This window comes from Uloborus diversus, chromosome 8 (assembly GCF_026930045.1).
Source record: "Uloborus diversus isolate 005 chromosome 8, Udiv.v.3.1, whole genome shotgun sequence".
Classification (NCBI taxonomy): Eukaryota; Metazoa; Arthropoda; class Arachnida; order Araneae; family Uloboridae; genus Uloborus; species Uloborus diversus.
This window is the reverse complement of record NC_072738.1, coordinates 102,939,616-103,000,563: the sequence shown is the minus strand read 5'-3', so window position 1 is coordinate 103,000,563 and position 60,948 is coordinate 102,939,616. Positions and strand designations below refer to the sequence as shown.

Sequence of the window (60,948 nt, the reverse complement as noted above, 5' to 3'; positions counted from 1 at the left end):
ATAGAAAATTGTTTATAGAATGCGGAAATATTTATTTTTTAAGTGTACGTTTATAACTTATGGAGTTATTGAGTCACAAACTGGTAGCAATGGACTCAGAAAATTTAGGCTTGAAGTAAGCATCAACTTCTAATTTCAATAACAAAGCAACAAACCGTTTTTAAACTTCCATACTTTGCATTCCCTCATAGATATGTATGGTTTACCTAAATAAAAATTTTCATTGAAATCTGTGACATGTCAGCCACAGCTGATTTGCTCATTTCGCATGGAATGACCCATATGCAATAATAATATAAATTCTGCAATAAATTCTGCAATAACTTTCAAGGATGATTTAAGTTAGGAGAGTCAAAATAGAATAGACTAGCTTTTCTCCGCATCACATGGCCGGACTAGCCAGCGGGCCGATGTGCCCTTGCGCCCTCAGGTCTGAACACTTTTTTTATTTAGAAAAAAAAATTTTTTTTTTCGAATTTATTTATTTTGAAAATATTTTGGTGCAATTCCCCCCCCCCACCCCTTTTTGCGCTAACAAACCTGTGCAACTTCCTTTCGCTTTTGTTTTCTTTTCTTTGAACTCGTAAACCTGTGTATCATCGTTTTTTTCCCCTCTTTTCTTTTTATTTCTTTCTTCTTCTTCTTTTTTTTTTTGTCTTTTTGCCCTTTTTTCGCAATATTATTATTATTATTATTTTTCGCCCTATGGAGGACAAGGTTGACGCCCTCTTGCGGGAGCCATCAGTCCGCCCCTGTCCACCACTTAGGTTTAGATTTAGGTTTAGAATAGACTAGCTGTGTCGCTCGGCGACGCATGGTCTAGCTAACACATGTTCTACAATCAAGCTTAAATAAAATTTAAAAAAGTGAAATCTCCCGTTAATGTGTAAAAAAGAATGATTTCATGAGTCAAAATTTTAATTTAAACCTTATCGTTTTTTTTTAAATACTCTAAAAATTCAGTTGCTGTTATAAAAGCCGTAAACATTTCGTTTCATGGATTTTCTGTTGAAAACCCTCTAAGTGAATTCCTAAGTATCAAAGGACCTGTGTTTAAAATTTGGCAAAGATTCGACGCAAACTAAGGATTTGTATAAGGAACATATAGATGCGGCAAAATAAAACGAAAACCCGTGAAAAAGGCATGGTCCATTTCAGTAAAGCTCTAGATTAGCGGTCGCCAGTCGCCAACCATTTCATTGAAAATGGCTACCAAAAAATCAAGTCTTAGTCACCAAAAGTGGAGAACTTGTCTTTTTTTATTTGTTAAAATTCATATCGTATATCGTGCTACGACAACGTGCTTCTTATACCGAGAAGTTCAACTCATAGACGTCTCTACCTTGCCAACGTAATTCGGAGCAAACTCCCTTTGGGGTATTTATTTTTTGCGCTAAATATGTATTTTTTTAAATGGCCACTAAAAGTCAAAAGTGGCTACTATTTTTTGAGACTCTGGTAGCTAGTGACTATTATTCAGAATTCCTAATCCAGAGCTTTACATTTCAGAGTAACAGAACGTGCATGTCACTTTGCATTCACGTCTGAAACCAGGTGGTTAGGAAAGGTAAGATATTCAGTCGCTCAACATCAGCCGTATGTGTTCTTACTATACGTTCTAAAAAAAAAGTCAATAGTGTCCAACCTGTCAGAGTTCGAAAAAGACATGATTGTTGGAATGTGGTGCATTTGCTCCTCGGTGACGGAAACAGCCAATTATTTCAGGCAACATACCAGTTGACGCAGTACACGAAATACAGTAACGTGTCATCTGCAAAGTAGATGGAAAAGAAAAATTTCTGAGATAAAAGAGAGGTGATCCGCATTGTGTTCCAATGCACAAGCAATCTTTATTTCAGATAACGTTAGAGGTAAACTGCCATTTCCAAAAAACTATTTCAGCAAGAACTAACTAAACAGAGGGAGCTTCATGCTTCAACCATTTATCGAAGAGTTGCAATTCGTAAACCATTGGTGATTTCATATCATGTTTCCCAGCCACGCCAATGGTATAAAAAACACAAAAACTTCTCAGTAATGGCCAACAATCCACTTGGTCTAGTGAATCAATCTCCACCTTATTTCAGACAATTAGAGAAGCGTTGATGTGTGAAGAAATCTCACAAAAGCATTTTCTCCTGACTTCCTCTTACAGACCGTGAAGAATGGAAATGGTTTCCTCATGGTGTGGGGTGCATAGGCGCCCATATAGGGGGCAAGTGGGGACTGAAGTCCCCCCCCCCTTAGAAATTAGAACTTTCTTGCTTTTAGTACTTTTTTCTTTGCAAAAATGTAAAAAACATATTTACTACAGATATTAATGAATAAGTTAGTAAAAATGTCCAATTTTAATAACTCCAATCTGTACTGAAATCGGTTTCCATGGGGAAAATATCTGAGCCACCCGTTAAAATTTTGGCCCATGGTGGGGTGAGATATTTTGGCAGTATCTTGGGGCATTTGTTACTCTCTATAAGAAAGTTACAGCTATTAGTTATGACGGTACTCTAGAAGATTCTTTTGTCCAGACTTTATTTTCAGCAGAATACTTACTTTATCAAGTATCCACTCTGCTGAAATTGTACAAAAATAATTTTAAGAGCATGAGGAGGTAGTAGGACTTTTTTTTTTTTTTTTGGCCCCCCTCAGTCTTCTGACGTGGACACTATTAAACAGTTGTGGGGTCATTTGAAGTCAAAAACCAGGGCTCGATTTCCTCTATCCTCTTGGTTTCTTGAATGGGTCTTTTTTTAAAAAGTGCAACTTTTCTGTCACATGCCTTTTACAGTAAAACCTTTCAGGAACAATTCATTTAACAATGATTTTTGATTTCATCAAAAATATATCTATTTAAACCTACCAAAAATTTTTCATATTAATTTTTATTTTAGTATATTTTTGGTTCACAACATGTGAATTCTCGCCTCCGTGGAATGTCACACACCTTGGGTGACTGTTTATTTTGCTTAATAACTTGTTTAATTAAAAGTACATATACTTATTTATTGATTATTCTTTTCACAAGTGTCTCAAATACTAGTTGTTTACGTATATTAAATTTCTTAATATATATTGTGTTTTAGTTCATTTTAGTAGGATAAGGAGCCATGTCACACAATCAATTCTCACCTCCGTTACCTTAACACAAAATGCCATTCCTCATTAACATGTGGCAGTAATGACATCAAATTCTGTTTTCCATGATACAAGGGAGTCCCCTAGTTTATTTTCAGCCATGAAGAAGTTGTGAGATTTTTTGTCGAAAAACGAAAAGATAGATTTCGCTTTAAAGACTTAGTATGGCTATTCTGATCCCTCACCTCCGTGTACTTGAATTTCAGGGATATAAATTTAAAAAAAAAAGAAAAAGAAGTGAACATGTTTTCATATGCTTAACATCTGCAGATTGTAGCAACGAAGAAAAAAACAAATTCCATGAAAAATGTATCTATTAGGCCTACATTAATAGAAAATTTCTCACCTCCATGAATCTCATCTCCGTAACAGACCTTATTAATGTTATTACTTCTGAGGTGAAAATAGATGATGGAGGAGAAATACATCAATAATAGGCATTCTACCAAAGTTATAACTTGCCAGTATATCCTCAAATTTACTAATACTATTTTTTAACATACATTTGAAACTACTAATTGAGTAGTACTTTAATTAAATGAACTTAATATTATATTCCCACTAATCATTAAAATAGCTGATTGTTTGCACAATGAACAAAATTACTACTTGATATTAAATTGGCCTCAATTTTTAAATATTAAAAGTTTTCTTCTTTTTTTTATTTCCGTGAACACAGCATTTTTTTTTTAAAATTTATGAGTAAAATAATGGGAACTTAGCTGGGCCATTGTTTATGGTTACTTCTAGTCAGTAGCAGATTTTAGGGGGAGGGGGGGCGAGGGTGCCGGCCCGTGCCCCTCCAAAAGGATTAATTAATTTCCCTATTTTATTTATTACGTTTTAATTGAACTTTCTTTGCATTTTTTTACGTAATTAATTAAAAAGAACACAAAACACACCCAGCATATTTTGAGTGAAAGCATTTTTGTTTCCTAAAGAAGTATTACTGGAGTCAGAGGCCCAGAGTTGCAGAATACATTTAGCTCACTGGTTTCGAATTCAAGGGACCGTATTATTGCAATTCGTCAACTAATTTTTTGATGGAATCAATAGTTAACCTTTTTTTTAAGGTGTAGGTGCACCTAAAAGAGTCATTTTGATCCAGGAACCTATTTGCAAAATAATAGATTTCTTTTTCAGCTTATAAAAAATGCAAGATGAAAAAAATCATACGGTAGTTTCTTGGAAAAACCATGATTTTTAATGAAAACGGCATGTAGTATCCATATTTTATCTCAACTGTATCATGGCTTTAAAAACAAATCAGCAACTGTTTTGAAATTCACACAGAAATAGTTTCTGAATTCTGCAGTAAAAACTTTTATGTTATAAAGTTATGATTTTCTTTATAAATTAATTAAACTCAAGTGAGGTATGGGTTTATTTAATAACCTTTCCCTCGTCTTATAATCCACGAGGGAAAGGTTGTTAAATAAACCCATACCTCACTTGAGTTTTTTACTTGACAATGTTCCTAAGTAAAGTCGCTCATTGTCTAGCATCTCGGCGACATAATATTGGGTTTAGCATTTAAATGTCTTGAAACATTAAAGATGTTAAATAAAAGAAAAATAAAAAAACATGCACATTTAAAAATAGTCATTAAAACTTTGTTATGAAACATTGAAGGGGGGGGGGCTATTTAATTGCCCGTGCACCCTCCAAAAGATTTTTCTGCATCCGCCCCTGCTTCTAGAAGGTAACACTTTCATGTAAGAATTAAAAAAAAAAAAGTTTCAAAATTGAAAAATATTTGCGTTCAAAAGTTATGTTTTCTAGAGAATGACCCGAATAAGAGACTGCTCTGCAGGAAAAATGGCTTCATATTACATTAAATGTTCTTCGTGATCTCTATGAATTCATTCCAAGTTGATTACAATCTGTAAGTAATTAAGTCGGAAGTTGATCCGATTCCCTTCAAATGAAGCTTTTATCTTTAATTTTAGGCCTCCTGCTGGACACTAAAATACTTTTTAATTTGGACAAATATTTTTGTGGTACATAAGGGACTATAGGGGCAACGTTTTTTCAACATGAAATTTCAAACTTCTAAAAAAAAAATTTCGACCTAGCACGCAGAGCTGGTTTACACTTTCAGGTTCAAATCAGTACGGTTTCCGTTGTTCAAATTATATGAAACTTAATTTACAATTATTCTGATCTAAAAGGAAAAATATAAGAGTTGTGTGCGACTTGAAACCGACTTTCATTTTCTTTGAGACACTCTAATATATACAGATAGATATAGACCAGATAGATAAATGAAAAATGCCTTTTTCAAAATTAATTCTACATGTAAAAAAAGAACACATTTTGTAGTAATTTACAATCGCTGTTAGAAACAAAGTCTCAAAATAATTGCTAACTGAAAAAAATACATTTTACAAATAGATAATAAATTTTATTAGTTTAAAATGAATATCACATATACAGCTTTATAAGCTCATCGCTAACAGCTGAAGGTGTCAGTATTCCCAAATCGGAAAAGAGTAATGTGATATAAGATGGAGGCGTATAATCTATCAATGGATGCTCCTTAGAGTTTACTTTGGAAGAGAGGTGCTGAAAATAAAGAGAAAAAAAATAAAACATTTTTTAATGACAAAATGTAATTAAATCTCTACATAGTATAAAATGAAATCTCCAAAAAGCGTCTGTGTGTTTAAACTAGCAAAACTCGAGAACTACCCGGCCGATTTCGCAAAAATTTTCAATTTGTTCCTTCAAGTCCTGAAAAGGTTTGCAGACCCGTTTGAAAAAAATCCGATGAATAGTTCTTTCTTTATTCCAATTTAGGCCCAATTTTCACATAAACTCCTGAATATGGGGGTCAAAAATGACTTGCACATATTAATATTATATATCGTTGGAACGAGTAGAATTTTCCATGTTCTACGCAATTTGTTTCAATGCTCTAACTTAATTACGACTGGAGTTATTTGCATTTTTAACTAGAATCTTTTTAGTCTTCTTAGCTGAAATTCAGGCATTACTTTCTTCATTACATCTATCAGTAAAAAGTGTAGGAATTGTCCCACAGGTTTTTTTTTTTTTTTTTTTGACTCCACTGGAAAAAGCAACATTTTTTACTCCAGATCTAACTCGACCCATGATTGAAAAACTAAGCTTCTATCTCCAAAGGAAAAAAAGTTACAAGCAGGTTTAAATCAAGTTCAATAAATCTCATCTCCATTCAAGTTGTCAACCATTTTATTTTTGTGTTTCCACGGTTACGCTTTTTGAATCCATGGTTTCTTTCCTTCTGAATTTAAATTTCTTGAACTCATTTTATTTTGTATTTCCATGGTTATGCTTTTTAAATCCATCTTTTTCATTTTGAATTCTTAAAAGTATTTCAATATCTGTCGGCATTGTTTGGAAGGGAAATTTTGCACGATGTTTTTTTCTTTTATTGATTGCCTGCCTGATTGTTGAACATAGTCACTTGACACAATTTTTATTTTCAAGGTAGACCGGGCAAAACAGCTAGTGCTTTATAAATGATGAAAAAAATGAGACGAAATTGAATTGAAATATTCTTACTTTTAGTTCATTTGGAAGATCTCGCTGATTCAATGGAAACAGACGCGAAAATTTAAAGCTCTCTGCCAACACATAAACAGGTTTATGCATTTCTTTTGCACATATTGCAATCCCATAAGTGCCAATCTATGACAGAAAACATAAAAAATAGAGCAGAGACAGGTGGTATAGGTTAGAACAATAACCACCCATAGATTCAAAACATTATCAAGTAGCATTAAAAATAATAAAGTAGACTCTCTCCATTCTGAACACTCATGGGACCAAACAAAATTCTTCCGATTATGGGGGTGTTCATTACAGAGGGAGACGGCATTAATGCATATGTGCTCCCTGGGACTATCAAAATGTGTTTAGAATATCAGGTGTTCACATTAGGGAGTGTTCAGATAGAAAGAGTCCACTGTAATAACCAAAGGACTAAAAATTAAATTCTTAGAACAGGAACTACTTCCTCCTCTACAGAGGTAGGAGTTACTTTCATCCATGACCTTCTCTTAAAAAATTGTCTTGAAATAACTCCCTCTCTCTCTGGTTGAAATAGGAAATTTTAATTTCTGCTGAGGATGCGGATGCAAAGATAGTGGTTGCATGTTTTACATGTTAACTGCTGTAAGTGAAATAGGAAAAGTAGAATTGGAAAAATCATTTCTTACAAAAATAGGTTTTTCTATTGTAGAGGTACATATAATTAATCATTGATAATAATACCTATATGCATTTTAAAACTGAAAAATGTATAATATCGGTAGCTTTAGAATTATGTCCAAAAAAAAAAGAAAAAAAGCAAATTTTTGCATTTTTCTGAAAATGTTAGGAATCTTCATTGGGCGGGAGTTATGCCCACACTATTTTTAAGGAGAGGCAGTCATCTGAGAAAACCAGAAAATTACCAGAATTCTCATTACCAGTCTACAATGTGCTGAGTATTGCATACTCTAGACAGCTATTTTAGTAGCAATCTATAATTCAGACAAAGCAGGATACAACTCCTAATGAATAAGGATTTTTTAAAAAAAACTTTTTAAATGGTTACATTATTTTATTTACTATATGCAGTTGCTTTGGAAGAGAAACTTTGTATGATAAATATACCATTATAAATATTTAAAAGCACAAGTTTTAATCCAAGCCGAGGAAAAAAAACTTGTTTTCCCATGAGTTATGCAATGATGAAAAATAATTAAATAAGCGGAATTTGAAAGAGCAAAATGGAACACATTTATCCATGTATAAATCATGCCCTCATCTCCCCGTTATCGAAATATAAGGTCTTGAATTCAGCCAACATTTTTGGAAAAGTCGCCAAAGTTAGCAAAAAATAGAACTCTCTGGAAACAATGATCAGATTACTAATATCTTTGGCAGCTAAGAAGCGACAGCAACTGTGTAAGTGTCCATTTCCAGCTAAATTTCGATTTTTTAAAAACATTCTCAGAATTTAAGAGCTTATATCTCGATGACTGGGAGACAAGGGCAAATAATTTATGCGTCAAGAAACATGTTTCATTTCACTCTTTTGATTGCTAAATGAAAAAAAAAAATGTTTATTATTGCATCAATGTATGGTTTCATAGTTAGGATCAAGATTTCGTCGCCTCAGAGCAACAATAAGATATCTAATACCAGAAATAACACTAAGATATCTTACTGTTGCTCTGAGGCGACGATATACAAAACTTAGTTACAAGACATAAAAAATAGTTACTTTGCAACCTAACTACTTACTTTATTTATTATTCCCCCACTTTCAACAACTCCTTCAGCTCCAAGGAAGACTAAATCAACTTTTTCCAAAACATACCTATTAAAAGAAAAAAAACTGAAATTTTTAGAATCCTTTTAAAAAAACACAAAAGGGGGGGGGGGCGACTGAGGCACAGCTTTTCAACTAAGTTTTTAACAGAAGCATAATTACAGTCAACTCTCAATAACTCAAAGTCTCAAGGGACCGGCCAAAACGTTCGAGTTACTCGTAGTTTGAGTTATAGGAAGTTTTCACAACAGTCTCAAGAGTTTGGGACCCGATGAAAGCTTTGACATAAAGGACTATTCCAGTTATAAACTTTGAGTTATCAAGATTTGACTGTATATTGGTTTTGATGAAAATTAAATATTTGTTATCAGATGAATCTGGCTCAGGTATATATACAGCAAAACCCCTCTTAGTGGACACCCCTCAAATGCAGACAATTTTTAATTCCTTGATTCCAAGGCAAATAACATTATTAAACCCTTATCCTGCGACCCCCTCTATTGCAGACAAAAAAAATTTTCCCGTTAGTGTCCGCATGAGACGGAGTTTTACTGTATATAATTTATCACAGTGGTGCTCAACCAAACGCCCATGGGTCATATGTGACTCGCAAAGCTGATCAATGTGGCCCATTGTTATATTCAATATTATAAAACGAAAAATATATTTTGGAGCCTTCCAAAACAACTGATCATCTTCAGTCAATATTAAGAACAATTATTGCAAATGTAGAGCCAAATAGTCAGAAAGTGGTTTCTTAAAAATGAGAGGAAACTTTCTTTTTAACAAAATAATGATGCAGTAATGATAATAATAACTCTTAAGTCTGTAAATTTATTTCCTTTTCCCTGATTTTGTACGTTATTAAAATACTAGAAAATCGTCCGTCAAGGTATGACAGGTGAAAATTGTTTCCACATTTGAACCAAGCAATTTTGAAAGTTGACATTTTAACCCTAACTCCAATGGATTAACCCTAAACTTCAGCAGATAGCGTTCATTGTTAACCACTTTTTAGTTTCTTCATTCTCCTAAAATGGAAATCTTACCAGTAAAACAGTTAAGTTACCGGATCCAGTTCAGCCTTGTCAAAATAAAGCATTTTCCTGCATGTCAAACATTACCAAAAATATTATCTAATTATGCTATGGCACGAGTTTCATTGTTGGTGATGTCAGGAGCGTTAATTGATCAGTGAATTTGCTATTATATGTATGAGGAGTATCCAACAATGCTATTTAAAAATACATAAATAGCATTTCAAGTTTATGTGTTCCTGCCCGCAAGATTCATCTTAAGGGGAGGGGGGCAGGCAGTTTAAACGGGTCAAAAAATTCATTTTTTTTTTAATGTCATAAAATGTTAGTAGAACTATTCAAGAAAATGTTGCCAAAATTTCAATTCAAAATTTTGTTTAGTTCCACTGCTATGAGCACTTAAAAAACTGAAGATTCGAAAATGTTCACAGCAGTTTTTTTTCAATTGCATTTTTCTCAAAACAACTTTTTTTCAACTGATGTGCATTCTAGCACAAGACGTTATAGGCCACTCGTTCTGAAATTTTGTGACAAACTTCTTTATTCAATTACACTCTGCATGAACCTGATTCTGGGATGATATTATTATTAAAAATATTTTTCAATGCTAAAAAGGTGAACAAAAATGGTAGAAAAACGTGAATTTTGTGATCAAAACCTCAAAAGCATTAAATGTTTTTTTTTTTTTTTGTAACCAGAATCAAGTTCATATTTTAAGAAAATATGTTGTTAGCAATAAAAAAAAAAAAAAAAAAACTGTAATGATTGCAGATAAACATCGTGACTTCAGGAATGCACACCAGCAACAAGCACTGATAGCGACCATTCAAGGATATCAGCTTCTACTCTTCTTTTTCTGGCAGAAATGACTTGAAAAAATTGCAAAGTGTACTTCAAAATATGAATAAAATATCTTTCAAGTTTGAATATGTTCTGATCATTCCTTCCCTGTTGAAAAAATTCATGAAAAACACTAAAATGTGGGCCCCCAATACTGGTTTACCCCCTTAATATGAGGTGCAGCCTGTGGGGGAAAAAAAGATGTGCACCACTGATTTTTCACATTTATCCCTAACTGCGAAATATCTTGCACTCTATATGTATACTCCTAATTATAGAAAATTAAATAAGACATAAAACTCCACCTGGAGAAATATTCCGTGTAGTTACATGAAACTTATTCTTTGTGCAGACATAAGAGCATGCTTATAACCTAGTAACAGCTGCTAGCTTTTTAACTAAATTTATTTCCATAAATAAAATTTTCTATCTTAAATACATGTTGATATCAAAAATAAAAATCCTATGAGTGAAAGCAGATAAATATTAGTGTACAAAAAAAAGAAAAGAAAAAGAACAAATCATACCCAACAGCAGCATCTATAATTAAAGTGCAGGAAATTCCAGCTTTATCCAGTTTTTCGAGCATTGATTTGCTATAAAAACAAAGAGAAGTTTCTTTTACAACTATTAAGCACTCAGTTTTGCCAGCAAATAAATATATGTGAACAAAAACGAGCTGATGTGTATATCATATGACTTCCTTTTACACCAATTTAATGTTATTTCCCCAATTATTGGCCATTTTAATGGGATTCAATTGTTAATTTTCTAAATATCACCAACAATGGCCAAATTAAAACCAGATTTAGAAAAAAAAAATCGCCAAATTTTTCGCCAAGGCGACAAAACTTGGCAACCAAAAGACTGATGATATATCACCAAGTGTCTGCCAAATTATAACACCACTTGAGTTTGCTTCGAAATTAACAAAGATTTCCCCCCAAAAAGTGCAAAAGATCCCTTTAGAAACACCTGAATGCAACCAAAAGAGAATGTGCACAACTAGACCCCACTAGGAGTCTAGGCACCAAATTTCAACTTTCTAGAACATACCGTTCTTGAGTTATGTGACATTCATATGCACATACGTACATACGCACATACGCACATATGTACCTTTGCACATACGTACATACGCACATATGTACCTTCGCACATACATACGTACATACAGACATCACGGGAAAACTCATTTTAATTAACGCGGGAATCATCAAAATGGATATTTCGAGCGGCTATATGTTCTTAGGTATGTGTGCACGTGTGGTCGGGTCGAAAAAAAAAATCAACATTCATTTGGGGTGAGCAAAATGGAAATTAAGGTTGATTTTTGAGTGAAAATTCTTTCGCAAATACAATACTTCCTTTTTTGTAAAAGGAAGTAAAAAAAGGCAAGAAATTGTAATAATATTAAAACAAAACATTTCTCTCGTTAAGCTTTGGTAATGAACTTAAAAACGAGAAGAATATAAGTGAGAGAGAGAGAAAGATAAGAAATCAAGAGGCACCCTGAACTTAACCTATTCCATGATCAGCCCGAAACCCCTTAACGCGCATGCCGCAGATAATGAACGGAGTTGCTTTTTGCTACGTTGTAATAGCGCTTTTCTCCCCATTTTGCTCTCGGGATTTTAATGTTGTTTTTGCTGTTCAGCTTGCATTCGAAAATCGCTTCGCTTTATTAGTTTTTTGGCACTGAATTAAACAGCGCAATAAAATACAAGGTTGCTAATATGTGCTGAAATATTTATTAAATTTACACAGTACATAACGGGAAAATAATAAACAATAGAGGATAGGATGAAAAGCAATTATTTTTATATCACTAATTATTTTATTGATTTATTTTTCTTTTTGCTTTTATCTCAGTATATCATTTTTTTTCTTTTTATACACTTAAGAAATCAAAACTGTTAAATGTAAGATGATCTACCTTTCAAAAGGGCTCAACAAAACATTCTTCAAACAATTGAATGATCGATCCAACCTGTGATTTGAATGGACAAAAACGCTTTAACTGTGGGAATGATTTTCTAAGCGGATAAAAAGTATTCTTCGGTACCTTTTGATACATTGTGACCCTTTAAAACGACCAATAAACACAGAGACATCTCTTTGCTTTTCGGTTCTTTTATCATAATTGCGATGACTTTTAAATCCCTTCTGAGTGTCCAGATATCAGTTGCTCAAGCATGGGAAGTATTTTAAAGATAAATGATCACAAAAGATCAAAACTTGCGGCTAATCCCCTATTTCCCTAAAGGATACTTTTGTGCATGCTACTATAAGCCCCCAGCTGAGAGAGGAATAACAGAGCAGTCCTGGGAGCATTGTGAGAGAGGTCGATTCCCTAAGGAAGTGTCCCCCTTGGTGTCTTGTGGTCAACCCTTCCACATTATTTTCTTACAACAAAACAGTTTGACTCAGAAAGGAATTTCAAAGCAAGCTTTACTGCTTGTATTTGAGAACATGTCTTCAGAAGAAAAAAAAAGAAAATCTTGCTTGAAATCGAGTCGGATTGTTTTTCTTATTTTAAAACATATTTGGATAAATTTTAGTTTCATAGGATTATTTACTAATTAAGGCAACTTGATTATTGAAAAGGAACCAAATATTTTATTTCTATTTTTAAAATCTCATAAAAGAAGGTGCAATTGGAGCTATTTTAAAACAATAAATAAAATCTGAAAAAGAAAGGGAGAAAAGGAATGTTTCGTTTCGTATGAGTAAAGCGAAAAGAACTCAAGATATTATCATTTCATTTGTACTGTAGTATATATTTTATGTTTTGCATGGTCAACTATTATGTATAATCAATGCGGTCGTCATAATTTTTGTTTGTGAAATTAAAAATATTCAAAACTGTATCACTAAAAATCCATCAAAGAATGCCGCAAATATAAAAAGTTAAAATTTAAGTTTGAAAATATCACGATTTAAAAATAAATAAATAATAAAAAATGATAATAGTATACAAATAAATAAAAAGCATAGTAAAACACATTATAATTAAAAAAAAATACTCGTACAAAATTAAGATGTGTAAGATAATTTTAAAAATATGTTATGTAAAATAAATTATAAAATTTGAGGATTATAAACAATTTAGTGAAGGTTGCTTGTGTAAGAAGGTGGATTTTTGATCACAAGAAAAAAAAATCTCTTTATTTGCTTCATTCAGGCATAGAAATATTGTTAAATGTGTAAGGAAATATTTTCAACACTTGTTCATCAGGAGTTCAAATGCCAGAATGCTAAGAAACAAATTTTCCACGAAAAGATAAAAATATAATGCATGATTATTTGAAGCATTATACGTGTCCCATCCAGGAGTACCTGAAAGGTTAATATCTTTGTAAAATAAAATAAATTACAACAAAGTTCGTGAAATACTATAAGTTACATCCCTTTTGTCTAAGGAAAAGTGCTTGATTACCGCTCCCCTAAAAGCACCAAACCCCAACAGAGAAGCGCAATAACAGGGTTCTGCCTATGGAAGGATCGCCGACACATATTCGGGCGAGGCAAAAAATGCTAGAAACGCCGTGACGACACAGGTTTGTCGAAGGCAGTTAGGAACCATTTTCTTGCGACGAGCCTGAATCGGCCGGGGCAGTATTAACACAAACTGCGCGGCCGATCCTGTATCGGCTGGGGCAAAGAATGGGTTAAATTTTTGGGAGGGATAAAAATTCTCAATTTACTGAATACCCCAAAGCAGAGTATTTGACAATGTTCAGCAACGTAAAATCATTTGACCAAAATTGTTCTGCAAGTACTTCAAGCATTGTATACACAAGCAGCCAAAGTGACCCTTTCCACAAATCGGGAGCCCTAAATCAAAATCGTTTCATACAGGAAGCTTTTTTTTTTCAGTTTTTAAAATTTCATTGCTTTCTAAAATGCATAGGAAAAGCAAAGATACAAAATTTTATAAAAATCCGAACTAGGTGCCAAACCACGTTTTTTTTTCGGTTAATTTTACGTGGTATGAAGGAGCAATTGAAATAATGTTAATAAATAAATAAATTAGGAAAAAATAATAAATAAAATGAGTCGAGTTAGGGTAGCATGTAATAAAGCAGTTCAAAATTTTCAAAATAGTTAAAATTATTTTCAGGATGCAAAAGGATTGAAATCTCAAACAAGACAATCAATTTTCGGCGATGGACGTGTTTCAATGTTGGCATGCTTTCAAAACATACGTTTGTGGAGGAAGTTGCAGTGGATGAAGATCGATTGGGAAAAATTCGGAAAAGAGAACCAAAAGTGCTAGAAAATTCAGAATCTTTTCAGATTTAAAATACAAAATTTCTGCAGAAACTGCCCATTTTCAACAAATATCTTTCAACTCAAGAAAAAATTTGAACAAATTCTGCAGATTTCTTTAAGTTCAAAGTAAATCTAAAGTTCCTGCAGATGACTTATCGCATTTAACGTTTCTCGCAAGCTTTCCACCGAAATATCGTAATTTCCAAAAATTTTAGATTTTCTTCTAATTTAAAGAAATTTACAGAATTCATGCAAAATTCTATCTTGGAATGGACGATATTTGCAGAAAATCTGCAGTTTCTGCAGAAATCTGTAAAATTTCAGCAGAAAATTTGTCTGAGTTTTCCTCTCACATTTGAACAGAATTGTTCTGCAGCTCAGGCATCTGTTCTGCAACATAGGTCGCAAATTTAGAAGTATTCTGCTTTAGGGACTGAATGTAACTCCAAATTTTTTTCAAACGATAAAATACGGACATGCACACATACGTACAATTGCAATATTTCAATTATGTCTCCAAATTTGCCAAATCAACAGACAAAATTTGCTGTGAATAAGAAAATTACAGAGACCACCCATCATGCAGTATGAAATAAATAAATAACTCTGCTGAAAAATAAATGTAAAAGCAACCTTATAAATGCAAAAATTTTCAAAAAACTACCGACACAAGTTTTGAGGTCACAAAACACCATTTTTTTAAATATAAAAAGATGTGAGCTTATTTGGATGTAAAAATACCGGACACAAGTTTGATTTTTTTTTCCTTCATATTTGTGTACAAAAGTAAGTGTTATTCGTAGTATGAAAACAGCTAGAAAACACACCCAAAATTGTTTTTATTTGAATCTTCAATCAAATAGTCCAATATATTTCTGGTGTTTATACTTAATTTTCAGAAACAAAATAAAGAGGCCTTTTTAAGCACTTTTCCAAAAAATAAATAAATAAAATACCCAATAAGCATCCTACAAATTTAATGTTGGTAGTATAAATTTTGTATTTTTGTTAGGAGTTTGTAATATGAGAAAAAAAATCATTAAAGCAACGCATTAACGCAAAAACAAATAAGTCACAATCAAAATAAAAAGTGAATATGGAAAGATAAATGAGAGACTATTTTAGCACTCAAAGTCTTCAAAAGTATTAATATCAGGTTTTACTGACAATAAAATATGCAGCTTAGTTAAGCTACATTTTGTTTATTTCATACATTTTCATAGGATTCAATCAAATTTGCCCTTATGGCAATTTTAAAGCGTCGAGGGAAAAAATATTCATGCAAAAATTATTATCATTAAATGTTATAACTGTAATATTTTTAACATGATTAAAAAAAGTGCACAGAACTAGTTCCTTTCATGTTGAAGTATGTTGAGCATGTTGAAGTAAACATTTTTTACAGAGAGGCATGAAACAGCAAAACTCTCAAACATTTGGAATGAGCATGATAAAAAACATGACTGCAAATATTTTAACTGAGCATTTAACAGATGAAACAAATTGATACAACAGAATTTTCACTGCTTATTAAACCAGTATTGAATGCTATTATGTAGAATCTACATTTGAAGCAGTGAGAAGCAAAGGGATATAAGTGCCAAAATTAAAAATTTAGAGATAACCAGTACAAATAATAGGAGAACCTCTTCTCTGTCTTGGGGCAAAAGATAGTACTAGTAGTTCTGGTAGGTGCTGTTATACAGCATGATTTAGAAAAAAAAAAATCAATGAAAGCCTACTTAGGACTTCATCTTTAAACGTGTTTTACTCAAAACTTTAAAACGTCCACTTACATCCCTTTACTTCTTACTGCCTCATTTATTATTATAATTCAGATTTCAAGGGAAATATTTAAATACCTTAATTAAAGGTAATAGAAAAAAAATAACTATAAACTAAATTTACCCTGAAAAATCTGGAGCAGATTCTGTGACATAAACATGAAATCTCTTTTTTGCATTATAAGCTTCAATTAGTGTTTGATATACAACTCTGGAATGAGAGTGAACCAAGATGTTCTGAAATGAGACAGAATAAAAATAATTATTGGCTTTTATTCAAGTCAGCATTAAAAATTCTTCAAATATTACTCAAAAGAAAACCTTCAGTAATTAAAAGAAAAGGTCAGATGTTTAAAAACAGAAAATTGGGCTAGTGTGAGTGTTTGAAAACATTTTATTTATGTAAAAGTTTTCACAGTATTGCTTCAGTTTTTTTTTTAATTATTATTTTTATTATTACCAGCACAGGATTTGAAATTGGTAAGGTCGGAACAAAGATTCTTTTGTTAGAGATTTAAGTCCCGAAAATTACAAAACAATGAAGTAAAAGGGGTAGAAGTTGAGTAAAAAGGGGGGGACAGATATATTGGCTCTTTTTTGCCCCTCCCCCAGCTATGCCTGTCTAATAATGAAACCTCTGCTTTTTAATACACAAGAAGATAAGAAATGATAGTTTAGATCAAAACTTGAAGTACATTTTAAACACTCCCAAAATCCTAGAAATTACCAAAATGCTTCATTTAAGTAATTAAGCAAAGCAAATGGGAAGTAAGGAGGATAAAGTAAGGAGTCTGTAGAAAAAGACTGTGCTTTATCCATTCTGTGTTAGTGTTATCAGTCCCAAATTTTCCTTTCTTTTTTCACAAAGCATTCACTATAAATTAAATGATAAAAGATGGCAAGTACGAGATGAAACATTTAGGAATTATTAAAAAATAATAACAAAGACAACAAAGGAACTAAAGTGCCTAAAAAAGAATAAACTCATTTTAAAAAACCCTGCTATATAGCTTTACTTCATACTACTGTTTAGATTTTTTTCTTCAATAATTATTTAATTTTTAGTGATGATGTGGTACATCCTTATCATTGAGCCTATGCAGCATTAAGAGATGCTTCTAACAAACAATAACAAATCATTGTATATTTTAGCCTTAAAATAGAACAATCAGTACCATGAGATGGAGCATCTATGTAGGTTACTGGTAATGCAAAGTACAATAGCTTTTATGAGGAAAAGATTTTATACTTAAAAAATTTAACATCTGTTTTGAGAGAATATTTATGTTCTGCCCAATAAAGAGACAAAAGGTAGTACAGTACAATAGGGTGGTTCAACAAGGACGTAGCCAAGGGGTGGATCCATGGGGTCCGGACGCCCCCCTCCCCCTTCCCGAAAGACCCCTCTCCTTTTTTCTCAGTTGTTGCATCTCGCATCAACAAAATTTTTCCGAAAGATAATGATTTTATAAAACGCAGCATTCTCTCCCCTTAAATATTCCCAGTAATCGGCAATTTTCTCAGCACTTGAGTCAATTCAGAACACGAGAACCTCGTGCAACAACTGCAGGTTCCCAATTTTCGTCTGCTTTTTGCTGTGTCACCTACTGCGTCCGAAACAGGGAAATGTCCCTTTCGACTTTCAAACCAGCTGGGTCCTGTGACCTTGAAATTCAACCCCTCTCCTTGGTCCATCAAATTGCCATTGGCAAAGTAAAAACAAGCATTTATTGCTACTTCCGCAATATCCCACAGTCTCATTGGCGTGGTTTTCTTTATTTTTTTCTCTTTTCTTTTTGGATTTTCGTGGATTTCGTTGACGCATGTTGTACGAAAGACAGCCTGAGTGAGGTGCGTTCCTGGTGAATCAGTAATTGAATTCCGATTCTTTTCTGTTTTAACGCGCAGTTTTAATCTACGTTATACTTATAGGAAACATATCTTGAACAAAATTGTATGCAAAAGAAAATTAAGTTTACCCAAACTAGGTAAGTCGCAGTGCTCCCTTTTAAAGTTTTCTTGATAATACGAGCAATTTTATGTGTTAATGTGTTTTTCATTTAAAAACTAATTTTAGATTCTAAGCCAGCAGCGAAAAAAGAAATTCTACACATTACGTGTGTTTGAGGATGAAAAAAATATTTATTGATTTTTTTTTTGCATTTTAGCTCTATATTTTTGGCATGGTTCATTTCAGATTCATTTTATATTTTGATAAAAATTTTATTTGAACTTTTAGATTACTTTTAACATCTCTCTCCTTTCTGAGTAACAAATTACGTAGATTTTTTACTGATGTTTTCCTCCCAATATTTAAGCATGATCATGGAACATATTAAAAGGCCAAAAAAAATTCGTGTTTGAAGGTAAAATAAATAAAATAAATGAATATATAAAACTTGAAGTTGATGTAACAAACTTTTTACGGTATCAAAATTTTATAGAAAAATTAAATTGAAAATTACTTGAATATTTTACTGTGATCAGTTTATGAAAATACAAGTTCGGCCATATTAACGCATGTAATAAGTAATTTATTAGAAATTATTACTTTTAAATCTTACTGAATTGTGATTCTATGATCCCAAAAGAAAAACAGTTAGTTTTTAATTGACAAAAAAAATCTTATTCGATGTTGTTCCATAAAACATATTTGTATTTGCATCATTGGAATACATTTTCTGATTGTTATTCACTGGCTTTGTACTAAGGAGTTATTTAAGTAGCATTTATGCATCCATTTTTAGTAAATTGTGAAGGTAGCATTAAATTAACAAAAAACAGGCATGTGCATTTAACTATAAATTACTAGGTGAAAATTACCGCTATTTACTGCGTTACAAGCAAAGAAACAAAAAAGGTGAATACGAGGTAAATGTTTTTGAGCTTTTCTTTTATATATTGCCTTTTTTTTAAACACTTATTTTCTTCAAGCTAAAGATATTTACTATTTCTTGTAATAGAGTGTTTTGCTAACATCGTATTGAAGAAAAAAAATCATTACCTGCGTCGTAAAATATGATATGTATTGTTGTTAAAATTAACAACATGTTGTTGAAATAAAATTACACAGATGCTTAATTTAATTCATTAGGTATACATTCCATTAATCGGCATGTAAAAGATCCCTTAGGTTGTTTGACTGTGAATACTCTTGACAAAATTAAATTCTTTTTGCAGTTTCGCATTGGAGAGAGTTCAGGTGTCTCCATCTGGTGGAAACTGGGCATTAAATTTTCCTGTGACATTCACATCCGTGCCTTAATGGTGGCATATGAATGACTGGATGCCATATAGTTGGTTCGCACTTGTTCTGCAAAAGGCTAAAGCCTCTAACACAGCCCGTTAGAAAGAAAAAAAATAATGATAAAAAACGGCAATACGCCTTTTCCGATATTTAAAATTTTTTTGAACAGCTTTCACCCTTTGAGGAATAGCGACTTCACTTGAGAACACCATTTATTTCTTGCTTCTCTTTTTTTTTCAGCTAACTGAAATCACTGTGTCAGTTGGCTGAAGAAAGAAAAAATATATGTATAAAAAATGGTTGCAACAAAGGAAGCCTCCGTCTCCCAAAGAGTTAATAGTTTGTTCAAGCTTTTAATTGATGATTAGGAATGATAATTAGAGAACGGATAAGATTGGAAATATCATTCTATTTCGTGGTATCAAAAGAATATTATAAATGTAAATAAATAAAAACTAATTCAAGCTTTTTAAATGAAACCTTGTTAATATTTTCGTTGAGGGAGTTGTGGGATTTTGCCTGAAATGTTGTTCAAATCGGACAGGGCTACGTTATGTAACATTCATATAGTTATACATTCGACTCCATAGATATAGATTTATTTATCCTCATATAAATAATGCCGATGATCGAGTAACCCGCGTGTTTCAACAATGAATTCGCACCACGGCATGATATGTAATTCGATAATATGTTTTGGTAATGTTTAACATGCAAGGAAAGGCTTTATTGTGACAAGGCTGAACTCGATCCGGTAACTTGAACAGTTTTACTGGTAAGACTGAGTCATATCAGAGGAATGAAGAAACGAAAACAATGAACGCTATCTACTGGAGTTTAGGGTTAATGCACTGGTGTTAGAGTTAAAATTTCAACTATCAAAATATCACCAAACAGGCAATTGCTTCGTTCAAATGAAGAAGAGTTGAAGCAATTTTCACCCGTCATGCCTTGACAGGTGACTTTCTAATTTTCAAATAAAATGGCATAAGTACATATGTACATATTTTGTTGAAATATATTACAAAGCTTTAATATTCTATCAAATTATCGAATGCATTTTCCAAGTAATTTCTAGAACAGTTTTCGTTTTCCGTTTTTCTTTTCTTGTGCCCTTTTTATTAATAGAAAATATATCACTTATTTTCAGGAGGACAGAGGTTCACCCATATTTGGAAACTTTGTATGTGATTACCACTTAACATAAACTTTTTGTTAACTAATTTTAACTAATGACTCTATTAATTTCAATTATTTAATTAATTTTAGTTAATTATCATATTTTAATGATCAGTTTTAATTGGATTTATCTTAGTCTTGCGTAATTATCAGCTACTAATTCTGCTTTAGCATGCCTCCTCTTTTGAAGTTCGTGCAACCTTGGACCCCCCCTTAACGAAGTTCTAGCTACTTGCCTGGGTTCAAAAAAACTTTTTTTCAGCTAGAGTCCAGGACACCCCCTATTTTTTTCAGACTTACTAATAGTATTATGCTGTAAAAGGTTTAGCTTCTTACTCAAATTTTAAGAGGGTGCTCAATAACCCCTTAATTTAACACTAGCAGTAGCATAGAAAATGTCACAAATTTAGAAACATTTAATTCCCCCAGCTGTTTTTTTTTTTTTTTGTAAATAATTATTTTATTGCAATGTGTATATGCATATTACTCATTTATATTATAATATGTAGCACTGTCTTTTCAGTTCAATGTATTTTTACCCCATCCCTCCGTATACTTATGAAGTTCGGGTGAGGGGGTTGAGACCCTTTTTCAGTTGAAACAGGAAGCTAAAATTCTTCCAGTATATTACTATCTACAAGTATAAAAATATTGAGGGGTGTCCTGTTATCTAGGAGAAACTTTTTTTTTTACATGAATTTTCAAACCACCCTACAGTACAACCTCATTCATCCAAACTAACTGGGAACAGAAGTAATACAGATAAAGGAAACTTTGGATAATCCCTGTAATATGGGTAAGAGGCAAACTAAATTCTTAAATAAGCAAATTTACCTTTTATTACAGCAAAGCACAATGCCTTGCAGCAAAATTACATAGGATTGTTTCATCCATTGCAAACACTTTATCATTTACAGCTCAGTTGCAGAGGCGTTGAACAAACCCTTCAAGTACTCCAAAACGTCTGCTAAATTATTATTATTGCATGATCTGGGGCAGTTGCTGTATTTTTTGTTGCTAAAAAAATGAATGGGCGTGTCTCACTTTTAAGCATTTTGCAGAAAACCAATTTAAAGATCTGTGGTGGTCTTTTTTTTTTTCTTTGAGATATGCCCATTTGTCTTTTTAGCGACAATTTAATCAGAACAAAAGTGGAGGTTAGGCTTACTTATAATTAAGCTATAATAATTTAAATTTATTATTATGTGAATATGAAACTTTTTTTTAATTCTAGAAATTTGATCTAGGTTAACCGAAGGTCAGGATAAACGGGGGGCTAAATAAACGAGGCTCCACTGCAATTACATCAGAAGAAAAAAAAGACATTTAATAATTATAATATGTTCTTTGAAATTTACCAACACTGATAATGGATTTGTTAAAAAAAGTCACACCATAGTCACAAATCTTATCCCAAATTACCAAGAAATACTTCAGATTAAAAATAAATTCATTGAATTTTGTGAAACTCACCATTCCATCAACAATAAATGTTTGACCCAATTTGGAAATTTTTAATCTTGCAGCAGATACTCTTTCAAGGAACACTGTGCCTCTTTGAGACAGAACTTGTTTGCATTCTTTAAAGTCCTAAACAATATGCAACAAAGAAAAATTTAAAAATTAACAAAATATTCATGAAACAAAGTCAAATGGTGCAATAGAAAAACAAACCTATAAATAAGTTGAAGAGTTAACAAACTAGTATGTTGTGGTCATCACGAAACTTTCTTCTATATTTTCCTTTTTTTTTCTGATCCCTCTCTATGCTTGACGGGGAAGCAATATTCCCAACAAAAACAAAATTACACATGCAAAAACTTGACGACCATCCCAATGTCTGAATTATTGCAAAAGCAAAGCAAAGAGCGAAAATTGAAAGTTATTTTAAAAGTCTTGCTTGAATTAATTACAAATATTTTATTTGTGAACAATATAAGATGGCAACAGTTTAAAATTTTAAATCATTGAGATAATATTTCCGATCATTTCCATACAATTAAAATCATGAAAAATACGCAGATGACAATCTATTACGATTTATCTTTCTTATTGTTGCATTAATAAAGCTATTTTTATTCACACACAAAAAAAAAAAAAAACACCTTGGAGCGATTGGTGTCAAAATTGAACCAAAGCCTGTTTACATATGGATTCACATGTATTCCAAATTTCAACCAGAACGTAGCATTACTTCTTGAGATAGGGCACTCACAGTGGAAAAAAAGAACGGGCGATTGCACTACCCTCTTTTTAGCTGTTGACACCAAAATAAAATCAGCTTTTATACCCACCAAGGGCTACTTGCCGATAAATTTTTCTTTCATTCCGTTCATTATTTCTTGAGATACAGCAGTCACAATTGAAGACAAAAAACGTTCTATAGCTCAACCCCCATTTGAGTTATTGACACCAAAATTGAATCAGCACCTGTTCCTGTTACTGGCAACATATGGACCAAATTTTGTTTGAATCCGCCAGTCACTTCCTGAGGAATAGCAATCACGCGTAACTCAAAAAACGTCCCATTGCTCCACCCCCCTTGGAGGAATTCGCGCCAAAAACCAATGGGCACAAGTTCACATAGGGGCACATATGTGTACCAAATTTCGTTCAATTTCATGCGGTAGTTTTTGCTGTAGAGTGGCCACAAAAAACTGGTCACACAAAGACATACACACACAGAGACAGACATTTTCAAAAAATAGTTGAAATGGACTCAGCACACCTTAAAACGTTCGAATCCATCAAAATTCGAAATTCGAAAATTTGCACGAATCCAATACTTTTTTCTATATATTAGATTTAGAAGAAAGTAAAAAGGAACCAATAATGAAACTTTCAGTATTGGTTCCCCATTGGTTCAAACTACAAAACTATAAGAAATATATGAGGACTATGAGCCCTGTAAAAGACATTAGAAATCCTTTACTGTTAATGATCAGCAAAAAAACAGAAAAGCAAATAAAGTGGCATTTGTTGCAGTACGATGATATTCTGATTTTCCAATTTAGTTTTCAAAAATAACAAATCCTCTTACAGCAATAACTACATCTTGCACAGTTTATGGCTACTTTATGGATTCCTAAAAGACTTCACACAAAATTAAGAGAATGGCATAAAAACAGAACAGTAAATTTACTTAATTGCCTAAAATTTATTTCTGTGCATTCTTTCATGCATTTACTTTCATACAATGCTCATGCTTCTGATTTTATATTCATTCCCTGACAATATAGACTTGTTGGCTTAACATTTCTGAACACATTTTTGGGTAAATTATTGTAATTAAATTTAGGTGTAAGTCCTACCTTTCCAAATTGATTTGACCTTTCCAGAACAGACAAATAAATAAGACAAAAATTATTAATAAATAAAAATAAAAATAAATAAATAAATAATAATAAAAAATAAAATAAAACATTTCCTAATTTAAAATAAATCAGGGAGTTTTAATCTGGGGTGTGTGTCCCTTGGAAGGCATGGATAAATATCAAGGGAGATGTGAACATAGAAATTTGTTCATATATTTATTTCTGCAAATTTGAATTTTTTGCATCCATACATAAAACCAAACTATCCAGAAAAGCACAAAACTGAACGGGACCTAAGGTGTGCTTTTTCAATTACAAATGCTACAAACTAACAATCAAAAATCTATTAAGAACAAACAGCCCTGCCATTGATGCTATGAAAGTGACTAGCAATACAAGCCAACCTCACCTTGAATCTAGGTTACCTCAAATTAGTTTGGTTTCAATTCTTTGATTCTACAGGTGTGCTCACCTAGGGTGGCAGAGACTGTGCCATTGAAATTATTAGGGGTATTTTTATCCTTTTTTGGTGGGGCTCCTGATTTGGGGATGGCCTTAGTCACATTTGAGGGAGCAGTGGTTTCTTGTTCTTGGGGGGAGGGGCACTCCTGGATTCTATAATATCATATGTTCCAAATAAAGCTACATATAATGATGTTAAATTTTGGGCCCGTAATTACTTAATTTACATTTATAACCAGCCTTACTATATTAACCAACTTTTTCAACTTACAATGTTGGTTGCTTGCATTGATAATATGTGGTGGTGGCAAAGGGGAAGAACGTGACTTCACATCAATATTCAAAAAGGCGAGCAAAGACTGAAAGGTCTGGAAGTCCTGATTTAAATGATGATGTTCATACACACAAACAGGTACAACTCGCATTCTCTTATTTTGCAATTAATTTGAAAGCTACCTATTTCAAACTAAAGTAAATTCTTATTCACACTTATTTCTTAACTTTAGTTATTTCTTAACTAAACACTTTTTATTCAAATGATAATTGCAAAATATGAATTACCAGTCATTTTAGCAATAATGCATGGGAAAAGAATTTAATGAAAAAGTATACAATGCTATAGCAGGCGAGTTATAAATAGTAGAAGCAAGTAAAAGTTAAAGAAAATTAGGTAAATACTTACACTATGATCTAATGAAGCCAGAGTAATAAATCGCATAAAAAGTTCACAAGCGGATTTTACTGATGTCACAGAACAATCAACACCATTTAATGCTTCAACAACAGCTTTTATATTGCTATCCAAGCCTTGAATAGTTTCAGCTGTAAACATTAAAATGTATATACATATATTTCACATTTCTAAGAACAATTTTTTTTATTTTTTTTTTTTATGAATTTATAGTTAGTTAGTGATCTATATACTCGTATATGATATGAGGCAGAGAAGCAAAGGAATGTAAGTGAACTTTTTAAAGTTTAGAGTAAAATGCTTTCAAAGTTCAAATCCTGTGTAGGCATTCATTAAACATTTTTTCTAATCCATGCAGTATAGCTGCGCCTATCAAGGCTACTAGTATCACCTCTTGCAGAGGTTTTCCAAAACAGGCCAGTTGGAAAAAACTGCTCCGGTTTTTCAAGTGGGCCCACTTGGAAAAACCAACTATCCTAGTAAAACGGGTTTTTCCAGAATTCACAGCATATTGAAAACATTTGCTTCAGAATCAAACTAAATATTATAACTATATTGGTCAATATTAAATTCAGAAATTGCAAGATTCCTTTCTGCAAGCTTTCCTTAATTTATTAGGAATTAGAAATTAAAACTGCATGTGGGTTTTATAATTTTTTTAAAAATACTTAGGAGACCAAAATATGCAGTAATTATTTCAATCAGTTTTTAAGATTTTTTTAAAAAAACATTGTTGGGAAAAACACTTTGATAAACTGTAACAGGGAATCTCTTTTTTTGAGCAATCACGATTGCTTATTGTTCTCATTTGACTCTTTTGATGTCCTATCTTTTTATTTTCCCAACGCCACCCTCCGCACCCTGTCACCGTCGACCGGCTCCTCACGATGCTGCTCCTATAGCGAAACCCGTCTCCAGGTTGCATCCATGTCCTACACACACGTGCATACATACGCAGCTACACACACACACATACACGCACATACACACAACTACCCACACATTCATGCCAGCAAACTGACACAAACACATATGTCTACACACATACACATACCCCCCCCCCACACACACATACACACATTCATATACACAACTACCCACACACTTATGCCAGCACACAGACAAACACACATGCCTAAACACACATGCACAAACCCCTACACACAAACACACATTCATCCCCACACACAAACACACACACCTACATACACACACTTGTGATTGCGAAAAACATAATTTGAATTCAAGATGTCAAAATTCAAATTATTTTTTTTTTTTTTTTTTGACAGCAGGGTCATTCCATGTCAAGTGATCCAAAGTTTTTTCCCTCACCTTTTTGTATTTCTTTGAAATTTGGCTCATCAATTGTACCCTTTGAGGTAATCAAAAGTCCAAATCTTTAGATTTTTATCTGTATTATTTTTTTATTTATGACACTTTGATTTTTCGAAAAACCCTCTTTTTTTCATGGATGTTTGAACATAAAATGGACGATAACTCAGCACCAAATATAGATAGAAAGATTTGGTAAAAAGCATTTTAAAGTACATTAGTTGCTGTTTAATTGGATATGCAACATGACTAATTTCAGAAAATTTTTAAAAAATGATATTTAAATTTTAAATTTAAATTTCTTAGAAAAGGTATAATGAATTTGTTTTTAAATATCCTCAAAAATTTGTGTGTATTTTATCTTCATTTGTGCAAAGTTTCAAGTTGGGATCTCAATGAGATCATATTTTTATGAATTTTTAAATAAAATTTGACTCATGAAATAATGACATTTTTCAGATTCTAACTAGTTAAATATAGGGTTCTCTTACTAAGGATGGTCTAGTAAGTAGTAATTGATCATGACTATGCTTGAAATGAGCTGACATTAATTTGTAGATTGGTACCCCCCCCCCCCCTGCCACACAACCACTTTTTATCCTTTTTTTTTTTTCAAAACTGTATTAAAAAAAAAAAAAAGCTGGCATGTAAGAGTTATAATCATAATAAACTGGGATGCACGCTGCTAAACATCAGCAGTGACTAAGGCTTATAAATGGGGGGGGGGGGGTGTCATAAAAACTAAAAGTCAGAAAAACTTTAACAGACAAATAGAACCACTCATTTGCAGCTTTTTTTTTTCTTTCGAAAAGTGGGATGATAGGGGGAGGGGGAAGAGCAATCTGGAATGAAGCTTAACAACATGGAAGGTTATGCTCAAACTAGCAAAATTTGTTTGATCTATAACTGCTTTTAATATATGCATAAATAGATCTCGCTGCATTGCTCTCCTTTACAACTGAAACTAAAAAAAAAACTAGCATTAAAGAAAAGAAGACCGCCGCACTCCAAATGTTGTAGAAAGACAGTTTTATGCGGAGATACATATGATCTGATACTTAGATTGATTTTTAGTTTAGTGTGAAAAGAATGAAACAAAATGGGGGGAAACACTCATATTTTGCTATGATCTTGGGGCAAACCATTTCTTTTCTCCCTCCAAAATTGAAAGTTGGCGCAGGGGTAGGGGATAAAATGAATCATAACTTTCCTTATCAGATAGTGAATTAATCAAGTAAATTTTGTGAAGTTCAGATTGAAAAAGAAACACTTGGTCCGAAAAAAAAAGCGTCAGGTGAGGCGTGATACTATTATAGTGTTAATCGTATGTGTGGGTGGGGGGGGGGGGAATGTACTTCGTCTTGCTTTAAAGAAGAACATTTACCAGCTTTTTATATGCTTTCTGTTCATTTTGTTCTATTTTATTAATTTATTTATTTTTTGTGTTTTGAAAATAGTTTTGAAAAAAAAAAAATAAAAGTGGTGGTGCTGGGGAGGGGGGGCTTTTTCTTGCTTTAAAGAAGAATATTTACCAACTTTTAATAAGTTTACTATTTATTTTGTTTTACTTATTTATTTATTTAATTTTAATTTTCGAAATGTTTTGAAAAAAAAAAATTAAAAGTGGTGGTGGGGGGGGGGGGGGGGGGCTTACCAATCTACAAATTCATGTCAGCTCATTTCAAGCATAATCATGATCAATTACTACTTATTAGACCATCCATAGTAAGAAAACCCCATATTTAACTAGTTAGAATCTGAAAAAGTCATTATTTCATAAGTCAAATTTTATTTAAAAATTCATAAAAATATGATCCCATTGAGATCCCAACTTGAAACCTTGCCCAAATAAAGATAAAATACACACAAATTTTTGAGAATTTAAAAAAAAAATCATTATACCTTTTTTGAGAAATTTCAATTTAAAATTTAAATTTCATTTTTTAAAAATTAAAAATTTTCTGAAATTAGTCATGTTGCATATCCAATCAAACAGCAACTAATATACTTTAAAATGCTTTTTACCAAATCTTTCTATCTATATTTGGTGCTGAGTTATTGTCCATTTTATGTTCAAACATCCATGAAAAAAAGAGGGTTTTTCGAAAAATCAAAGTGTTATAAATAAAAAAATAATAGAGATAAAAATCTAAAAATTTGGACTTTTGATTACCTCGAAGGGTACAATCGATGAGCCAAATTTCAAAGAAATACAAAAGGGTGAGGGGAAAAATTTCCCTAATTTTGGATCACTTGACATGGAATGACCCAGCAGCTTTATGCAAGGTGAGACTGCAATAATTAAACAAAATCAATACCTTTGTGATTATCACCTGGGGTGCCCCCTTCCAAATCAAGGGCGCAATCCCCCTCCCTAAAAATTGCAAAGCCCCCCTAAAGCAAGAATCCCGCCTTAAAATGAAAAAAAAACCCCCTCAAAACAACCCCCATTAAAAATTTCAATGGCGCAGCCTGCGCTATGACCCCCCCCCCCCCATATGTGGGAACCCCTGTGGATATACTCATATTCCTTAAACTGTAAACATTACTACATATTTCTAACATATTTACTTCTATATTATTATATGCCAAATTTATTATGCCACTTAATAATTACATTTTTAATACTGTTTAAATCTTTACTTCTAACTTATTGAGTCAGTGCATTTTAAAATATTTTTCTTATTCATGTTTACGGCTTATGTTGCTTTATCTCAAAACATAGGTTGCGAGAAGAAACTGCAAAAATATACTACTACATGATACATTTTGGGATTACAAGCAGCATTTTTTTCCAAACCTTACTCACAAAATTTGTCTCTGAATAGAGATAAATGTTTTCTTTTTAAATGGTTATGTTTTAGAAATAAAAATTCTGAGGTACAGATGTGATATACCCCCCCCCCCCTTGGCGAGGATAGAATTTTTAGCTCATTTCGAAAATCGCCAACGTTGGCGATAAAACTTTTTCCGGTAGCCCTAGTAACCCTGCAGAATATACCTGGGAAGTACAGATGTGAACTAATTCTTTTCGCACGTGTGTCCGTGGAGGTAGGTGCACATATGTTCCGCTCTTAGGGGGATTTTACGACGTGGTGTTGTTTCGTGCAATATACCTTACAGGAATGCTTATTTTGTGTTAGTTTAAATTCAGTAGTTGTGTTTTGAAGTAAAAACATTAGAAAATGCCAGTTTCTTCAAACTTGAAGGTTAATTAAAAGTTAACTCCAACGTGGTGTGTATCTGTAACGTGCCATTGTCATATGATGTATTGTTTTAGACTGAGTGTGAATATTTATACCATATAAAAAGGTAAGTTCTTTATTTTAGAATTCAAAAAAAACCTCTCACTTCCAAAATCCTTTGTTTTTACAAATCCTTGAGGGGTTCTTGTAGTATACATAACTGTGACCATACTCCGACTGTAATGTATATTAACAGTCGGAGGGATAACGGACCGAGCAGAGCGAGGTCTTGGCGAGCCAGAGGTCTCATATCCCGGAGAAATGATGAAAAAAAAATTAATGGATTAATTTCGACTTGTAATTAATACAATAATTTATTTCATTGTATTTTAATATGTTTACAAAAAACCCCGGCCCTGTACATTTTTGAAGCATATATTCGTGATGTTTTTTGTTGTGCTTTTATGTTGTTTTTATATATATTGTGTTCTGAAGTGCTTTGATCATGTTTTTTTATCTGATTTTTTCCTGTTGGCGCTAAAAAAGCATCGCTAAGAACGATGTATGACATATGTCGTCATACATCGTTTTCTTGGCGACGCTTTCTTGGCGCCAACAGGAAAAAGTCGCCAAAGGTGGGGTATATCACATCAGTTCCAATTCTGATATTATTTCATATAAGTATTATACTGTTTCCAAATTCATATATTTTTCTCTTTAATTTTGACATTTTTCATATCAAATTTGAGTAAAAATAGATGCATGATTTGAAATTATACAAAGCTCTATGAAACTTAAGAGTAGCAAAGCAGCAGTTTTGTGCAATATTTAAATAGAGTTTAAAATTTGAATTATTCTTGAAAAATCTGAAAAAGCCCAGGCGTTTCATCAAAAATCTGAAAAAACACAAGTTTTTTTTTAATCAAAAACCCATTGTGGGCTAAGCTTTTTGAAAACTCCCTGCGTTTTTTCAAACCCTGATCTCTTGACATAAAACAGACGATGGTTTTTTCTACCGTTTGTACAAGGAAATTCACGTTTGTAATAGTTTATCTAAGTTTGTACAAAATTTTTAATTTTGGTTCTTACACCCATTTGCATTAATTTACTTCACGTGTGAACTATTGTCAACAAAAACATTTTAACTCTCTGCCCCTCTCTCTCTCTTTATGAATTTGCATAAAAAGTCACTCAGAAAAGTACAAAAGGGTATAATTTCAAACATTCTTATAAATATTATATAACAACAGTTCAACTTTAATTTAAAAAAAAAAAGATTCACAAAAACAATATGCAACACACACACACACATTGTATGGCACTGATAACAAGAGTTTATCTTGGTAGAGTTCATTTATGTTTGATTTAAAAAAAAGAGAAACTCTTATATTGGCATTGCACTAAAAACCATTGTTAGCAGAGTAAACCGGTTCCCCTGATCTCTGTTTATCATATGGAATCGGTCAGTGGCGCAGAGCAGGGGGGGGGGGGGGGTGAAAACACCTCCCCCCCCAGAGCCTTTATTTTAAACATAAAAGCAAATTTTAATACAGTAGTTTATGTATATGAAAGGGCTGCTTTGATCAAAAAATCCCTTGAAAAGATATTTTTGATTTAAAAAAAAAAATCTCCAGAAGCTATTTTTCATCAAAAAAAAACCTCTAGAAGGTTTTTCTGGCTGCGCTAGTGGAATCGGTTAATCTACTGCATATCAAGAATCATCTTATCACAGCCAGGCTGGAAATATATTTATATACCCGTGGTGTAGTCAAGGGGAGATGAAGGGTGTGCATCCCCTACTTTGCTTTAATATTGGCGTCCTCCACTGCTTGAAAGTTTAACACAAGCACTCCCTCACTTTTGATATAACATGCTTGTTAATATTCCTCCAGCTCCCCCCCCCCCCATTGTTTAAAGATTACTTTTTGTATTGTTTAAAATTAAATTTGCAATTTGAAATAATTACATGTATCTTTGCTCATGAAATCCAACAGTACAGTAAGTGCTGCAATGGCTGGTGAAACTTCAGGTTGATCATTCAGAATATTTTTGAATGATGCTACTGCACCTAAAAGAAATTGAAAGACATATAAAGATATTTGTCTGCAGAGGTAGAAAGCATTGGTCTGCACCAGGCCATAGTACTGAAGAAGAAACAATGATAGAGCCATAAGAAATTTGAAAAATTAAATATGCAGAACGTTAAACTTGCCCCACATAAATATTTGCTTTGAGATGTGAACTTCATGTTACAAAAAAGTAAGTCCCAGTATGATTTAAACATAAAATTCAATTAACATGTAATAATCAGTGTTCGACAAAGCCCGGACGAGTAAAAAATTATCTAGATTACTAGTTTTTTTCACAACAAGAATCTTTCAGATGCCAAGTTGCACTAAATTTCCCTGTGAACTCCGGGAAATAACTTGACTGCATCTAAAATGTTTTCCAGGCTACTAAGAATTTACAGTTTTTGTTAAACTTTGGTAATAATCATTAAATGATAAATGCATATTAGATGGAATGATTTCCCATATCTCAATTCATCTGCATGATGAAGTTGATTCAGTATTAATATGTGCAAGCAAATTCAGTGGTGCCGACTCCATGAGGCCTGAGCCCCCCACCAATAATTTAAGAAAATTATTAGCTATTTAATGCTTTCTAAACTCAAATTTGTCTTAGTATTTTTTATTTTCCTTGTTTGAAGATAGTTACCTTGTGAAATACATTCCGTAATGAGTTAAAACAATTATTACAGTAAAAAGCAGGTTAACTGAAAAGCAGAAGCGATTGAACAACTTGGCTGTTCTTCATAACCACAGAGATATTTTGGATAAATTGAATATTTGTTAAGTCGTCAACGACTTCAAATTCAGTAATCTAGTCAGGCGGTCGACATTTGCACCTTTCTAAAGACAGCTCTAATATTGGTGTTTAGAGCAATTTTAAAAATCTCTATAAAATAGAGAATTAACTACATACACAATGTTAGATTAAAATTCTGAAATATTAGTACTATTATTTTATTACGTATTACTATAGTACTGCATTAGTTTTTTTTCAAATCCTTAAATATTTTTAGGGTATAAGACCCTATAAAAACCGGCTATTTACATACTATATTAACTTTATTAACTAATATTAAACAAATTAACTTTGGGATATTATTTTTATTTAATGAACTCTGAGTCTTATTCAAAGCAAGTTTAAATTAGCTATTTCACTTAGAATCAAAGTGCGACAGGAATATTTTATGATTTTTTTTAATGATAGTTTAAGATTTATTTAAATATAATTTCAATCCTTTTATAGATATATATTCACTGTTCTGTTATAGTCTGAAAACAAAATTATTATACTATAAATTAAATTAACTTTTAACGAAAATACCATACAAGTATTTTTTTTTTTTTTTTTTTCGTTTTTCAAAGCCAAAACTTGTGTTGAGTTAGCGAGAGTAAAGTTTTCGGGATTCTAAAGTTGATAATATATTGCTCTAAAATGCTTAAAAAACTGTAAAACTTTCTTTTTTCATCTCCAATTAAGAAAATTTCCTGGGGTTAGACCCGCGGTATGCCCCCCACCCTACCAATTTTTTGTGGGTAGGTGCCACTGGTAGTGCCCTTCCGTGCAAGTCAAGTGCCCTACTTTATATCAATGCCTAGCCACGGCACTGCACGACGACTTCCCCCAAAATAGAACTGTAAAAATGTCCCTCACTGAAAACAAGTGACATGATCTAATTGAACCAGAAAATTTACGTACCAATTCTTAGAATAACTTTGAAAACGCTATGCCACATATTTTTTGTTTGTATAAATCATAAAATATGTAAATTGGCATTTTCAAAATTCAAAAACCTGAACTTTTACTTATTTTTTTTTGGAAAAGGGTGGGGGAAGGGACGGGGGATTGATTACATACCCCCGGATCACAGGTGACGTTTAGCCCCCCCCCCCCAATAATTTTTGAAAGTCGGCGCCCCTGAACAAATTATGTGACTGATTTCACTTCAATAAAAAATTCTCATCTTTTCTCTTTTTTTTTTAGATAAACAGTTGAGCTTCTTGATCAATATATTTGAACATGAATTGATATTCATCTAAAATAATTTAGTAAATAAAAACGCTGTTCCCGTAAAATTATTTATTATAAAAAATTGAGGGTGGCATTATTTAGCAATTTATAAATGGAAAAGACATAGTTTACCTAATCAAATTTTATAAATAATGCAAAAATACCTACTTTCGTTATCCATCTCGTTCAAAATAAATTTTCAGAATGGGTCAATTTATACTAGAAAAGAAAAATTAATTATTATCTTAACAATACAATAATACAAAAAATAAAGAATTTTGACATTCTAATCCTTTCTTGTAACAATATTTTGAATGCACTGCAATATTCAAGTGTTAAAATCTTTTCTACAAGTTAATACAATAAACGTGTAAGCTAAGCATTTACGAATTTTTTAGCTAAAATATCTACATGTTTCTAAAATATGACAAATAGAAAATAATGACTGAAGACAAACAAATAACGTGAATAATATTGGGTAAGTATGTCTAATAAACTATAAAGTTGTTATGAAAACCAATATTTTGCTGAATTTACAGACATTGTTCGTGTGGGATCCAGCTTCAAAAATTTCCTAAGTATACCGCTGATGTAAACATTAGTACATTATCATTAGTGGCATTGCGGTAATAGAATAAGAGATATATTTGATTGGCTTCTCCTCTTCCATACGCATGAGGAAAACCAAATATTGGTTGCGTTCGAAAACGGTGCCCGGTTATCTAATCTTGTTGGATGTTGATCATGACGTCTGTGAGGGGCCTAAGCCCCCCCCCCCCTGCTCAAATGTGGCCCCAATTCTAGTGGGCCATCCAGGCAGGGACTGTACCCGAATATCCTACTCCATCCAGTACCACCGAAGATGGCTTGAAATTGCATTTTGTCCTCAATATTGAGTAATTTCTCGGGAGACCCACGGAACCCACTCCCAACTTACCTCTACTTAGGGCTTATACAGACTTGTGACTGCATGAAAAATGCCGAGAAAAGAGAAAAGTAAAACGAGAATTCGAGTTTTCACCATGTTTCTGATGAGGAACCAAAGAGGCTTAAACCCATGAAAATACAATAGTAAAGAGAGTATTTCGTATTAAATGAATCGTTCATCATTCTTTTACAACGTTTCTTAGTAAAAAACTTACAAAACCTCTCATTTTTAAATATAAAGAAGAGTTTATAAGCCGTATAAATACAAGTGTTAATATACGCTGTAGTACCGGATTTTCGTCTGCTACAGTTCCCACAATGCACTGCAGTGAGGGTTTTTACCCGCAGTGACGTCAGGTAAATACTGTTCATTGACTTAAATTTTGAAAAAAATTTAGAAGAGCACTTTAAGCACTCATTCTTATACCATTACAAAGCACTGCCTAAAATTATGATTTTTTGCTCTTCTTTCTTTACTGTTCAGCACAAAGGTATTTATTTATCTTACTAGTGATACTCGCACGGCTTTGCCCGTAATAGAAAAATCAAAAGGTCTTTTGGTTCGCCTGTATATTTACAAATAATGTATGGTGAATTTTCTCGCCAGTTGGCTTGTACCCACCTTACGGTTCCACATTATGATAATTTCGTATCTCGCCAATTGGCTTGTGCCCATGTTACGGTTCCACGTTATGATAATTTCGTAATTTACTCGTCCATCTTATGATATTTTTTTTCTTAAAATTGGAATAGAAAAAGAACCACATCGAATTTTCGAAAAATCGCTTCGAGGTGCACACCCCCATGCTACATACTAACTTTGTGCCAAATTTCATGAAAATCGGTCGAACGGTTTAGGCCCTATGCGCGTCACAGACATCCTACAGACATCCAGACATCCTCCGGACAGAGAGACTTTCAACTTTATTATTAGTAAAGATTATCATTCTGTTCTTGGTACTAGCCATTTCTAGCCTTTAATTTAGAACAATTATCCCCTTCCTAACATAAACTAAAATTACGTTTTTGAAATTTCATAATTAAAGGAGTTTCAGGAGATATCTTCCAAAGCCCTAATCCTTGTTTCGTTTTAGCATGAAGGTGGCTGTGATCAACTGGCAACTGGCAAGGCAGCTTCTTCACCACACACCCAGCTTTTACCATTTGATTTAAACATAAAATTCAATAAACATGTAATAATCAGGGTTCGACAAAGCCCGGGCCAGTAAAAATAACCCAGAAAACTAGTTTTTTCAGAACAAGAATCTTTCAGATGCCATGTTGCACTAAATTACGTAACTTGACTGCATTTATGTTATGACATTTTTATGAAAAAATATATGTTTTCATGAAACGGTGCGGCAGACAGAATTTAAATGGGAGTTCAAATCATATTTCAATTCAAATAGGAGTTCCTTTCGGCATGATCTAAATTAATTTTTATCCCCTTTTTACACGAATGAAGCTCATAACATTTTAGCACTTGTTGGAAATATTTCTCTAGGAATATTATGCTTTTCACGAAAGAAAAATAAAGATACACGTGAGAATATTCAAGGAGCTTCATGCGATCAATTAACTTTTACGACATGTGTGATTATGTCAAAAATTAACTTTTAACCAACATTTTAGCTCTAAAATGGGAAAAGAAAAAGGAACCAGGTTGGGAGACTTTGAATTATGGGTGAATTCCAGGAAAAAAAGGGACATGACACTTGAATTTAAAAAATTAATATTCTATCACTTGCCATACACCATTCTCTTCAGAAATACATGAGTTTTTTTGAATCTTAACTTGTATTTTGCAAATAGTTTGATGGCGTTTAGAAAATTAAGTGCAAAATCAAATTTTCTCTTTGTATTTTTACAGAGCAAAAAATCTCTTTTTTGTTACATACTGTAACTTCAATAAACTTGTTATCAGCATATAATATTTATGTTAACTTTTATCTTTTGAATGTCTAGTTAAACTTTTTGATAAGTAATTTAAAATTCCTTTTTTTTTTCAACCATGAAATAGGTCCATTACTAAGGTGACAATTTGATGTCCTTCCGTTACCAAAATACTACATCTCAGTTAGTTCACCAAGAACCTATTGTGTATAGAAACTAATGTTTTTTTATACAAAGCAGAATTATGTCCCTTGTCAAGGCGGCATAACTAGAATTTCAATATAGATTTAATTTATATGGTTTTTAATGGTAACGGAAGGACAAAAAAATACGGTAAAGGAAGGACATTTAACTATAAGCTATTAAAAAGGAAAATTTTTAGACAGCTAGTAAAAAACAAACTATTATTTAAAGTTAGTAGTCACATTTAAAACAGATATATTGTACACAGTAATACTGTAATATTTACAGATAAACAGTAATATTTGTACACAGATTATGTGTACTTTTATGTAAAAGTTTAACTTTTGCTTAATTTTTTCAAAAACTGTTTCGTGATTTTATTTCTTCTATTGTATGTGATGATAATCATGAAACCTACACTTAAAAACTTCTAAGCATGTGAAAATCATTTTGGTATGACATGTTTGTGATATGACAAGCCAATTCAAGAAAAAACATTTGCTTAAAAACTTGAAATTTACATTAGAACAATACAATACTGAAACTACTTTCAGACTGAAACTACTTTGTTGCCACAAGTCACAGGAAAGGACTGTTGAGAGCATTGATTTAACCGTTAAACGTACTGCGAAGAGATCAGCAAATTCATAGATCAACTTTCAAAAATATAGAGAAGAAAGGATCCAAAAATATCAATTCTCATCCTAACACACAAAATGCGCTATTTGAATCCTGTAACAAGTTATGTTATTGAATATAGTAAGTACATCAACAAATTGAAGGATATTTCACTTCAAAGTCAACACACTGACTTTGAAAGGCAATAAATGATGTTGAAAATGAAGATACAGCTGAATCAGAAACACCAAATCATAAGAGTATGCCAAATGAATCATTAACGTTTGAACAAGTTTTGCTAGTTGGATGTAAGGGAAAAAAATTAACAAAGAGCAATGTTGCGCAGGTACTTCATATAGAAGATGAAGGAATAGAATTAGTAGTATCTTGTTTGAGAGTGCGTAATAATGTGGGAATGATCTTCGTGTTTGCTGAGAAAGAAGATAAATGTTCTATGGATTATGATTGTATTTAAAGAATTAAGAATTGTAACAGTTGACTCAGGCATTAGATATCATTGTTTCAGACTGTTGACTAAGTTGAAATTTACCAAGTTTAATTGCTTTGGACTTCTTGTCTTTCCGTTACTGTCCTTCCGTTACATTTAACAAATACATAATTCATATGCTTAAAATAATTATTTTTTAAAACTAAAGGTGAAATTTTAATGATTGAACACTCTCGTATGTACTCCAATTTTTATAGAATTTTCCTTTTCATAGTTTAGCTGAACGTTTGGTGATAGCGTGAAAATCATGTCGAAAAAATGTCCTTCCGTTACCGTTTTTTAAATTTGATTTAAAAAAAAAAGTTACTAACACAAAATTCTTGGCCTTGGCATTTTTAGCAACTTACAATAATGTGTATAGACGTCTATGCGTCAGGTTTTGAAAAAATATGTATTTTGATATGCTAAAAGACAGAAACGCAACGATGTTTTTTGTAAAACTGTCTTTCCATTACTGCTGGGATTCACCTATTATGTCCAAAAACTATTGAAATCAAGTAGAATTCTTTCTATTGAAGTTAAAAACGGTATGAGACTATGAGAGCGTGTCTCGACCACATAAAAAGAAAATTTGAAAAAATAATGCTATGAAACGCAATTTTTATTACTGAGACACAAACGCATCCCTTTGCATGAAGAAACTGTATTGAATAGGCTAATGATGAAGCTTAAAAGCGTTTTGCGTTTCAGATTTATCAATTTCATACCCTTATTCACTTAAAACTCCTTGGAAGCTTTTGCTACAATATTTTTCTTGTTGGGAGCTCATGAATCCGTCTCCTCCCTCTCCGCAATAAGAAACAAAAAGAGTAATAATAAATGGACAAATGGAATAAAAGTGACAAAAAGTTATTTTATCTGTAAAATGTTGAAGGAAAATGCAAATTTTGAACATTATTTAGGAGATTTCTAATAGATTCTGTATAAAATTTACCTTACTAAAAGCCACCAAAATGTACGCTTCAAACATTTTTTTTCCGGAAAAAAAAATGCATAGTACAGACCAGTGGCGTAGCCATGGGGGGGGGGGGATAGGGGTGTCAGAACCCCCCCCCCCATGAGCCCCAAAAAATCATTTTTCAGTCGCACATGAAGGGTTCTGTTTATGAGCTAAAAGATTTTTATTTAATATAATAGCTTTTATGACGGTAAAAAGCTTATATTTTTCTGTTTTGCGCAACATTTTTTCTCTTGGAGACAGGGCTTTCCTTATGACGGCAGTATTGATCAAGGTATTTTCACGCCACTGGTACAGACACATGACGATCTTCAGTTTAATAAAAAATGAATAGATTAATAAACTTAATAGATAGGGCCGCAGAGAGAAATTCACCTTTCCTTCTCTCTATTTTTTTTCTTTTTCTTTTGTTTTTTAAAGGAAAAATATCATGAAAACCACAGGGATGTGGAGTCGGAGTCGGACTGATTTTGGGGTAAAGGAGTCGGAGTCGGAGTCGTTCGAAAACATGCCGACTCCACCTCCGGGTTTTTTTATTTCTTTAATTTTCACTGACTCTCCTAGCATTTTTTAAAAAACTGGCTACCTATTAATTTGATTACATGCTATTAATAAGAAAATGGTTGTTATTGTGGCAGCCAGCTGGCTTAATTGTTTATCGAGCTTTCTGTAACAGCTACCTACGCCGTCTCCTAGTTTGCTTATTTTTTAACTTTATTTAAGTGATAGCAACTGTCAACAAACAGTTTTGTTGCCTAACATTTCCTAAGTAATCACTTTCAAATAAAAATAATAATATATTTTTTACCTCCATCTCAGTAATAAAATAGTAAACGGAATGTATGAATCGCTTGAGTAAGCTAGGAAACTTCTGAGGGTGCTTGGTAAATTCAAATAAGTGTTGGTTTGGCTCGAAAGTGCAAATCCAAAAGATCCGATAAAATATAAATGTTTTTTTTTTTTTTAATCTAAAGACTTTATCTAAGAAAGCTTGGTTATAACTAAAAAGTTAAAAATAAAATCAGTACATGATTTCTTGGTTACAACACTCAATAAATGTAGTTAATCCTAAAATATTCTTATTAAGGTTAATTCTAAAGCTGCCAATAAAACTGAAGTTAAAAATTGAACCAAGAAATGTAGCTATAGTAAAAGCTATTCTCACAAAGCTGCATACCGCCGCATTTTGGGTAAAATTTGCTCCAGACGTACATGTACCCGACCTATCCCCGTTTTCGTTGAAATTTTTAAGATGAAATTTAAGATTTAGGGGGATATAATTGGGGAAAATTTTCAGAATTAAAATATTTCAATTTTTATAAACTCTGATATTAAGTTGAGGTGGTGCCTACCAGATGGGTGTCACCGGGAGGGGGAGGACCGCCCCCTGTCAAAAAAAGGTTTTAAATAACCAAAAAAAAAAAAGTCCCTCAAGTTACAGCTTTCAAAAATTGAAATCACAGGATTTGATCAACATCTGTTAGCTAAACATTAAAGGGGATAGTGATGGGCATAATCGAGATCTTTTGATAATCGAGATCTCGGGAATCGAGTACTTCTGATAATCGAGTGATTGATAATCGAGAACATTTCAAGTCAATCACTCGAGTGATTGATAATCGAGATCTTTTGAAATCGAGAACTCGAGCGATTTGCTTCTCGAGATCTTTGGAATCGAGTTCTCGAGCGATCGACTTCTCGAGATCTTTGGAATCGAGTACTCGAGCGATTGACTTCTCGAGATCTTTATAATCGAGTACTCGAGCGATTGACTTCTCGAGATCTTTATAATCGAGTACTCGAGCGATTGACTTCTCGAGATCTTTATAATCGAGTACTCGAGCGATTGACTTCTCGAGATCTTTTGAATCGAGATGTCGAGATGTTTTTAATCGAGATCTCGAGATGTTTCAAATCGAGATCTCGAGACGTTTGAATCGAGTACTCAAGTAGTTCATTTTCTGAGCTTTTCCAGAATTGAGTTTACTGCTACAGGGGTGCTTACTAAAAAGGGGGAGGGGGCATGGTGCAACTTGCGCCATTGGCCGGTTTTTTCAGAGTGTTTGTTTATTTCATTTTCGGAAGGGGTGGAAGCATGGCGCAGCCAGTGCCACTAAAATTTTGAGGTCTAGTTTTTTGAGAGGGTTCTTTAAATCTCATTTTCGGGAGGGGGGAGGGATCCATAGCGCAGCCTGCGAAACTGAAATTTTTAGAAGTGATTTTTTGAGAAATTTTTAAATCTCATTTCGGGTGTTGGGGGGAGCTCTCTAGACGGATGCCCCGTAACATTTGATAGGGTGCGCCATATCGCCCAGCGAAAGGGGGTGGGGGATACCCTTAACTTTTGGAACAGTTGAATTCCCGAGTTGTTTTGGCAGGGGTACGCTCAAAATAGGAATGTGCCATTAAGCCTATCATTTAGGGGTATAATAAGGGGCGAACCCTCCTGGCTTTTAGAAGTTATTGTATTCATTGCTTGTCAACACTACTGTTAGCTTATCAGAAACTAGGAGCCCGGCATTTGGACGACCCGGCTTGGAGTAGTATAAACTTTTATAAGTTTATGGGTGGCGGCTAAAAACCTGGCAACGGTCCCTTGACTCTTGGTGGCCCTCAGGGGGATTCCCCGGAGTGATTGAAATGATACGCTATCACCCCCTCTCCCTTCGATCTCAATTTGTGTAACGGGTTGATTTCTCGATTTTTATTTTTTTACAATCATTTTGAGTGATTTATTCGAACGGCTATGCATTTAAAGTAATGATTCTCAGATATCACGTGATTATTTCGAACGGTTTCGATCTCTCAAACATGAAGTTAATTATGTAAACAAGTAGGGGAATCGTTGCTCTGCGCAAAAGGACTCATTTATTCTTGTTTATTGCTTTTGCTTTTGTGTGTGTGTGTGTGTGTGTGTGTGTGTGTGTGAGTGTGTTCTTGTTAGTAGAATTATATTAATCTGACTGATACATGAGGTGGGAGGGTAAAATATTTCTGGCTGCGTTTTCCAGAAGATTGGGATTCCCGGCGCATTGAAAGTTACAAGTGTGGCTTGAAGTGCATTGAAGTTCATGATTTTTTTTTCTTTCTTGATTCGCTCTTTTTTATTTTTATTTTTCATTCGCTGACTTAAATATGTAATTAAAAGCGCAGGGAGTGAAGTTGAAATGTTTCTGAATGCATTAAAAAGAAATATTGAAGATTGTCGTGTGGGATTAGTTTTAGCTTCCACTCTTTGACCCCTTTTTTTAATAAAAATTATATTTTATACAGATTATTGTTTTTTTTTTTTTTTTTTAAATTCCATGCGCAAGATATTTGTGACTTCTTGTGTGCGTAGCATTAATTTTTGCGTGCGTAGTTGAATTTAAATGTCTTTCTCGTTTTACTCGCTTCTGGTTATGTCATATTCCTTATATTTTTAATGTCATATTCCTTATATTTTCATAAATGTTGATTAGTATATTATTTACTCAACTTAACAATTTGGAGTCAATTGATGTGCTGATTTTATGAGTTTTTTTTTTTTTTTGTAAAGTGTGTTGAGGCAAAACTGCTGAAAATGCTTTGGTTCGCGACGGTCCATTTTGGAATTTAAGGTTTCGTAGCTGCGCTTCATTTTCCGTGCGCTGGTCCTCAAAAAGGACAAATTGATTACCAAGTTTCTCTGAAAAGCAGATTACGTATTGGATTTTCAAATTATCCGACACGCTCGATAACCGAACATTCGCACCAAGCAATATATTATACAAGGGTTCCCACGAGAGAGAGGGCGGGGGGGGGGGGGGGGGGGGAGAGCCATGGCGCAGACCGCGCCATTGAAGTTTTGAAGAGAGAGGGTAACTTATAAGAGGGCTTTTCGTTTTATTTTAGGGGGCTCTCGTTCTGGGGGTTCTTCGTCGCATTTGAGGGATGATTGTCATAGCCAGGTGGGGGGGGGGGTGATGGGCACCACTGCATTATAAACACATTGCGTTAAAACGTTTTACAAACGTTTTGACATGGTTGTCACAGCGTTAACAATCGTTTTAAAACCTTTATCTCAACGAAGTGTGCTCTCTGAGTAACCCAATCCGAAAAAAAAGCACTTCAGAAGCAATTATTTGATTCTGAAACCTTATAGAATGACAGAGGTGTTCGTCTGTTCCTGTGAGCAATGGCGCGCCTCTTATGACAATTCCACCTCCACCTCCCCCTAAGAAACAATGATCCGAAAACGAGCTAAGACCACCTTAAATTCTCAATTACACAGTTTGTGCAATACTAGTTCAATATATTTTTAAGTTTAACAACTCTCAAGTTTAAACCTGCTAGTGTCGCCCAAAGACCCGCCCATATTATCATTATCACTCACTTTTTAATAAAAATTGTACATATTTAATCTTAATAACTGTCAAGTTCAAAACAGTATGGAAAGCGTTTCACCGCCGAATCACACCAGGGGCAGATACAGAAAACCATTATGGGGGGGGGGGGTCGTGTTGAAGAAAGCCCCCCCCCCCACCCCCATGAACGAAATTCCCATTTTTGATACGAAAAATGTCTGGACGTGTTTTGGAGTAAATAAAAAGCATCAAATCGATTAGGAATAAGGCACCTAATTGGAGATAAACGTTGCAAATTAATTTCATGAGCAATGAAACGAAGTAGTAGTTCAAATATTTACTTTAAAAAATAATTAATGAAATGAAAAGATACTGTCATCGTTTGCATTTTATGCATGAAGTGTTTGAACACAATGCGTACGGATACTGTAGGTTTAGGGTGGGAGGGAGGGGGTCATGACCCCCATGACCCTCCCGTTGTATCCGCCACTCATACAACGCATGCCCCTCCATAAATCCGCTCATATGATAATCAACAATTTTCGTTCGAAAAATATCGTTCGATTATTATGAAATCTCTCAAATATCGAAAATTTGACGCCAAACATTCAACTATAACCCCATTCGAATAAAGCAAGCGAAAAGCAATCATTCGATTTTAAAATCATTCCAAATCTATCCATCCCAAGAGCGAAGGCGCGACACCTATGAAGCTCTTCCCCCAGAGCAATACCCCCAAAAGAGACAAAATCTCCTAAAAATTACAATCCCACTGTTTGTGTCAAAACTTATTTGCACCCATAAGAAGGAATTACAGTTAGAAACTACAGAAGTAAAACTTGTTTTATTAAGAAATAAATAAATACCTTTGTGCCGAGAAGTAACATGAAATAACAAACGTTTTGTATCCCAAATATACAGAGTACTGCAGAAACATTGTTTTGGAGTTTTAAGGTGCTCTTTTTTCAACAAAATAGTAAGCTTTTGCATGTAAGGGGCCATTCATTAGTAAGGATGATTTTGGCAATTTTTGACCCTCCTCCCCCCATGTAAGGGTACGGAAGATTTTTCAAACCCCTCCCCCTATTCTTACGTAAGATTCCATTTTGTTTTTCAAAATAATAAAATAACGAATCTAACATCACTGGAATCGAAATTAAATTTACTATTATTAAATTAAACTTTTTTGTGTAATTAAATATTTACTAGAAAGTAGGAATTTAGACTGAATGTTTTTTCGACATTTTTTTGTATATGATGCGATACTAATTAAAAATAAAACATGCCATGCATAGTGCGATTCTTTTATTATGTTTAACATTATTCATTCTTTGTAAAACAAATTAAAAACAGCTTATCCTAATACGTTATTTATTTTCCAGACGCAAATGAAATATATAATCCCTGTCAAATAAATCACTTGACCGCGCAATTTCAAATGTAAAACATCGACTTGGAAAATATTGCAAAAGAATAGGTTTGAACCCCCCCCCCCCCCCAAATATAGACATTTTTCCAATCCCCTCCCCCTCAAGACCCTTACGTAATTAATGAATGGTCCCTAAAGACATCCAGTAATGTCCCTACATCCACAATCTCATTTTGCGTTGAAAAAAAAAGGGTTCCTTGACACCCCGAAACACGTGTCTGCAGTAATGTGTGTAGTTGGACTCTAAAACGTTTGTTAACACCTGTTACACTTGTATCATTACCAAATGGTATAGTCGAAGGTGGACGTAAGGGGGAAGACGTCCCCTCAGGTTTTCAACTTAAGTATTCCGCTTTTTACTGACTACCTGAAATACAATTTTAATTTTAATGCCTCTCAAGTTAGAAAGGATCTTTTAATAAACAAGCATTCGACAGCATACATTCAATTATAACAATATTCGAATGAAACATTCGAGAGACAATTATTTGATAATAACACCATTTAGATCGCAAGGGTATCTATTCCTCAAGTATGCTGGCACACCTTTTAAAATCAGGATCCCCCCCCCCCCTTAAGAAGGATACTCCCTAAAAAAGGCTAACATCCATTAAGAATTTCAGTGGCGCAGTCAGCGCTATGAACCACCTTCCCTGTGGGCACCTCAGCGCAGCCCGTCAGTCACTCCAAATTTTTCTGGGGGAAGGGTACAATGCAAATTTTTTCGGAAGCCAACAAAAACCATGCCCATTCATAAGTAAAATCATTAACTTTTCAAAGCCAGCCCTCTGACCCCCTAAATGATGGATACGCCCCTGCAACTGAATCACTTCAGAAGCAGGGGTACCTCCCTGAGGTCAAAGACGCACCCCCCTCAATATCGCAGAGCCCATCAAAAAATGAAAAATACCCCTTAAAACACCGCCCCTAAAAATGTCAGTGGCACAGGCTACGCCATGACCTCCCCCCCCTCCCTTTCTAGGTGGGCACCCCTATCAGAAGTCAACTATATTGAGAGATTCATTCGATTATCAAATCGGTCGAAAAATACATTGCTCGAGTGATTGACATCTCGAGAACTCAATATCTCGAAAACTCAACATCTCGAGAACTCAAGATCTCGAGAAGTTTAAAGCGAGAACTCGAGCAGTTGATCGCTCGAGCACTCGGAAAGTGGCAATCGAGAACTCGAGCAGTTGATCGCTCGATTACTCGGAAAGTGATATTCGAGAACTCGAGCAGTCCATCGCTCGAGTACTCGGAAAATGATAATCGAGAACTCGAGAAGTTCATCGCTCGAGAACTCGAAAAGTGGTAATCGAGAACTCGAGATACGATAATCGAGAACTCGTCGTAATCGAGTTCTCGAATGATCTTGAATAATCGAGTGATTCGATTATGAGAACTCGATTATGCCCATCACTAAAAGGGGAGCAAATTAATCCCATTCAATATTTTTTTTTAATTATATTTTTAAGTAATCTCAGTTTAGAAATCGCAACTATTTGATAATTTGATTTTCAAATTGAATTTCTAACGTTTTATACTTCTTAGGTTTACAATAAAATACAACGCGAAAATTTCATAAAAAGGAATTAATATTTCAATCTCTGTTTAGGAGTTTTCACCCCTTCCGAAGACGAAGGGGATTTGTAAAAAAAAAAAAAATAATAATAATAATAATAAAAAAGCCGGAGTCGGAGTCGGCAATTTTTCTTCCGACTCTGCAGCCCTGGAAAATCAGAGCACATTGAAGAAAAATACAAGGGTCACCGTTTACCGAAATGTGTTTTAAATATAAATAAAAGTTAATAGTCAGAGCGGTAGTTTTAAAAGTTAGAGTGTAAATAACAAAAGTAAACCAAAGCTTTATTAAGAGGTTCAGAAGGCATGATATTTAGAATAAAAGGAAGTGAAAAAAAAAGACCTAAGTTGTAATTTAAAAATGCCATATCAGTCTAAAATCTTAAAAGTATTTTTACTGCTAGCGCAAACGCTCGTATTTCAAACAACTAAAAATATCAGGCTGGAAATTTCATTATTAAAAAGCAAAGCACTCAAATGATTGAGGGAAAGAAAAACCCAGGGAGTTGTTTCCACAATAGTATTTCTTTCAGTACTTAAATGAAAAAGAAGATAGGGACATAGTAAAAGAAAGACATAGTAGTATGTCACCAAAAATAGCCTAGAAGAGTGTTTTTGAACTTTCATTTGAAAGAATTTCGAGGGAGAGTTCCCAAACCCCCTCCTTTCCCCTTAGGTCATCAGAGATGGCCACCAATTACATCTTTAGGAGGTCAATTACGAAAAGCTTCAAGCAAAAGCGCCACCACTGAAATTCCCAAGAAACGCACCCACCCCATCATGATCGATTGTCTGAAATTTTGGTTTTCGGATTTCAATTCGAAAAAATTCCGGGTATCGTCTGAATCACCCTTTTCCTAAAAATCATCAAAGATCCTCTAAAATTTAATTTTTTAGGGCTTCAATTTCAAAAAAAAAATTTCCGGGGGAGTGCCTCGGAACTCCCCTGACAACATCATTGAAGATCATCTAAAACTGCTCAGGAAATTTCAGTTTTGGAAAATACCGAGGGAGGTTTCGCGAACTTTTCCTCCTACTAACATTACCAAAGAACGTACGTTGACAGTCCCTTTGACGTTACCAAAGATAGCCTAAAATCGTGTTTGTAAAATTTCAATTTCCGGGGTGAGAGCTCCGAATCTTACCTCTCTATATCATCAAAGATCGTCTAAAACTGCCATTGTTAGAGGAACAATTTCGAGCAATTTCTGTCAGCGAGCCCCTGAATTTCCCAACATAATTATTGGAGATAACAGTCGCGTTTATAAAAGTTTCGATTTTGAAAAATGACCGGGGGAAGCGTTCCTGGACCTTTTTCTCCTAATGTTACCAAACCTAGTCTAAAAAATTCCCGGGGGAGAAACACAAGATCTCTTTTTTTGGAGTGAATGTTTACGATTGGGTTCAACCTTCTAAAACTCAGATCTAATAGTGACTTCCTCTTAAAACAGAAGCCAAATCCTCTCTCTATATTTAAGATACTTTAAAAAAAAATGCAGATGTCCCCAATTTCATACACCCAATTATTTTCAGTTATCTTTCAATTGTTTTCACACATTCACGACGGCTGGGTCCCCTTCTTCCGCTGGTTATCTAAACCTCTATCTACTAGGTTCTCTTTTAGGGCCGATGGAAGGCCATGTCATACTTGTCAGAAACTAGAATCTCGCCCTTGAGGGGTTCCGTTGTGGAAATGGAGCATTATAAATTTTATAATTTTTTTTTTGAGGGTGAGTTGGAGCCCAGTGACCAAAGTCTCCTATAGAATTTTTTTGAAGTTGGAAAAGTCCTGAAACGGAAATTTTTTATTATCTTTCGTGACATTAGGGAGGAACGTGGGATCAGAGGTTATCCTCTAGGCAGAGACAGCTGCCCCTCCCTCCCCCCTGGCTTTCAATTGACCCCCCCGCCGCCGATATCCTTAAATGATGGGAGTACCGTAAGATGCAGTGACGGATCTAGCAGGAGGTAATACACGATCCGCGTGTCTTGGGTGACAACAGCTGAGAGCGATGCACAAGAGCGAATCCAAAAAATAAATAAATAAATAAATAAAGAGTAATCTCCCCCTTCCCCCCTTTATTTCCGAGACGGAAGAAGCCCTAACATATATATTTCAGGTCCTTAATTTCCGGGGGGGAAATGGGGGGGGGGAGGGAGAGAGCCTTTTGATCACCACGCCAATTCCTAATGTCCCTTATTTTTCGAGAAATTCTGTAAAATGAAAATTTTTGTGCTCAAATTTTCCGCACATCAAGTGTGTGCTCAAATTTTCCGTTTTTTCCCTTTCACCTAAATAACGTTTCAGCTGCAGACGAGAATAAAAACATAAGTAGGCTTTCGTGTCCCATCAGCTTTGCTTAGATTGGGCCAGAAAACCCTTAGGTCCAGTTAGGGCGCCAAGGGTACCCATCTCCCCCCCCCCCAAGTTTAATGGCGCAAATTCATCCCCAAAATTTTTCTCAACCCTCTTTCCATTTTTTAATTTTGTAGCTCTCTCTTTTATTTTATTAATTTTTTTTAAATATTTTTTATTTCCTATATTTTTAAAACATTTTTTTCATTTAATTTACTTTTTAATTTTTTATTTAATTTACTTTTATAAATTTTTTAAATTAATTTATTTTTAATTATTATTGTTATTATTATTTTATTTGAAAAGTTCTGTACTACGCCAATGACACACACACACACACACACAAACTAAATAAATAAATGAAATAAAATCTAAACAGAATAAAATAAAATAAATAATTCAAATTAAAAATAAATCAATAAATATAATTTATACAAATAAAGTTAAAAAAAATTAAAAAATCCTTCTCCCCATTTTGATGAAGCAACTTGCGCTATAATCCCCTTCCCCCTACAGGTCGCCCGAATTTAATTTTTGGACTCTCAACTTGCCGAATGGAACTCCATTTTCTTTCGAATGATGATTATTTTGCCGAATCGACATATAAAATTTTCCGAACTAGGAAATTTTTGGGAAGTCACAGTGTCCTCTCGTGACCCTCACCCCGCTTCCCTCATCCCATTCCTGTTCACGGGGCTGAACCTTTATTCATCAGATCTCAAATTGAGAGAAAAACACGCGCCAAATGTTGGGGTTCTTTAATTTTTTTTTTCCCAACACAGGCAATGCCCCGTCGGTTTTTCTTTGTTTTTACCTTTGTGCCGTTGCACCCGACTGCTATTAGTTAAGCACTTCGCTTTTATTTAAAGATGCTTTATCAGTAACGAGCGCTGGGTTGTTTCCAGTTGGTTTTGAACCAAAACAACTTGACAGCTGTTCAAAGACTTGCAATATTATTTACCATTTCGCACCAGGCCCGTCATTTAAAAATTTTCCGGAAAGGGGGGGGAAGGGGAGCAAAGGGTTAATGTTCAATAATTTTGTAGGGGAAAAAAAATACTTGCAAAAATAGTAATTTCGTGATATTTCTAAAATTCTGGGGGATCAATTGCCCCCCCCCCCACTGATCGCCCAAATGAGGAGCCTGTATCGCACGCCGGCAAGGAAAATGACTTCCGCAAGTGGGATGTCCAGCCTTAAAATAGTGAACTTTGATATTTGGAATATTATAAAAAGGGAGACATAATTTGATTTTAATTGCATATACTCAATCATCTATACATAAAATTGATAAGATGATAAAAAGCATATTTTAAATAAATGGCAATTTCTTTAACTTTCATTTAAAGAACTTTATTTTAAGCTCCAAGGGAGGGTCCGGGGACCACCCCCTTTCTTACCCCACTGGGTGTATTACTATTGATTGTATCGTTTTTACGCCATCACGCACCAATTATCTAAACAATCTTTGTAGAAGTTTTTTTTTTTGGCAAGAAAGAGCATTAAATGTAGATTTCAAATCAATTACTAGAATATTTTCCCAAAATTTTGAGTTGTGTCACTTTTCCTGTTGGGGTGCGATACTTTAAAATTCAGTATCAATAAATAGCTAATTTACAGCAAATTAAGTATCTAAAAATGCATAATTATGCAATTATTTCAGAAAAATTCGACGCAAAGAGTATTTTAATATTTTGACTATATTTATTAAAAACGTTTAAAAACAGAAAATTAATCAAATTTATATGCATTTGGAGCAAATGAAGGAACTTTTCAACACAACATAGTAGTTTAGTACCATCAATAACACTTTTTCCGCACTGCCCTACTACCCATCATTAGAAGTTGGAAAAAATTTTTGAACAAATTCATCAAAAACATTTAAAAACAGCATTTGGCCGAAAATTCAAATCAATTGCAGAAGATCAAGGAATTGCACTAAAATTTTTTTTTTAAAAAAATAAAGAAAGAAAAAAAAAGTGTATGAATTTTGTTCCCCCAACGTCTCTCCGTACTACCCATCATCGGAAATTGGAAAAAGGTGCTTTTCGTTCCACCCTAACAGGCAGGACTTTTTGTAAAATAATAGTAATAGCTTTTATGGGTAACGAAACATAACAAATGTGAATGTTTGAAATGAGGAAAAAATAATCACTAAATTAACAAGAACAAATAATTACGATCATGGGAATTTAATTGGCCCCAAGCCCGTCATTTATGGTTGCCATGAGGGGGCAATTGACTCAGGGGCGGATCTAGAGGGTGCCATGGGGGCCATGGCCCCTCCCAAAGCCTTGTGATTGTAAGAATTTTTTTAAGAAAAAAAATATTATGAGAAAATAACAAAATTTAACACATGTGTTTTACTGAAAAAGAAGTATAGGCCTTAATTGGGAGATAAATTATATCCCTATCCTCAAAACAAAACTTTTATTTCCTAAATTTTTTTTTTCTTTTACATCATTTCTTGATTCCAACTACACACACTTGGACGATTTATAAATGCTGCTGTTTTCAGAGTATACCTATTGTTCACAAGACCAAAGCGAGCCTTAATTTTCGTTTTTATGGCTTTAATTTCGAAACTAGCGGTAGAACCCCCTTTTCCCATGCCCTTTCACAAATGCCTTGATATGTAGCAAAAAATTGCATTTTAAGTCTTTTATTTGGAAAAAATGTCGACGGAAACTATCTTATCCAGCCCTTATCACTTAACTTGCCTAAAAGCAACTGAAATGAAATTTTTTGGAACTTCAATTACAAACGATTTTTGATAGGACTCCCTCCCTCTCTAGTTTATATCGTGATAATGGCTTTAAAAGGAGGTTTTTGGAGGAGCTCACGAATCTTCCATCCCTTTCTAAAATATGTATAAATACAATTAAAAATCGAATTTTTAGAGCCTCAAAGGCAAATTATTTCCAGGAAGGAAGGATTTTAAGCACCTTTACACTTTCTTTAATGTTAGCAAACATTACCTAAAGGTGCATTCTTAGGCTGGACAGTTGAAGAGTTAGAAGAGCACCACTCCTCTTCTAACTTCTCAATGTATAATAACAGAATATTTTAGTTTCTAAGCTTTGTTTTCAAAAAGGTCATGTTTGGGGCAAGCGCCCGAAACCTGACCTTTCTCCGTACATCACAAAAATAGACAAAATGCGTTTTTAATTTAGTAATTTTCAAAAATTACTCGGAAATTTAAATTTTGAAACATTTTCGATGGAGATTCCTAAATTCACCCACTTACCTAATGTCTCGATACCCCAAAAATTGAGTTTTTAAAACTTCTTTTTTATAAAATTTCTGGGGAGTTCGGAGTTTGTTCAAAAATTTCGGATGGCCCCTCCCAAAACAATCGGCTGGATCCGCGACTGAATCGGCGCACCCTTTGGCTTTGAGAAATCAGAAATCAATGTACGTCTATATATGTGGGCGTGGATTTTGTTATTTTTCAATGTTCTCTGTATTGAGTATACACACTTTAACCTCACCCCCCCCCCCACCCACCGCCTTAAAATTTTGAGATGACGGACCTGATTTGCACGATACACGAACTTAAATATTTGCACACAATTTTCATTTTTGCGAATCATTGACAAGTAAGTTTCCATTTTCTTTACAGGATAATGTTTTTAGGTACAGTCCATAATAATGCCGACAAGTTGATGAAGAATTAAAAGGGTATTGATAAATGTAGACAAGTCTTTCCACGGCAAATTCATTCTGGTTACAAAATTGTAGACAAAAGTGAATAAAAGGTCAGTTGAAGTTTATGAGTTGATTTTTCATTAAAGATTTCGTTGTGTGTACTGTTTCTCAAAAATGAAGAAAAAATGCAAATAAATAATAAAATAAATAAATAAGTAATAAATAAATAAATAAACAAAATAAAATAAAATAAAATGAAAGACATTTTTAGTTAATTCATCGTTTTGCATGTCAGTGAGAAAAAATGTGTTCAATAAACCCCAGCATATTAAATAACTTATGAATTACTTTTCAGTTTAAATTTATTTCATACAGCTTTTTTAGTTCACATATTTTTTTCTTGATTAAATACTGGATTGAATAACTGAGCTGAGATATGAAATCGGGAAAATAAAAAAGAAAGTTCAGAATTATAAATAGGTTTTAACTTAATCACACGACGACGGTTCACACAAACACACACACACAAAAAAAAGAAAGAAAGAAAGAAAGAAAAAAAAATCTTCTCGACCCTTGCATAATAAGCCATGACTCAATCGGGCAAAAAATGTATCCCGTTTCCCAGAGCAAGAGTTACAAAGAAGATCTTTTCTATTGGACGTGATGTCATCCCAAATCTAATCAAGTCTAAACTGTCGCATTTTCTGCAGAAGGGATCCAGGAGTTTCGAATGTATCTGTGTGATAGTTTTCCAGTGGCTTTTGGAAATACTGTCAAATTTAAGACCCTTTTCAGGGGTGTCCACAGGGGGGGGGGGGGGTATGGCGCAAGTTGCGCCATAAAAATTGGGGTGGGGGGGAGGATTTTTTTTAACTTTATTTATAAAAATTTATTTAGTGATTTATTTCGAATTTAAATTATTCATTGTATTTTGTTTTATGCTGTTACATTTTATTTCATTTATTTATTTAGTTTGTGTGTGTGTGTATGTCATTGGCGTGGTATAGAACTTTTCAAATAAAATTATAATGAAAATAATAATTAAAAATAAATGAATAAAATTTTAAAAAGTAAATTAAATTAAAAAAATAAAAATAATAAATTTAATTAAAAAATTTAAAAAGTAAATTAAATAAAAAAATATGTGTTAAAAAATTAAATAAAAATAGTTAAAAAAATAAATAAAATAAAAAAAGAGAGCTAAAAAAAATGGGAAAGAAAGTTGATGAGAAAGAACTTTTTTATCATGAAATTTGGAGTTCAAATGAGGTTAAGGAAAAAAAAGAAGTTCCTTACAAATGAATAGGTAAAGATCAACCTTGAAACAAGAAAAGCGTCTAAGTCATGTGATTGCTGATAGAAAGAAATGCATCATTGACTCATACACGTGTACAAAAATAAATTACACGGAATCAAACAAACTGAGGATTGTGATAAACAATCATCTTGTTTTGAGTCTCCCGAATTTCTGTCTTAGTTCCCCAAAAATGACAAAAATTCGGCAATACATAATATTGCGTAAATAAGGCTTGATTAAGTCATTTAGACTTTGATTATTTGTTTGAAAAAGAAATTTTTGTCTTAAGAAAATCATATTTTAGTTTAACGAATAAATAAGGAGCATAATGTTTGTTCGCTCATGGTGTAATCTATTAATAAAATTTTGTACACGTGTATGAGTCAATGATGCATTTCTTTCTACGAGTATCGGCAATCACATGACTTAGACGCTTTTCTAGTTTCAAGGTTGAACTTGACCCATTCATTTGTAAGGAACTTCTTTTTTATCCTTAACCTCATTTGAACTCTATTGCCGTGTGCAGGTAAACGGCAGTATCTGCAGAAATGATTTTTCGAGATATTTGAAGAAATGTGTGGTGGATTCAATACTAACAATCGGAAAATGTTGTAATTATAAGTTTTTTTCGCGTTTTTTTTTTCAGCGGAAACCAAATAAGTGAGCTTTGTAGAATAAAGGTGACGTACAATAGATGACAAAAATGCAAAAAAATGAAAAATGAAAAATTTGCAGTTACTGAACCTGCACACGGCTGTCAACATTTCAGGATGAAAAAAGTTCTTTCTCAATCGTTGGATTTCTTTAAAAACTCCAGTCCCATGAGAAAAAAAAAAGTCTCTCTCTCTCTCCCCCCCTCCCCCCAGGAATGCGACGTCGACATCGCTGTTTTAGAAACATCGATGTTTTTCAAATATCGATATTTTACATGAGGTGTTTTTTCTATGTCGAGGTTTTATAATTGAACCATCAAAAAGATAGCTAATAAAACTGATTGTTAAGGACTTATGGTTGTGAAAATACTGTTACGATGAACGCTGCATGAATATACAATGATCGGGTCATCTAGAATTTGGTGTCTGACGAAGTGGACTTTTATCGGAGAAAAGTTAACAGAACTATATTCCAGCAAACTGTAAACTAGAATATTTAGAGGTATAATAATTATAATTTCCCCCCCAATCAGTCATTGATTTAAGTACTTAATTTATAAATATATTCTATATTATTACTAATATGCAGTTCAAAGCGTTATAAATATTTTGTGATTCTTTAGCATGTTTTGTGTATTAAATATAATTTCTGCAATGCATCCTCGAAGTTCAGTTGGAAATTAATGTAGTAGAGAGCTTACTTATTTTATTTCATTTATTTATTTATTTTTGTACTTGTTATGTATTTTGAAAAAAATATTTCCGAATTAGTCTTGTAAGGTTCTATTAATCATTAAATGTGATTTTTTTTTGTGCTATTTACATACAAAACTAAAAGATCTTACGAAATTATTCCCGTACATTTGTATTGGTATTTTATCATTTTGCATAAAAGCTATACATATAATTTTAATTCAATTGTAAGTGAATTCGGCATATACTGTGCTCCTTATTATTTATAAGTTTTTATTTCTCAAACACCATAAGGTAATTTCTAAAACTGATTGAATTAAATATAATTAAATTTCATTTTTTGAGACACTATTGTCGTAAAGGGCAGTTCACAAATGATGTCACACTTTGAGGAGGGAAGGGGTTAAAAAGGTTGAAAAAAAGAAGTCATCATTTATGGTCAGCCCTTAAAATGTAGTAGACCGGGGCTCGTTTACGCATGGGGTACGTTTACGCAGTGCCCTTTTCCCAAAACGAGTTAAAACTGGAGAGCCAACAGTCATAGCAGATTGATGCTTCTCCCTAGCCAATATTCTCACAAGTTTTGAGCATCAGTCGAGCTTTGGTTTAGCATGCGTATAGAGAAATCTGTTTTCTACCAAGTCGAGTAAATTTTGTGTTGAACGTTTTGAAGCTTATTGTGAATAAATAATACTTTGTTAAAAACAAATAAATACATTAAAAAATCTAGAGACTAGAATTTTATCCATTTTTGAGAATTGTATTTGTATGGACAGAAAAGTTATTATATTTTGTTGCACGTTAAAAATAAATCCAAACTTGCCGACTTTGTCTTACTTCTAAACGGGCCCGGACGCTTTTTTCGCTCTGCACTGTCTCAAATCTTTAGTATTTTCAGGTTATTTAGTTCTGAAAATAACCTTTCATTTTTTATTAAGCAACAGTAGATTCGTATCTTATAGCTTACAATCATATAGTGGTGTCTTTATGTCGGTTCAGCTGAAACTTTATACACTATTCAGCCTGTAATACGTTTTTTTTATTTTAAAGAAGGTAAGAAAATACGTTTAAAACACTAACACACGTTAGATGTCCAAATAATGAAAAGGCTTATCGATAATCCAACAATTTTTCCCAGTACGCCGTCCACACCATCACATATGGACTACCCCAAATGAGACCATTTGAAAATGTAGAACCAAAGCTTAGGAACCAGGAAAGGAAAAAAAAGAGAATGCTCACAATCCTAACTGATACTCCGATCTAAGAAGCCCTCAGACAAGAGCAGTTATAAGCTACAAAGAAAAGAAACAAAATGGGCAGAACAAAACAAAAAGGAGAAATTACTTTAAAATTTACAAGTTTCTATAGAAGCAGAAATAGGAGATATTTAAGAAAAAAGTATGAAACCGAAACCTGCGACAAGGAGAGTTGGTATATTTTTTAAAAAGGAAATTAATGAATGATTCTGTTTACAAAGGAGAGAATTGCGCTTGCATCTATTTTTTGAAAGAACACAACCAATCGAAAAAAGTATAAGACAGGGTTCAACGTCTTGGATGTCAAACCGCAGCTCCAGGACAAGTATGCGAAAAGAAATACTTTATTTTTGTTACTAAAATCTAACAGTGATGAAGAAGATGACTGAATAGTTTCTGTTTTTAATTAGCGATAAGTCCTATGATTTTAGTTTAGCCTATAAAATGATCTTTAATTACTTATTTGTGATTTTCTTATTTTTAAAGTGTTTTACGATAGATGAAATATTTAAATTTGGTTAAATATCTATTTCACTTACTATTTGGTATCATTCTTAATATGCGTGAACGTGTCCCACTCGATGCATAAACTTGCCCCGTGTTCGGGGCAAGTTTACGCAACCGACTTGGACTCAAAAAACATTTTTTTTACGGTTAAAAACACAAGCTGAGCAACAACTAAATATACAAATTTTGACTTCATTAAATGCTTCATAAAACCACAATGTCTAAAATTGCCTAGGTTCAAAGATAAAAATTAGAAAATTCATTGAAAAAAATCCTCGTAAATGTGCCCCGGTCTACCCTATTTTTTAACCCCCCTCCCCATACTAATGAAGTTTGGGGGAGGGGGTTGAGCATCTTCTTTCTGTTGAAATAGGAAGCAAAAATTCTTCCAGTATATTGCTATCCACAAGTCTAAAAATATTGAGGGGTGTCCTGGTATCTAGGAGAAACTTTTTTTTACATGCATATTTTTGAACCACCCTAATAGGTATATGTGCGTAAACGTATGTTTTTTCTCTTTTTTTATTCCTTCAATAAATTTTGGGGTATCATTCGGAAATTTAAAAGATATCCCCGAACAAAAAGTTTGGTTCGGGGAGCAGCTGGAGTCAATAAATGAGATTTTACCAGAGCTGCGGAGTCAGAGTCTTGGAGTTGAACTGTTTTTTAGGGTAAAGAAATCGGAATTGGAATTGCGAGTCGAAGGTTTTAAAATTCCAATAGTCGGAGTCGGACATTTTCCTTTCAAGTCCCCTCCAAGGGTCGGAATCAGACTAACTTGAGATAAGTCAGAGTTGGAATCGAAGGCTCAAAAAATCCCAAGAGTCGGAATCGGACATTTCCCCTCCAAGTCCCCTCCAAGAGTTGGAGTCAGACTAACTTTGAGGCGAGTCAAAGTCGGAGTCTCTGAAATTCCAAGATTTGGAGCCGGACATTTTCCTTTATAGTACCCTCCTAGAGTTGGAGTCAGACTAACTTTGAAGCGAGTCAGAGTCGGAGGTTCTAAAATTCCAAGAGTCGGGGAGTCGGACATTTTCCCTCAAAATCCCCTCCAAGAGTTGGAGTCAGACTAATTTTGAGGAGAGTCAGAGTCGGAGGCTCTAAAATTCCAAGAGTCGGAGTCAGACATTTTCCCTCCAAATCCCCTCCAAGAGTTGGAGTCCATCTAACTTAGAGATAAGTCAGAGTCGGAGTCGAATACTCTAAAATTCCAAGAGCCGGAGTCGAACATTTTCCCTCCAAGTCCCCTCCAAGAGTCGAAGTCAGACTAACTTAGAGATAATTCAGAGTCGGATTCGAAGGCTCTAAAATTGCAAGAGTCGGAGTCGGATATTTTTCCTCCAAGTACCCTCCAAGAGTCGGAGTCATATTAACGTTGAAGTGAGTCAGAGTCAGAGTCGAAGGCTCTAAAATTCCAAGAGTCGGAATCGGAGATATTCCGTTCAAGAGTCAGAGTCAGACTAACTTAGAAGTGAGTCAGAGTCGGAGTCGGATATTTTCCCTCCAAGTCCTTTCCAAGAGTAGGAGTCAGACCAACTTAGAGGTGAGTCAAAGTCGGAGTCGAAGGCTCTAAAATTCTCAGAGCTGGAGCCGTGTCGGTCCATTTTTTGCGCCGATTCCGCAGCCTTGGATTTTTTGTGCAGTAAAACTACGATGAGAATATCAGGGAGAGGGTGGTTCTGTTCCGCATAACTTCTGAGCTTGATAGCTGCCACAGATTCGGTGTCATTAAATTCAATCGACAAAATCGCCCCACTGCTATTTCACGTCCGCCGACACTGGTGCTCGTCACTCGAAAATCGACGCTCGAAGGGAGTTCATTGGGAAAGTCGATCACTAAGAACATGGCTAAAATCTGCGGAAAATTCAAGTTAGCCTCAAGTGATGATCAGTTTGACGAATTTCTGAAAGCATGTGGTGAGTACTTGTCATTTTTCTCGATAAGAACATACTCTTTGAAACAAGGGTGTGATTAAGGAAAGAGGGGAGGGAAGAAGGGGGGGAGCAAAGGCCCCTTCCCGAAACATTTTTTAAATTATTCATTGTGAATAAGGATTTCAATATTCTTGAACTTAAATTTGGAAAGTTTTCAAAGATTTGTTTTGGTCTTTCCTGACGTAAATTCCTATACTCAAAAGTTTTCAATACATTTCATTCAGGAGTTCAGTTGCAAATTTTTAAAACCAGAATTTAATTTTTGTTAAGTCATTTTCCATATTGAAAAATTGAGCTGTGCAAAATAGAACATATACTGTTAAAAGGATTGATAATCGATCGAAAAACGAAAGAAATATGAAACTATTTTAAAGTCATTTTCATGAGTTCATAAAAATATATAATGTTTTCAATTGTTCTATGACAAAAACATGGTGTTGGCTTCTAATAATATAACTGCATTACAATCATTAATGTTTCTTTTAGCAAAGCTAAATATAACTGAGCATAATTATTTCGTTCACATTATATCTGAATACTAAATTGCACGAATAAAAAATTGCACATTTTCTCATTTTTTGTTGCACAACTGTAAAATTCTTAATATATAGTGCAAATGATTCATACATTTCGTTTAGAATTATCTGTTAAACAGGTACAACAGACATTGCGTAACCTTTTCAGGCCAAGTTGATAATTGGGAACACAAATGCTAATGCACTAATGTTCTGGGCAGGTCACCAATAAAAGCCTAGTGGTGTATATGACTCACAACAAGCAAAAACGTTTACTATTTTGGGCAGAAGCAGTAAAGAATAAATTATAGAAGCTTTGATTGAGCTTGTTTTTTTTTGATCAAAAATGCCTTCTGAAGGGTGTTTTTTGATCGAAACAGTTCTTTCATATGCATTAACTATACTGTATTAGATTTTGCATTTTTGTTAAAACCAATGGCTCTGAGGGGTGTTTTCACCCCCCCCCCCTTCGCTGCGCCACTGATAAATGGTATGCAATATTTTTGTGATTTTAAGATGGTTTAATTATCTTTTGAAAAAGATGACTTGCCCAGAATTAGAGATGTAAAATTTCTAGAAATTTTGAAGCCGTGCAAAATGTCTTTCTTTTTTTTTTCTTTAAGAAAAAATGGAAAAATTGACTTTTGTTAATTGATATATAGATATTTTCTTACAAAACGTAAAGAGTGCTTAACCTTGAAAAATATATGTTGCCCATTTTATTTTTCCTTCTTAAAAAGAAGATCAAAACTTTTACTATTAAGAGAGCCTTTCTGTTTTCTGCCAATCAGTCTCAGAGATGTCCAAAAAACATATAATTATCCAAAATAACAAAGAAACAATGTAAAACACTCTCTTAGAAAGATAAGATCGGTATGACCAATGTCAATGTATCACGTATCTTTATTTATATGTAGCATATAAATACGTCCTCATCTTCTCATGCACACAAGTATCGTGTGAAACAGGGGTTCCCTAATTCTTCCGAGTCGTACGCGCCACCCCTTGAAGAGTAAAGCTCAATCTTGTCTCTATTATATGTATTAAGTATATACTTGTGCCATAGGGACTTCGTGGTGCCCTTCGCCCACTTTTTGATCTTCTGTCTTGGGGGTATTTTTACAACAGTAAAAGCTGATTTAATTTTCATAACATATTTTAAAATAATTTCATGAAGAGTACGTTTTTTAAAGTTGATTTATGCTTTTTTCCTATTATTTTGTATGGATTAATTTTGAAGTAATAATATTTTTGCAAAATGAAATGCTTTTTGGTACTTTATAAATATGCTGAAGGCTATTAAGGAAGGGGTGTTCCAACTACAATCAGAGCCGTCGAGAGGGGGGGGGGCAAGCCTATGCATTGCACAGGGGCCCGTGAGACGTTGGTGGGCCCGCGAAGCGGGACAAAAAAGAAAAACATTAAAAATTAATTTTTGAGTTGGCTATTCTGAAGTTAACATGGCAAGAGTACGCTTAAGTTTCAACATTCCAAGCGAGAAATTCTACTTATCCCTTTTTCAGGACCCACTGTCGGCGCATCACTTCAGGGTTCGAATATCTAACAGTGAGGCCCAAGGCCCACTACGCTTTGGAGGTCCCCTTCTGTATTCTATCACAACTTCCCGAGGGTCCCTAATCTGGGCAAGTCACTAATGGCATAGGAACAGGGGACCCTCGGGTGTGATGCAATGTATTCTATCACATGAAGCCAACCTAAAATAATGTTAAAATAACGTTTAACATTTAGTTTAAAAAAACTTTTTATTTTTTCACAAAAATACATGATTTTTTTTAA

The 60,948-nt window shown here is 33.7% G+C and overlaps 1 protein-coding gene across 1 annotated transcript; it reads right to left on the bottom strand.

The window, feature by feature from the left end:
• Window positions 1-5,517: 5,517 nt before the first annotated feature.
• Window positions 5,518-34,464, bottom strand: LOC129228044 (translation initiation factor eIF-2B subunit alpha-like). Its single transcript, XM_054862674.1, has 10 exons — window positions 34,405-34,464; window positions 34,032-34,082; window positions 31,750-31,851; window positions 25,258-25,397; window positions 22,273-22,389; window positions 16,498-16,610; window positions 10,842-10,910; window positions 8,410-8,485; window positions 6,682-6,807; window positions 5,518-5,700 (listed from the first exon to the last, which is right to left on the bottom strand). Exons 2-10 carry the CDS (start codon window positions 34,042-34,044, stop codon window positions 5,560-5,562), a joined length of 897 nt encoding a protein of 298 aa, XP_054718649.1. The 5' UTR covers window positions 34,045-34,082; window positions 34,405-34,464; the 3' UTR covers window positions 5,518-5,559.
• Between the last annotated feature and the right edge of the window lie 26,484 nt (window positions 34,465-60,948).

What these genes read in the sequence shown, in the direction of transcription:
- LOC129228044 (XM_054862674.1), bottom strand. An exon ending in TGGCTTCATTAGATCATAGT is followed by an intron (nt 22,390 to 25,257) that starts GTAAGTATTTAC and finishes CATATTGTTTAG; the next exon opens with GACTTTAAAGAATGCAAACA. An exon ending in GTGGGGGAATAATAAATAAA is followed by an intron (nt 6,808 to 8,409) that starts GTAAGTAGTTAG and finishes TTTCTGTCATAG; the next exon opens with ATTGGCACTTATGGGATTGC.